This window comes from Gossypium hirsutum, chromosome D09 (assembly GCF_007990345.1).
Source record: "Gossypium hirsutum isolate 1008001.06 chromosome D09, Gossypium_hirsutum_v2.1, whole genome shotgun sequence".
In the NCBI taxonomy this organism is placed as follows: Eukaryota; Viridiplantae; Streptophyta; class Magnoliopsida; order Malvales; family Malvaceae; genus Gossypium; species Gossypium hirsutum.
This window is the reverse complement of record NC_053445.1, coordinates 6,135,734-6,207,822: the sequence shown is the minus strand read 5'-3', so window position 1 is coordinate 6,207,822 and position 72,089 is coordinate 6,135,734. Positions and strand designations below refer to the sequence as shown.

Here is a 72,089-nt window from a genome sequence, read left to right as displayed (position 1 = left end):
AATATTGTAATTAATAGACAAAGAGTCAAAACTTAATTACAAATTATTTGAGTCCTAATTATATATATCCAGTCAGTCCGTCCACTAGCTCAACAACCTTTTACGGATTACAATTAGAATCAATAAGTTGAAAGAATGAAATCGACGAAAGAAGAAATAGATTACATGTAGTACTATCCCAGTAAATGTATTTTCTCATAAAGAACAAGAGGTGACTAAGAAATAAATTTAATTTCTTTAAATTATTATTTAATTTATTGCAATTAAATCATTAAGTTCAAAATGAAAATTAAATTAAGTAGTCATCGCAGTTTTACAGAATGAGACAATTAAATTTATTTACTTAAGATTCTAATACGGTAAAGTATAATGACTTTAATAGAATTAGAATTGGCTTGAGAAACTAGTTTAATTGAAAGAATTAATTGAATTTCTTTTAATTAATTAATTAATATTTTTGGAATAGAAAATTGGTTATTGGGTTGGATAAGTTATATGAACTTGTTTTGAAACAAGATAACATATATAATTGTACCAGATACAATAAAGTCCCAAAAAGCTCACTTGGACATAGGGTGGACTTCTTGTGAAATTTCCCTACATATAGGGACTGTAAGTTAAATGAAGCGTACACTTTGTTAAATTTTAGTGAGATTCATTTTCTAAAATAAATTCTACTTTTTGTGAGAACTCAAGTTTAACTTAAGGTTTCTTTATCCTTTGAGAAAAGTTAAAATTTTTATTGTGTAATCGATTCATAAATTAGAGCCACCTTTTAAGCAATCGATTTTTCCACCATCTTCGACAAAGTAAATTGAAGGGGCTTACGTATCGTATATATGTCTTTCCATGAAGCAAGCTCCGCCAAGGCGAGGTCATAAGGGGCCAAGTTGCTGCGTAACGAAGTAATAGCAATGGAACTTGATTAGGAGAAGTACATATAACAAATACTTATCCAACTATGATTAGCTTTGAGATTAAAGTTGTTATTAAATGTGAATATCAAACGAATTGATTGACAACAATTTTTAACAAAAAAATGTGGGACAGATTGCCCCAACACAGGGCTCTTCTTGCTTAATTCCTAGATTCGAGTAATAGTCCAAAAGCATGTTGCAAAGCCTAACTAAGCTGAAAATTTGGTGAAAAAAAAAGGAAGGAGATTCCCTCATTAATCAGAAAGTGAAGCATCTGCAGGTTTTGGCATCCACCCTTTGCTTAATCCTTCCACTTTTAAGTTTCCATCCTAAAATATTTAGCAATATGACACAAAAAAATAAAGTAAATATCGATATATGACCTTCTTTAAAAAACAAAATCTTTATAATACCAACTATTTATGTCATTTATGCTATTGATGGAGAAATGATTAGTTTACTTTCGCTTTTCCATGTTAAATGTTTAGTGTATCTAATGCTAAGGCTACCCACTCCCAAAGCCATAAACCCTAGTTGCTCATCTTTGTGTGGTGTTGGGGATTATTATAAAACCCTTTTTTTTGTTAACTATAAGAATATATTAATATCTAAAAAATCCCAACACAAATATACAATTTATAATGTCTAAAAATTATCTTAATATTTTTTAAAATAGAAGGGGGTGGATCCTTCAATGTAGTGGTTTAATGTGACCCTACAAGAAGCCCTTTCACATGGTGTTTTTTTATTGGAAGTTTAGGGGAGGTAGCCCTTTGGAATAGGGTGGATCCAAGTTATTCCTTGTTGCCTCACCTCAATATCTCTATTAAACAAACACTAAGCACACTGAATCTTCTCCACATGCCTTCCTCTTCCCATGTGCTTTGCTTCCTCCTTTCTCTTTCTTTGCCCTTTATTTAATTATTTAACCAAATCTTTTCTTTATATTATTAAGTGCTTCTCCAAATCCTTTCTTTATATTAAGTGCTACTTCTTCCCCCTTCTATTCTTCAACCATTTAAGTATATATATTTTAATGTAATTTCCACACAACACTTTATAATATTTAAGCCCAATAGGATACCAACCAACCATCCATCCATCCTAGAGTTCTTATAATTGAAGTTTTCCTTCTCACCTCAAAAATATATTTTTTTTGATGTATTAACAATGTATATAAGTTTATATACTATTGCTAATGAGTTCTTAGTTCAATTGACAAAGGTAGAGATTTTAGATTTTGAGTATCTAAGTTCAAGATCTATCATGCATAACTATTTACATAAGTCTCTAAATCTCATGGTGTGTGTGGCTTGTAGCCCAGGTAATCCAATTTATTAACTTTACTTTGATTATACTTGTTACGCTTCAAAAAATAAAGTTTATACACTGCTAAATGAAGTATACTAAAACAATCATCAAGAAATTAAGAAATAATTTTAAAAATAATTAATTAAACATAAATATCAACCCTGTTACCTTTTTAACAGTTCACATCTTGTGGTTTTAAATCTTTTGCATAGACGCCATCAACTATGGATAGAGGGAGGTGTAGGATTCATGCATGGATTTCAAATGTTATTTCATTCTCATAGACAGATTCCATTTAACTAAAGTCAGATTAAACAACCTTAGTTTAATGATAGAGATAGGTTTATATATACATATATATATATATAAGGTTTTAGAGCTAAAAATGAAGCATCTAGCTAGCTTGGGTTATATATTATTCATCAAATCATTGCCCTGGTCTAAAACTGTTCATCAATCATGGTGTTTCGCAATGTGTCAACAAATTTATAGGCTTATATACCTCTGGGGCTATGGAGGAAGACAAATGGAAATTTATATATTAAAAAAACAATGAGACTGAAAGAAGAAAAAAGGACTTGAGAAAATGTATATGCTATACCTATTTCTAACTTTAACTGCTTTCTGCTTTTTCATCGTTTTCATACTATCTTTAGTTTTTGAAAACAGATTGCACCCAAAGTCTATAGTTTGATAGATTTTTCTTCTTTTATTTTTGAAGTATGAGCTACTACCTGATTTCATCATGCCTCACAACCTCAAATGTTTAAAATGTTGGACTAAATTTTGCATGACTTGATAAAAGGAAAAAATCTATAAATAAACACCGATAACATTATTTAAGTATAATTAAATATTGATTATAATAATTATTATTATTTTTCTTTGGTTTCGAGTTTAAAGTTTATGGTTTAGGATTCATATGATGTTTCAATTTTGGGTTTCTTTTAAATATATGTTATTAATATTTATTTATAAATTCTTCGTTATTTTTCACTTACTATACATGAAATTTATGCCATACTTTGTTTAGATAAAATATGTGGTAATCATTAAATAAAAGAAAGAATTAGCTAAATTTCCCATTCCTTTTTTTCAATGAATATAGAAATTAATAATTTCTTTTTATTTTTTGATAAAAAACATTTTAAAATTATAGAATCAATATACAACTGTTTTTTTATTCTATTTATGAATCATAAAGGGATGTGTCATATGGGCTACTGACTGCCAAAAGTTTTGGGCTAAAAGAAAGATTAATTGCATGTCTTCATTAGTAAATTACTATCTGTGATCCAATAATTGGGCCTATATCAGGAAATGAAACATCCTTGGGCTCTGCTTCACTCCACCAAGTAGAAATTACCCAATTAATGAACTAATTTCCTTTCCTGTCTTTGCATAATTGAGCCCAATAGAGTGAGTTCAAGCAGTATCAAATTTACTTTAAATCAGATTCAAAGTTAAATTAATTAAGTAGATTCGAGTGTGCTGAAGTGCATTATCTTTCTATTTATGAGTTGGGAAGGAGCTGTAAATAATTTTAAATATTCTATAAAAAATAAACAGATATACAATAAAAATATCAGACATTTAATTTATTTTATTCTCAAAATACTCTCAAAAAAAATAAATCTAGTCCAAAAAGGAATTTTTTTTCTTTCGCTTGCACATAATTTCATGATTCTCCCTTTTCAATTCAGCCCGTTGATATAATTATTTTTTTTTAAAAAAGTATATACAATAAATTAAAAAATTAATATATACAGAAGTATCTGAATTTGGCAATTTATACTTATTTGATACCTAATTTTTTTACTTAAATTTAAAAATCATAAATTAACTTATTACCTTGTTTAGGTATCCAACATTGTTAATTTTTTTATGCTACGTGTCAAAATACAAGGTTGCCATATCTCACTATGCTATTGGTCGTCATTGTCACGTCAACGTATTTTAGCAGTGTTAATTATGTAATTTTTTTAAAAAATATCAAGTTAACTTACTGTTTTTAAGTTTATGTACCAACTAGTTCAATAAAAAATACCAAATTTAAATACTTCCGTATATATTAACCCAATCAAATTTAGATATATTAATTTCTTAAAAGAGACAAAAGTAAAATAGAAATAGGAGGAGGAAGTGAAAAGACGTTTCAAGAAGCTGAAAATGGAATATAAAAGAAGTGCAATTTAGGGTAAGTTCAGAGCTAATCTTAGTTCTCATCTCAAGAAAATAATAAATAATTATATTGACTCGATCGAGAAACCTTGATACATCGGCAGTCCAAATGTTCAAATCCAATGCCAACTTTATCATATAATATATGTATGCATGCATGCATGTCTATATGTATGTGTGGTTAGTGGAAACCCATGAACGTAAACTACAAGCAACTACCAGACCGACATTCCATCCAAGAAAGCATAGAAAAAAGGTGATCAAACACATTATTTTACATCATTTATTGAAAAATAATTATGATGATTTTATTTAGTTTCTTTTTTGCAAAGTCGTTTTATATATTATTAATGGGTTAATTTTACATCATTTAATAAGAGCCTCTGGTTTTTCGTTCCAGTTTAATGGACATTATTATGGTAGTGATATGCACGTCTTCTTCTACCCTTAATAATAATAGTAAAACGAGTTCGGTGAATTAAGCTTTAAGAGTTTTAAATATCGAATTTCTATAAATAATTTGATGTTTAAATAAATTTATTTTTATTACTGATTGAGTTTAGTTCGGTTGGTACTGATATTGTTATTAATACACGAGGACATAAATTCGAGGGCATTGAAGCACATTTATCCTCCTATTTAAGGATTAAAGAAGCAGTGGTGAAGCCAAAAATTTTGTTTAGGAGACCGAGATAAGATTATAAATTTTGGGGGCCAAAGTTAAAAATTTTATATTAAAAATGCTTAAATTAAACTATTATGCTAAAATTATAACTTTTCCATTTAATCAAAAACTAAAAAGGATTAATTTTAGGGAAGAATTATAAAATAAATTTTCTCATTGAACCAAGAGGGTCAAAGCCCCTGCCTGTATCTTTGATTACGCCCCTATAAAGAGGAATATTTATTATAATTTCTAGACATTGTTCAAAAAAAAAACACAATTTTATTCTTCTTACATTTTTAGAGAATTAATTTTTGTTTCAAAATTCAATGTTGTTGGCTACATAATTTCTTCCCATGTATTTTTAATTTTAATTTATGTAACTTAATTAATTTAAAAAATGAAATATAATAATGAAATTTGACAAGTCATCATGGAATTTACCATTTCACTCTTTTTCTTCATTTATTTAGTTTTAATTGTGTCAACACCCAACAAGTTCATCCATGCAATTTTATGAAGATTTCAACCTACCAGTATATATATATTAAAAAATAATTTATTTGCACAATTAATTTTAATTTTAATTATTTATATTATTATTTAAACTCTTTACTGAGTTGGAGTCACTCTCAACCAGGTCACCAACTCAAGTTAAGAAAATTATATTAATATCATTCCGTAATTAAAATAAGTTATATTATACAAGGGTACTTTAAGTTATACTATTTGAGGGTATTAGTCTTTTTATTTTTTTAAAAAAAATTATTTTAATTTTTTATACATTTTAATTTTATTATATACACTTTATTATTTCTATTAATTGTATATCTAACTATTACAATGTATTTAATTAAATTAGTGTCACAAATTAACTCAACACCAACACATAGGTTGTAACTCATTCATCCTCTATGCCTAAACTCTTTGCGAGAAACCTTCAAAAGTCTCTCAAACTCATTTGATGTGTGCTTTTTATTGCAAATGTCATTATTGGTGTGAGGATTAGTAACAATCGTTAGTGATTTTTTTTTTGTTTATATTTTACTATTTGAGATTTGACAATGATAATATTTAGTGGACGATAAAATTAGAAAGAAAAAAAACAATTGAATCAATTAATTGGATGTTTTGGGAAAAAATTATTGCTTACCTATGTGTGACCATATTTTCATGATTAAGAACAAACATAATAGTTTTCGACTCTTTTCTTTTTATTTTAGGGTTTGGGATAAAATTGGTAGTGACATATTTGACTGTATGTCTTATCTTCTCTTTATGTACCTACCTATCCATTAATACATTAATCTTTTTGTGGGCCAACACTTTCATAAAATGGTAGTGTATAATGCCTCTAGACTCAAATAGTCTACAATTGTAGTCCAAAAATATTGAACTTCGAATGTTTGCAATCCACCGTAAAGACGAATGTGTCTCCATAATAGTCATTCCTTGTAGAGTTATTTTCTATTTTAAATGTCTCCACACAAGGTTAATTAGGAGTTGGATTTTCTCAATCATCAATAGGAATCCCCAACTCATACCGATAGAATTTCTGTAGTTTGCTATGAATCAACTTGAATATATTATGTATCACATCTCTTTCCAACTGCTCCTATACGAATCCAAATTGACATTTGGCTTTATTGTACTTGGACCTAAACTTTGCTCTCAAGTCTTTCTCATGCTTTTCTCTCAAAGCCAACTTGTACCGCTCTACTAAGATTTTGAGAATGCTCATGTTGTTCTTGAACCCATAAGCATGTAACCCCTCGTTTATTTGAGTTGATTTCATTATCGCCTAGAAGAGGTGATTATTGGGAAACTAAACTCACCTAGTCTCGAATTCAATTATAATTAGGCTTTCTTAGAGAGTCGCATTGAATTCATTCTTCATTGCTTTATAATAGACAACACCCTTAAGCTTTGTAGGAAGCTTAGAGTAGATTTGCCATTTGCAAAATCTATGGGTTGTGTTAGGCATCACCTTATTTATCATTGTCCTATGCTTTCACTCTAGTTTATAAAATACTAGGAGGATAGTTTGACTACTTGTTCACAAGATAAGCTATGTCAAAATTAACATTAGCATGAAAGTCCTCATAAGATGTGAACTCTAAGGATGATCCAACTAATATTTTTCAATCCTCTATAACATTAAGGTCAATTTGGTGGTAGAAGTCCTTATCTTTCCTTTGCATTTCATGAAAAGACTTATGTAAATACTGAACATCCCCCTCTTGCAGAATCAATCTTCTATTCCTATGAATAAATTTATACAATCCTCTAGTAAACAATTTGCTTCTTCTGGATCAGTCAATTGAACTTAGACCAGTTTAATGTTCTTACAAATTCAAAGGCTAGCCATACCATTTTCATTATGGCTTTCTTTTGTAAGTTATTCAACATATTCCCATGTATAGACATGAGCCTAAACATGTGGGGGAGAAGTTCATGAAAATTACATGCAATTACCTTAGTTACACGCCACGTGCCATCATTATCATTATCATCTAATGCAACATTGAGCCTTGCACCACAACAAACTTAATCTCTTGCTACTAGGAGACTTCATCACCATTTTCACACAATGACCTCTTCACCATACTAAATCCTTTAAACTTGGCAAGTTCTTGATAAAATTCAAAGAACACATCAATAATTGTGAAGCACATACCTTTTAGGCCTCATTTTGAATTCAAATTATGGCCATATTGCATATCATTATTAGCCCCTAATGGAATTTTTAGACATAAAAAGTATAAATAAATTAGAACTCTACTTTTAATTAATACTACCCTAAAGTACATTAAACTTATTTTGATCTTGATGGACATCCACTTAATAATAAAATATTTATAACACTCCCTCTTGGATGTCCATTGGTGGATAATGTGCCTCGTTAAAACCTTACTAAGATAAAAACCATGTGGGGAAAAATTCTTAGTGAAGGAAAAAGAGTACACATATCTATAATGCATATAACATGTTGCTTCATTAAAAACCTTACCAGGAAAACTCAATGAAACAAAACCTCAGTTAAGGAAAAACGAGTACAACGTGTATTTACTCCTCGTCATGACAACATCACATAACATCTTATATTCCATGTATTCAATCTTGAATACTTGCTTTTCAAATGATCGCTTCATCAAATTTGTTAACTGTTAATATCATCATTTTTCTAAAAGTCATGAATGAGAGAAAATTTTGGAGAAATATATTTTCATCTCTTAAGGAGTTTCAACAATAATCATAACAAAATTTAATCATGATCCTTCTATAAAAATACAAATAGGTGTTTTAGATCATTTTATAATCTTTCTTCAACTACTATTCACTAAGTCAAATTTATCACATATGTCCAAATCATTTCAATTCATATAAATGCTTACGCAAACATATTATATAATATCCTGGAGATTTCTATATGCTTCTAACATTCTAGATCCTTCAAGGATTTAATATAACTTTTACTATATATTAATTTATATAAATATTGTTACAACAATCATATGATGCATGTCAAATCTTTCATGAACCGCTAAACTAATAAGATATCTAAAGGTTATTGTATCCACTATAAAAGAATATATTTAATAACCAATGCGAAAACTTAGCGAAAAACTTCTTTTTTTTTTATTTCATTTTCGTAAAACTTACTCATTTGTACCCCCACTAGCTTTACACATTTAAACGTTGGGACTAATGGTCCAAAAACTGTATGAATTTAATTCTACTTAAATTGCATCTTTTCACTTTGGTCAATCTATTCCATGTATATAATTCACAACAAATTTCTTCAAAATCTTTTTTTTTCATTACCTTAATAATACTATTGCATGCAAAACTGTTATCGATAACTTTTCATTCTCGGTTCTACATTTTCTCGTATAGGCATAACTGTTAGAGTATTCCCAAAGATCAATCATGAGATGGTTGTAATAACATACTTGATTTATCATGTTTATTAATATAAGGCGTTACCATTATTATTTCAATTTCTTTTCTGTGTGTATAAATAAACTGTTTATAATAATGTCTTGAGAATAATATGATTAATCTTAAAAGGTCCTTAGTCAAGTATTATTGTTGGATAGGACAACAATAATGCATTAAGACTAACATGTAGTTGATTGATGATAAAGAGTTGTCATTGATATGGAATATCAAAATCGATGCATGAATATGTGTGTTAGAGAACAACATATTGGACTGACCCGTTATGAGTATGTTTCTTGGATTATTATGTAATTGTCACAACATTACTCATAGTGATTAATATGTATATGATCCTTAGACTTGAGATCATCATAATCCCAACATCGTGAGTTTTATATTTTGATATAGTCAAACGTACACCGTAACTGGTTGTTCTATAAAGGCTAATGTTGGATATATCATGACATATGTAGAGGGATATGGTTGATCGATATATGATAAGTCCCTCTTACATAATGAGAGTAATATCTTAGGCCACTTGATTGAGTGAGACTAGAAATGCTTGGCCATGCTCAAATAAGTTGATATGAGATGTCATACTTATTTGTATATCATAGTCTACTTAAGATATCAAGGAACATGGAATGGACTATGCAATTGTGACTATTCCATGACTTCTGTCCAATTCAGAGATAAAAAACTTAATGATTATTGCATGAAAGGTTAATCATAAAAAAGTTATGCCGAATCATGATTTCTTGTGACTTAGGTAGAAATGATGCATTGCTAGGTGTCACTCATTGTTTGTAACATTGGAATCATTCTAGTATTACTGCTAACGTTACAAGAACCTACAGGGTCACACCCTATAGTTGAAATGAACGGAATAAAACATAGTTGGTATTGTGTTTGGTTGTCGCTTGAATTAAATTAATTATAGAATATAATTTAATTGGGTAATCAAATATCGAACACATTATGTACAAGGTTGTTGTACGCATAATGAGAACATGAATTTGGTTAGTATATAAATTCAAATAAATATATAGTTTACCAAAATCATTATTGTAATTAATGTAATTATAATTTTCAGTATAAAACATTGTTATATTTATTTAATTTCAAAAAACCCTAAAAATAGATATAAAAATCCAATTTTTTCTTTGCTTGGGGTCTAGCAGCCGTCAAAGCAAAGTTTTTTCCAAAAAAAGTTTTGGGGATTCCTTCCGTTCATTGTCAACTGGGTGGATTACGTAGAGGCCGGAGTCACGAGAGATTGCGGCTTGGTTCGATAGTAGATCAGATTACTCGTTGCTAAGGCGTTGCTGCCTACTCAGAATAAAGATTCATCGTCAAAGCAAAGTCTTTTCCAAAAATAGTTTTGGGGATTCCTTCCATTCATTGTCAACTGGGTGGATTACGTAGAGGCAAGAATCATGATAGATTGCAGCTTGGTTCGATAGTAGATCATATTACTCATTGCTGAGGCGTTGCTGTCTACTCAGAATAAAGATTTGGTGATTTCAAAACCTTTATTTCACCCCGATTCATTCCTCACACATGGATCCATGGTTAGGATCGCCGAATGTTTTATTTTTCAACTACGCCATAGGGGTGCCGACGTTCTAACAATAACTTATTAAGATCTTTTTATTTTCACTATTTTCCATCTTCAGGTACATGAATCTCTTTCTGGAGTTTTAATAATTAGTTATGTATTAGGTCTCTTCAAGAGCACTTGTCTCCACTATATGAGCATCTTGACCATCTTGATTAATTATTTTTTTATGAGAATTTTCATCTTTAGAACTATTCAATCTACCATCCTTCAAACATGCATTACTTTCAATTATTCTAATAGGTTGTCCTACTAGGATTTCAAAACATTAGCTAGTATATAATACTTGGTTGTTCTTATCATGTCAGTAAATGCATTTGTTAGTTAACTTGCAATATAGTGAACTATCCTTTTGAACTTCTGGTTCAAATTACTTTTTACGACAGTCTAGATAATGATAATTCATTCCAAGTAATTCATCTCATCCAATTATTATTTCTCTCCCTCTAATGTTGGGAAAACTATCAAATCTAGAATTTGTAATCATATTATAATTAAATCTTCAATTCATTTAAGACATTTAATAATACAAGGAGATTCATAATTAATATATATTCTCAACTCTCTCTGAAAACCTATTTTCTGCATTTTGGTGGAGTAACTTGAACATATATCACACATTCAAAAATTGTAAAATGGGTTGTATTTGGCTCCTAACCAAAAGTCAGTTCTGATGGGGAGTACTTATCAAAACTTATTGGCGTGATGCGTACAAATATCATATACTTATACATATACAAAAGTTTTATTCTCAAAAGTAATGGTTTAGATACTAATTGGAGGCATTTAATCATTAATTTTGCTAAATCATTTCATACATATAAACAACAAGCTTTTGCTATAGTTACTCATATTGATAATCTAGTATACAATAATAATTGAAAGCCTGAGTAATAAAGTCACCAACATTAGCAAGAATTGTATCGATTGCATAATTTGAAAGTTTTGCTCGTAAACAACTCATTAATCAAGTAATCTCATAAACTACAGGTTGCAAGTTGATAACTCACATGTTATTAACTTGTAGATGCAACTACCAAAATTATATCAAAACAACCACTTGTTGGATAATGAACCCATATTTCTTTCAGAAATGCAAGAGATCTAATCTCAACTTTTGGTAGTGAGGTTTAATAAATCTTCTTTGATAACAAGTAACACTTGATAAATGAAGAATCCTCGGGTTCTTTAATAAATATCCATGTAAATCTTTATCTTTTCGCATCATTATTGATTGGGATGGTCAAACCGATCATGCCAACTAATTAATATATTTGAACTAGTAAACTTATGGTTTACTATGCATATGAATCAACAATACTAATATAAACTTATGGTTTACCATCTCATATGCTTTAACCAATCTACTATATACTTGGTATCAACGGGAGGAAAAGACGATAATTTTCCAATACAAAATTCTTACCCAGTATAATAGATTTAATTAATTGTCTCCTTATCCACAGTCTCAATATGATCTTCATTATGATCGAATCTTTCTATATCAAAATAAGTAGTTATTCATAGAAAGAGTGATTCATACTAAATGTAATATTTTTCTCGTTCACAGTTTAAACATGAAATCCATTTCTCTAGAGGATTATGCAATACCCATGACTAATTTATTCCTTCAGATATTAATATATTAACTCTTTTGGAACTTTCAACTAATTTTTTACTACCAAATATTGCATTAATATCGGTTTGTTTCAGTACAAATTAAGATAAATATTTTCTACCTATAGGGATAGTATTCATTGTAACCCTGTCAATGAGACATATTTTCTTCCTCAAAGAAAATTAACAGATTTTGAACAAAATATTTTGACATACGATAAGTATGTGACAAATTGTATTTCATATCACATTGATAACGCAAGTTATCTCTACCTTTTGAATGGTTATTTTGAAAACTCTCATTGTTCTTTTATTTATTACGTGTTTTCACTTCTAGTGGCTATTATTATACCACTTATATTATATCACTTAATTTTTTTTATGATTGCATTCGCTTCGGAGAATGTAATAGATTTAGTAGGATGGACTTCTCAATGTCCCAAAATATTATTTATTTAAAGAGAACTAATATCACAAAAGCTTATCTTTTAGTCGGCAGTCAATATATATTTAAACAAATAACATTTGGTAAGAAAACAAATATTACTATACAACATTTTTTATAAAAAAAAATATTATAAGAAATTAAAAGATGTTTTGAAAATAATATACTTCAAATGTTGATTAATAAACCTTCCCGTCAATATTTAAAAATCTAACTTAATAATTAGATTCGATTTAAAAAATTAAATAATAATAATCATACCTAAATTTTTTTTTTAAAAAGCCGAAGTTTTTTACCAATCTAAAATTATAAAATTAACGTTGAGATCAAATATTTCAAAAATATAGAAATAAAACAAGTTAATTGAATCAATTATAATTAATTATAAAATAAAATTAAGATTAAAATTAATCTAGATATAAAAAAAATTATATAAAAAAAAATTCCTACATCTTATGTCAAAAACTTGAGAGAATAAATTTGATCTTTCAGTCCTTGTAATAAATTTGAATAGGATAAATAGGGTTTATAAATCTGAAAATTGATTTTCTTTTTCTTTTTCTTTTTAAGATATCTTGAGAAAGAGATTAGCTACAAAAAAACATTTACTTTTATACAGAGGTTATGCAAATGCCATGCTTCCCTTCAAGGGGCAGGCATTATTGAAGGCAATTTCTTTTACTTTTTTTCTTTTTTTAAATCCTTTAATCTTTATTTAATTTTCTTTTAAGTCTATGCCATATTTATCATGTGCCACCATGTGGACATGGCTAAGTTATCCCATGCTCTTGTAAGTTGTAATAATTAGACTAACCAATCCCCATGCATTGATTATTGTGTATTCCTAGCTGTAAAAATTTAATTTTCATCCAATAAACTTTTTCCCTTTTTTGTATATTTATTTGGATAAACTACATCTAAGGTCACTAAACTATCAATAAATTTACGCTTTGATCGTTCAACTTTAAAAAGTTACAAAATGGTTAATGAATTATTCAAAAGTTTTCATTTAAGTCACTGGACTGTTAAAATTGTAGTTTTATGGCCTTCTCTATTTACACCACTTGCATCAATAGAAAACTCCTCTTCCCCTTCTCTTCTACAATTTAATTTTTTTTACGAAACAATTTTAAACGTCACTAATCTGCGAACCAAAATCTAAATAGCTTTCTTTTTTGATCTCCGACACTGACCATCAGATTGACTTGGATCGTCGAATCATCGCTTGGAGTTCACTAGTCAGACTTAAAAAAAAAAACACTGAACAGCTCGATGACTTAAATAAAAACTTTCAAATAGTTCAATGACTTAAATAAAAACTTTTGAATATTTTAGTGATTATTTTGTATTTTTTGAAGTTGATTGGCCAAAATATAAGTTTACTAATAATTTAGTGACCTTAGGTGTGATTTTCCCTATTAATTTTAGCAAAACTAGTATTAAAGCCCCGCTTACTATGGGGCTTTTAGTTTAATTTCGTACATTTTTATTAATTGATAGTAAATTGTAATTTTAAATTAAATGTTATTAAATAAAAATTATTTAATACCTACTTTCAAATGGTAACAATATTAGCATTAATATAATATTTTATCATTATAACTATTAAATTTATGATATTTTTTTATGAATAAATACAAAATTTAAATTAACATACTATTTATTTAAATAATGAAATAGAAAGAATAAAAAGAATTTATATAATTCTAAATTGACTTATGAGTAAAATACAAATAAACTCCTTTAAATCATTAAATGCATCATTTAAAAAAAAGCTAACAACAACATTTTTAGATTGAATCATTATACTAAATATGTTATGAATAAATATGATGATAAAAGTATAACATAAAAAGAAACATTTTTAAGAAAAAAATAAATCATGATATTAAATGGATGAATTAGCAAAAATATGTCGAAAAAAAGTTAATTGGATAAATAGGCCGTTTTTTAAAAAAAATTAGGAAAATAGATAATATCTTTAGAGTGTGTGTGTGAAGGCGTGTCCAGCTGCATATTTGGCAGTTTCTTACTCTTTTAATATAATTCATTTTTTGGTTAAATTGTTAAATGTTAGTAGTTTTGTCATTGAGTCTCATGTTCGATTCATCTTCCACTCACATTTTTATTATTTTTAATTAACATTTTTAACATATTAGCTCCCTTAGTTAAATGGTTAAATAATAGTGATTTCGCCTTCTTCTTTTTTGATGTAACAAAACCTGACAAAACTAAGTACCTAAAGCTTAAAATTTAGCTACCTTATCATTCCAATACTTGCCTAAAAACTTCAAACTCTAAATTATCTCTAGATGATTCTCAACTATGTGCTATGTTGTATTGTTTCGCCCAACGCACTGATATCTTAATAATTTTCATAAAATTCTAAGATAAACCTTGGACCACAAAGAGATTCATGTTCTTCCATATGCGCCATACTAACAAACCAAAAAGAGGAGACCAAGGAACCTTATTCCTCAATGTCCATCTAGAATTCCCAAGTTTGTCCTCACCCAATCTGAGAGATTTTCGGAAAAAAAAAATACAGCTAGCAATTTCTTGGCACAAGGTACTTTCGAACATCTTGAACAACCAGGCAATCCCAAAGGACAAGCAAAATTTCCTTTGTCTCATGATGACAGACTGGGCAGGACATACTTTGGCCAATACCCCTTCATACACATTCCTGATTGGTAAGCAGCCTTTTTCTGCAAACGAGCCATAAGAAAAAGCGAATGCGATACGGTCCTTGATACTTCCAAACGACTCTCCACTTAGTATCTTTCAGAATAAAGTCAGCAGAAAAATCTGATGTTGAGTGTCACAAGTATGGACATTATCAATCAGAATGTCGAGTTAATTTGAATAATGAAAATGGAGACAAAACTAACTTTGCAGAAAATGAAGAAGTGCCTTTGTTGATGGCTTCTCATGTCAAAGAAGAAACACAGAAGAATTTATGGTACTTGGACACAGGCTGCAACAATCATATGAGTGGCAACAAATCTGCGTTTTCGGTGTTAGATGAGTCTATTCATAACAATGTGAAGTTTGGTGATGACTCAAAAGTCTCTGTAATTGGGAAGGGAGAGGTAACAATTCAAACGAAAAGTAATGTTGTTCATACTATATCTAATGTCCTCTTTGTTCCAGACTTAAAACAAATTTGTTGAACATTGGCCAACTACAAGAAAAGGGATATGAGATTTCCATTAAAGATGGAGTTTGCAAAATACAAGATGAAAAATTGGGATTAATTACCCAAGTTGATATGACACCCAACAGAATGTTTCCATTGTACTTCCACACCGTCACCAACTCATGCTTCTCTGCAAGTTGTGAAAGTTGTGGATTTAATTTTTGTATTTTAATTTGATAAATTTTAGTTTTTATACTTTTTTAAATTTAAAAAGTTTAGTCCTAACCCAAATAGTAGCAATTAAATCTATTTGGTTAAATTCGATTTAGTTTATATTCTTCAATTGAACTATTCTAAATAACTATACTTTTCGAATTTTGAAATTTTAATATTGACACAAATGACAATTGTTAATCCATTAATTAAATTTTTAGTGAATAACATGTGGAAATAACAAGCTAATATGACATTACGCATATGATAATAGATTTTTGTTGCATCAGATTTTGGAAATAGAACTTAATGAATATAGCAATAACCATTTAATGAAGACTGAAATATTAAAATTTGAAAAGTAAAGAGATTAAAAATATAAAATTAAAGTACAATGATTAAATTTATAATTTTCATAAAGTACAAGGACTAAGTATAAAATTTAACCAATTTTGGGACATAAATGAAACCCTTTTTAATTTATGATACAATCATACGAGTTATTATCAATGCATGTATAAAATCAAATGGGACAATATTTAATTTAAACTTAAAGTGCAAGTAACGTGGCCTTTTTTTTTTCTAAATAAATAAATAACTCTTTCCTCATTTAATTTCATTTAAAGTTAAATATTTTGTCAAATTTTGTTATTAGTCCTAAGTTACAAATTTAATCTTTATAATCTAATTCGGTCATTTTTAGTTTATTATTTTTTTACTTTTAGAATTTCAAATTTGATTTAAATTATAATTATTAAATTTGTTGTGTAATATAAAAACATTTTATCACATGCGTAATGTAATTTTTGCATATTGTTTTCATACAATACTCACAAAAAAATACATTATTTTAGTTAATAATTTTAATGGCTATCGTTTAAATTAAATTGAATCCAAAAAATATGAGGACTAAAACAAATTAAATTGGAGTTCAACTACTTTTAATTTATGAGTAAAAATAATTAAATATTGTAGGTAATTTTGGAGTTGGCCTTTAAAGCCATCCTTAATTTTAATGTACTTTTAGGAAATTTGATTTGAGTAGTATTTCAATTGTAGTGATGAATTTATTTATTTTTACGAATATAATTACAAATAATGAATATTTAAATATGTTAGGTTAATTGTTATTACTGGCTCAAAGTTTGAATGGATTTGGGCCGGATATTAATGAGCACGCGGGATCGGCTCGCAAGCAGGCTCGCAAGTCGGGCTCGCTTTCCTGTGAGGTTACACGTGCAGGCCAGGCTCGCAGGTCGACCTTGCTCTTTTATGATGTTACACGTGCATAAGACCTTATAAGCACATGTTGAGTCTAGAGTAAGATACGTGTCTATATGCACAAAACCTACTTAACTAGTATATCATGTCAATGAACAGTACCAATATCCTATAAATATACAAATACTACTATTTGAGGGAGATAGAGAAAAACACTCAACAAAATAATTATAATAAACTAAAATAAATACAAAGTAAAGTTAAACTAAAACCCGAAATATTTTTTATACTTAGAAAATATTACATAATTTTATCGTTTACAATGCCAAATTTTTTTTTTTTACATGCGACTTCAATTGATAGTTTCTGAAAGTTTGAAATTTTTCTCACTTCATTTGTCTATTTATAGACAAGTTTCTTATAATTTTTTGGACAAATTCACCATTAGTCACTAAACTATGTATAAGTTTTTATTTTGGTTATTTAATTAAAAAATTTTTTATTTGATCACTAAACTATTTAGAATTTTTTTATTTAAGTAACTAGGTTGTTAAGTTATTCTTTTAAAAAAAATTCGCCAGTGAGCTCCAAGTGATAATTCGACAATCAGTATAGTGGATCAGTACCCAACAATGAGTAGAAGAATATATCTTAGATCCAAGTCAATCTGACGATTAGTATCGAAAATTGGAGAAAAAAACTGTTTGAATTTTAGTTTGCATATTCGAGATGTTCAAAGTTATTTTATGAAAAAAAAAAACTGAACTGTAGAAGAGAAAGAAAAAGAGATCGATTGGTCAAATAATGTGAACAGAGGAAGTCATATAACATCGATTTTAATAGCCTAGTGATTTAATTGAAAACTTTTGAATAGTTTAGTGACCAAATTGTAACTTTTTTTAGTTAGGTGACCAAAACGAAAACTTACCCATAATTTAGTGACTAATATTGTAGTTTACCTTTCTTCTTTTTTTCTTTTTGCATTAAATAAATTTAAGTTATGCAGAGGTTATATTTAATTTTGTAATAGAAGAACAAATGGACTTAATTTAAACTTCTGTCGCCACGCGCGTCAATAGGCACTGTAAACACAAAAAATCATCGTACGTCCAATATTTATTTAAAATATCTGGGTATCCTTGAGATCGAAACACGTGTAACGCCGCAAAAAATGAGAGTGGTATTTGTTTGAAAATCCGGCAGTCATTTTAACTATTAATTCCCGCGTTTTATTGTCAGCTATAATAAATTATTTTTGCTAACCATTAAGATGTTTTTAAAAAATGAAAATACATAAATATTTTTTATAAAAATAATTAATAATTTTGTTAAAAGTAAATTATTATTATTAATAGAAAAAAGTATACTAACTTCAAATTTCAGTCTTTTAAACCAATTTTAGCTAAAGTTGTTTTTCTTTTGAATTTTTCAGTTAATATTTTGAATTTTGAAAGCTAAAATCTAGTAATTTTATTAGATTAGGTTCTTATTTCTTATCTTTCAAAATTAAAAAAAAAATTCAATTAACTGTTTTTAAAAATTTTGAAACAAAAATTAAATTTGTCCCTTTTTTCAAATTTAAATAAAAAATAATCAATTATTTCTTAGACTAAACACCCAAAAATTTTCTATAAAAAAAAGTTAATAAGTAAAAACAGCTATTTTTAATATAAAATAATACTTCTCTAGAAATTAACAATTATTTATAAAAATTAAAGAGTTAGTCTCTCTATTTTATTTTTTTACAATTTAATCTTTATATTTTATAAAAATTGAAAAGTTAATATCAACTTTTCAAAAATTTATATGCAACAAATTAGCCAAATTTAATAATTTAAATTAGTGTGTACCACAACTATATTAACTTCATAATAACTTATTTAACTCTCCAACTTAATAAAAAAATTTATTTTAACCCTCCATTTAATTTTTCGCTTTTTTTAGCTCTTAAATTTGTGTTGTTTGTCAAATCACCCTAAAATAAATGAAAAAGTTAACATCTGTTAACTTTGCTACCGCGGTGGCATCCAGGTGGGAGATCCCATTAACAATTAATTAATTTTTTAAAATTTTAAAAAATTAATTAATTTCGTATGAAAATTTTAATTTTTAACTATTTCATTCATTTTAGAATGATTTAATAAACAACACAAATTTAAATACTAAAAGAGATGAAAAATTAAATAGTGGACTTCTAAAGTATGAGAACCGACAATTAAATCTAAAGGATTAACTCATTAATTTTCGTAAAGCAGAAGGATGAACTTCACAATTAGATTTTTTCTAATAATAAATCTACAAAAAAGACTTTTAAAAAATAATACAAAAAAAAATTATAATAAAAGAAATGATTTATTTGATCCTTTATTTTCAGCTTTTTACTTTTCTCTAACACCAACCTACACACAATACAACTCAGCCATTAATTTTTCTCATTAAAGTTTCCCCTTTCAACAAGAATTCTGTTTTCTCATTCACAAATCTCCCCACCAGTTTTTTTTTTTTTCGTTTCTCTTTCTCTAGAATTCCTCTAGAGGGAGAAAACAAATTGATGTCGAATGATCAATCTTTTGTAAAAAGATTTTCCCTCTCACCCTTCCCTTAATTCAAATCTCTTATCCTTTTTCTCATTTTCTTTTCGTTTCATTCCATTCCCAGTTTTCTTGTTTACATCCCAAAATTTTCTCGAGAAAATATTGTTTTTATGCTTTTTTCTCTGTTTTAAATCCCAAGATCTCTGCAACCCAGTTCTTCTTTTCACCTGATTAATCCAATTTCCCATCTGGGTATCTTTAGTTCTATTTTTTTTCCTTGTGAAGTTTAATTTTTCTTTTGTTTTTTTTTTTTGGGGGGGGGAGGGGGTTAATTTATTAGATTATTTTCATGGATCTTTCTTTCCTATCCCATTTTTTAATGATTTAATCTTACACCAGACAGAATCCCATATTTTCCTTCATTGTTTTTTTCCCCTGTTTTTCTTTTTCCTTGTTATGGGTTGTGCAAGTTCCAGGCAAAAACGATGCTGGCATTGCCGAGCACCGTATTCACCTGTTCCAAGAAGCTACACAATGCATGTTCATCACCCAGCACAACACAGAGGCGATAGCTACCATGTCGTAGCATTAACATCCACCACATTAGGTAACTTAAAGATAGAATCAAGCCACCAAAGCAATGGCAACAACACCTTCAATGTTGCAGCCTTCAATGGCAATCTCGAAAACAATGGGAATGTGAAGGAAAAGAAGGAACAACAAAGTAAAGGATTGTCCATGATTGAAGCTGAAGTTTGGTCCAAAATGATTGAAGATAAGATCCCAAAAGTTATCCCCAAAACACCTATTGCAACTCCCCCTGGTGAGCCTGAAACAATTAACACATGGGAATTAATGGCTGGCCTTGAAGACCTTAGTCCTCGTCCTCCATCTCATATTAGAAGCTTTTCAAATGGCACAGTGTCTCAAAAGCCATTATGGGTTCAATTTGAAGAAGAAGAAGAGGATCAAAAATCAGATTCAGTAATCACAGATTTCGATCCTGAAATCATTTCTAGCTTTAGGAAAACACTTGAACAACTCCCTTCTGCTAACCCTTTTCATCTCAGGCTTAAAAAAGACAAACTTGTTTTATATTTCACAAGTTTAAGAGGTGTTAGAAAGACATACGAGGATTGTTGTCATATTAGGTTAATCCTTAACACCTTAGGTGTTCGTATCGATGAACGTGATGTTTCAATGCATTCAGGGTTCAAAGATGAATTAAAAGAGTTAATGGGGGATCAAGGGTGTGGTGGATTGCCAAAGGTTTTTATTGGGAAAAAGTACATCGGTGGAGCTGATGAAATAAGGCAAATGCATGAAGAAGGTACACTAATGAAAGCCATTGAAGGGTGTGAAATGATGGATGATGATGAGATTGGACCATGTGAAGCTTGCGGTGATATCAGGTTCGTGCCATGTGAGACTTGTTCAGGCAGTTGTAAAGTGTACCATGAAGATGATGATGAAAATGAAGATGGTGTGGAATTAGAACATGAAGATGGTGGAGAAGGTGACTATGGATTCCAAAGGTGTCCCGATTGTAACGAAAACGGACTTATCCGATGTCCGATTTGTTGTTACTAATAAAACGATGAATACCGACTGCTAATTAAGTCAAGTGCAGCATGAAAATTTCCCTACATATATATTTTTTTATTTGTGAGTTTGGTTTTTTCTTTTGTACAGTGAGAGTGAGGAGAGTTTGTATTGTAATAAACAGGGTTTTATTTTCTCATCATAATTATTACCAATCATGTGCTTCTAAGGCTTGTTTTACTTATTATGTTTCTTTCTATAAAAGAAACTTGTAGGACTTTCCAAACAAGTGGAGGATTATACTTTTGAGAAATGCAATTATACCTATTTTTTCTCTTTCATGTATATTTTCCCATGTTTCCCTCACTTTCTATCTCTTTTCTATACAAACTTTTTCCTTATTATAATGAGTATTGTAGAGATTTTTACATTTTAATCTTTCTATTTTTAAATTTTAGTTCAAAGAACAAACTAATCTTTTTATTAAAAACTTATGTATGTTTATATGTTAGCATCAGATACATGCCATGTGTCATTATACCCAATTTCAGATTGACAAAACGTTTTTGACTTCATCCTTACTTATATCCAGTAGTATATTTTCAAAGGTGACCTATAGGCCAGGCGGATAACCATGTGAGATGGTTTAAAAGAGTTAGAAATTAGCTCAATGCCATTAATGAAAGACATTAGTGGTAAATGACACTAAAAAATAATACAATTAAGACCAAGCCAAAACAACTTTTAGTCTTTTAGTTTCTTTTGTTCTACACTTCGTCATCTCCCCCATTTCATAATCATATCATTGTTTCACATTCACGGGCGGCCTTCAGCCATAAAATTACATCAAGCTAAGCACCATTTTGCCCCATCTAATCAATCATGTTCAAGTCTTCTTGCTGTTACATATGGAAGAAAAATTAGATTTTACGCCCTCGTTTTATAAATCGGACTTTAACCAGTGACAATATTATAGAGACTCTTATATTATAAATCAGATTACATTTTAATCTTTATATTAATAAAAAATAGATAAATTAGTCCTTATGTGTTAGATCAAATAGTAAATTGATCATTCTGTTAAAATTTTTATTCATTTTACTATTAAAAATTTATCTTTGTACGTCAGCATGAGATACACGTTATTATTCTGTCAGCCACGTCAATTTTTAAACGTACAAAAGGATGATTTTTTTTAACAGAAATGGCCAATTTACTTTTTAATCAAACGTAAAATGATTAACTTACCCATTTTTTAGTAGAGAGGTAAAATGCAATCTAACTCCTAATACAAGAACTTCCATAATACTTCTACCGAGTTTAGCTTAATTGATTCATAATTCTCGATTTAAGAGTAAGCATTTAATAAGGAAAATCTTTATGAAAGGAACTTATATTGAAAAGGGAAAATGTATGAAGGATTAATGGATTTTATTTGTCTTGTTGTAACATAAAATCTTGTGGAAACAAAAAAGAAAAGGGTTTGGAATTGTGTAGTTGTTTGAGATGTTTGTATAATCATTTAGTTGTTGTGGCAAATTGCACACTTTGAAAATGAAATATTAGGACACATTTTATAACTCTGAAAGCTACTTGACATAATTTGTTTAAATTGTATCATCATTTTTACCATAAAATGATTACTCCTTTTTTTAGGTGTGGGATTTGGGTTTTTCAGCATTGAGAAACTTAAGGCCAAAGTTAATCCATAATTGAGACATGGAATTTGATAATAGCTCATCAGTACCCATCCAAGAGTGTTTCACTGCATACAGGAAAAGAGATGTGATTTTGAGTAGGTTTATTTTGGTTTTGAGTTATCTTGAATTCGAGTCGGAATAGATTAATTAAATCTTCGATAATACATTTTTTTTATGAAGTTAAATTCTATGAAATTGGTTTTTTTGTGTGTGTTTGTTTTAGATAGATTTTCTTGAAATAATTATTTTAAAAGTTGTAAAAACATTTTCTTTTCACAACCGAATTTTTTTATAATAATGTAATATTTTTATATAAATTTAATAATAAATCATATCTAATTAAAACTTAATTTGAAATTACATATAGTAGAGTGGATAGTGACACGTTGGGGATGGAATAGATAAATGAAGTTAAAAATGATCATATTTATATTATTAAAATATTCATATTTTATACTATAAAACATTTATTATGAAATATTTATAAATTATAAATATATTATTGAAATATTAATATAAAAAATTTTAATAAAATATTAAGAATTAAAAATTATTATTGAAATAAAATTATAAAATTTAATAATTTATTAAAAAAATAAATAATTATATTATTAAATATGAAAAATTAAATAGTATGTTTAATAATATTTAAAATTAATAAAATTTGATATCAATATTTTAATATTTAAAATATTAAAATTAAAAAATATTATTAAAACAATAATATAGGTTTGTTTGAAGGTAAGTTTTATATAATACAAAAGGGTAAATCAATCTTTCCATTGATCTACCGAACTATTTTTCAAGAAATAAATATAAGAAAATGCAAAAAAAAAAAAAAACATTTTCGATGAAACAAACATAGCCTTAGATTTGGATTAAAGTTATTCCTAATTCAATTTTCAATAGGGTTATAGTTCAAATTTACCACTTTGATTTTGTTAAATTTTTTTTACCAACTTTGTTACGTGGAATTTGAGTTGGGATGGAATGAGTAAATTCGATAATTAAAGTTTTTATTTTTTACTAAGCTGAATTCTATATAATTGGTTTTTTATCATGTTTGTTTCATTGAAAATAGTTTTCGGAAAATGATTTCTAAAAAATTGATTGATTTTTTTTTTTTGGAAAAGCTGATATATTTTTGTATTTTGGACGATTTTGTGTAAAATATTTGTTATTATTTGACAAAATTTTCCTGAAATAATTTTCTAAAAGTAGTTCTTAGTGAAACAAACACAACATAAATATATTTATTACAAAATATTGTAGTAGCATTTTCTTTAGGCAATTGAAATTTATTTTACAATAAGGTAATATTTTATAATAATTAATATCTTATATAAAATTAATAATAAACGAAGCTTAATTAAATTTTAATTTAAACTATATATATTATATACACAAGAGTGGATAGTAAAACATTAGGGTTGAATTAGATAAATGAAATTAAGCATGATTTTAAAAAAAACCTCATATTTAATAAAAAATTGAAATTTAATATTAAAATAAAACTTTAATTTCAAAATTCAATCTGACAAAAGTGACGTCATAAAATTTAATATAAAATTAAAATAGAATAATAAATTTACCTTTGGTTTTGAAGTATCAATAAAACTAAGATATAGTGACAGATTTTAATTTTTACCCAAATTTCTATATTGATTAACCTATTATCGATATTATTTAATTTAAACTCAAAATTTTCAAAAGGATATTTTGGTTTATATATACCATTATACTTTGAAATTGTGTAAATTTACTACTGATTGAATTTTACTACTAAATTTTGAGTTAATTTTAGCAGGTAATTTTGATTTTTTTTAAAAAAATAAAATTTACAATCAACATTGATTTTCAATGATTTCAATACAAAATTAAAATAAAAAAAAACCTTTCCAAATATTTTATTTGAATAATATACCATAACAGATGTTAAAACTTAAGAAATTAATATAGATTATTTATTTTATGAAAGAAAGATTAGAAAGATTTAAAAATTTTATCCAAAAAAGTTAAGTTCAGTTTTATTTATAAAATAAATATTCTTTTATATATATTTTTCCATAATTTTACCATATTTAATTATTAATGAAAGATAATTAAATTTTTTTTTATATTAAATTTTGTTTCAAATTAAAGTTGGGACTTGGGAGAAAAATATTTAGTAGCAAAATTGAATCATTTTTTTTATACAAAAATAGTAAGTGTAATAGTTCAACTCAATTATCAAATTCATACTTGTAAAAGATAATAATTAATGTAGAATTCAACCACCATCAATGAGCCCTTTCTGCACTTCATATTTCCAAGATGACAGACTATGCTTTGCATTCAAACACTAGCATGAACTTAGAAGGTAACCAAAAGTGTTACTCATATTCAATATAAAAACACTAGCAGAAAAAGAATACTAAGTAATTTCCTCAGTAAATTCATATCTTTCAATTTGTTCTCTGTTCTTATTCAATCTAACAAAAAGGGATCCCAAAACACGCATTCGGCGTAAGATCATCTCATGTTCATATTATCTTTTTAAATTCCGTTACGTTTTATATGGGGCAAGGGTGAATTTCTTCAGCAAACCCCATCTCGTTAAATGAACAAACAATCGATAACAGTGACCAATAAATCTCACATTTACACCCATCTAACTAAACTTTCTAGTTATTGTCAATGTACGGAAGCGTATACTAGACCGGTATGTAACAGACACGAGTATTTTATTATTTCTACGCACAGGAAATGACCGTGCACTTAACTAGGTGTGTGTTTGTTTGTTTCCATGTTTACCCAGATCAGCGGCCGCTTGAGCTGCACGGTTCAACATGCCAGAAACCCAAAGTGCTCCCTTGGCAAAATAGCTGCTATTGACTACGGCGTTGGTAGCTGCTACAGCGGTTCTCCCTGTAAAACTTGCAGCTGTTACCACTGCAGTCCCGGTAACTGATGCAACTGACTTGGTGATATCCGAAACATGATACTTCTCATCCACTGATTTTACAGTTTCCATGCTAGTGTTAATCTTATCGGTGAGGCCGATTCTATTGCTAAGCTCAGCAACTTTGGCTGCTGCAGTAGCCGAGACCCGATAGGACTCGTCTAAGTCTTTGGCCTTGATAAGAGCATCTTTGCCTAAAACATATCCCTTGGCTAGCATTGTTTTGACAACAGTCACCGCTTCTCCAGGACTAGAAACAAATTGGTGCATATGAGTAACCTGCGGAGATATAATCAGCGGTTTAAAATCACACACATATTCAAATCTCTTGCCGAGAGTCTGATTGGTAACATGTGTTTAGAAGGGTATTGAAACCAAGCAAACGACTTGCTCTTCTTATTAAAGAAACCGATACATACCGATGAGCTAGTATCCTCTTCAGTCTTCCATGTAGAACTATCCCAAGGATATGAATCATCACCATACGAACCCCACTTTGATATGCATACGGATTGATCACCAATTGTAGCTCCCTGAAGAATCAAAGTTCAGGCAGTAATGAGAGTTATAATAACTAAAAAATCGAGAAGCCAAGATGCATAAAGTTCCATTGCTAAAGATCAAGATTAAGAGTCTATCTTAACTTACTGTCAATCTCAATTTTCAAATTAAAAGTTTAAATTGACCAACTTTTTATTTTCCGATCGAGGGGCATCCCTATTACCAGTTTTCACCTTATAGGCTTAAGTCGCAAGAAGTGGAAGCGGCAGATCTTATACGACTGAGTGGCAGCCTTACAGGGAAAGCAATTTATTCAATTACGTAAACTGATACTCATAAGTCATGCCATATTAATGCAAAAAGGATGTTATGGTTGCATTTCAAAATCAAAACATACCGAGCAATGCTAATGGTTAGAACCATCCAAGTAGCTAAAAGAACACACGATTTCTTTTTCTTTTATAAATGGAATGAAAGTTAATTTCTCTGTAAGTACAAGTTAGAGCCTTACACTGAGTAAGACAGCAGTTTCGAGCGAATAGGCATCTTTAAATGTCACATAAGCTGTACATGCATATTCGCCACATCTGTTTAAGAAAGCAGCTCTTGTCATAATACAGCATGAATTTCTTGGTAATGGAATCAAAGAAATCAGGCACAAGAGGTTCAAAAGAGTGATCAAGGAAAAGCTAATATTCCTCACTATACTAAGGTGTACCTACGCAATAAGGTTATATAATAAAGTGATGCAAGAGCATCTACTGAGGCGCTAACAGCTATGTCCAGATTTGATCAACATCTCGATTATTGCAAAGGCTCATTAGCTCAAGAAATATGTCACATGCAAGAAAAAAATCGTACTTGCTGTAAATTTGTACAGAATATGGAATAAGATGGCAAAAGTAACATGAAGGCCCCTATACTAAGAGTCCAATTGCTTTTTGCCCCCTCTACTAAAAAAAAAATAAGGTAATTAGTCTCTGTACGTTAGATCAAAGAGTAAATTGGCCATTTTTGTTAAAAATTTCATCCATTTGTACTATTAAAAACTAGCTTGGCTAATGGAATAATCAGTGACATGTGGCATGCCACATGTACCTCATGGTGACGTGCTAGAACCAGTTTTTAACAATAGAAATAGATGGAACTTTTAACAGAATGATCAATTTGTTTTTTTGATCTAACATACCCGGACTAATTTGCCCTTTTTTTTGAGTAGAGGGGGCAAAATGCAATCCAACTCCTAATACAAAAGCCTCTATGATACTTTTACCGGAATCAGATGCATGTATCTAAGCAGATGCTGTTAAAGAGACTTGTGTCCACATTTAATCAGGTCGTAGATACCAAGTATCTCATAATAAAGCATTTCAGACAAAAGAACTCTTGCTTCTGACTTTTCCTAAAATAAGTACAATAAGTAAAATTAAACAGCTTGATCATAAAAAAACATTGATTTTCCATAAACAAACAAGATTAAGATTATCAATGATCCAACAAGAAATCAGTTCAGACAAAAGACTTCTTAGCTTTTGTCTTTTTCTTTTAGCCCTCAAAGAAAAAGTAAATTTGTAAGCACTCATTAGCTCAAGAAATATGTCACAAGCATGGAAAAATGGAACTTGCAGTAAATTCGTACAGAATTAAGAATCATATTCATTAATAGCATCAGAAATATCAAGTACCAAACAAGAAAGCATTTCAGACAAAAAGAGCCCTCGCTTTTGACATTTTTCCTAAAGGAGTTGACAAACAATAAGTAAAATTAAACAACTTGAACGTAAAATCTTCCTTGATTCAAGAAACTTGTCACCATAAAGGAACTTGCTGCTAAGTACATTTGTACGGATGAGAGAAATTCTACTCAAAAACATTGATTTTCCACAAAAACCGAGATTGAGATTACCAATTATCCAACAAGAAATCATTTCAAGCAAAAGATTTTGTAGCTTTTGACTCTTTTCCCCCCTCAACAACAAATTTGCAAATGCACAACAAATATGAAAAAAATCATGAACATACAACATCATAGAGAGTGATTTTTGGGGTTTAGTCCAAAACCAGAAACAGAGAAGCAACAGATACCTGATAATTTCAATATGCACAATTGCACCACAGTATGCGAAAAAGTCACAAAGATCCTTCTCGGTAGCTTTTGGAGATAAGCTCGTAATTTCAGCCGTGTAACCTCCAGGGTACATTGTCTTAAACTGAGATAAAATCAGCCAAAAAAGAACCTATTTAAAGGTATTTAAATAAAATTTTAGAAGCACACATAGAAGTAGCTTGATAATGCAGATATCATCATTGTTCATTCAATACTTTATAATTCCGAAACCACAGCAATCCCAAGGTACAAGGATACTTATGGATGATTTTGAGGTAAACAGTTCTCAGTGGTCATAACAGCCAAGCTCTCTCATCGATAGATCGTTTCATAGGTATAAAATGAAAGCCAAAAATTCATGGGTTCTTCTAAAGTCAAATGAAAAATACTAATATGGTTGCTGATTTTCTAGCATTGATTAGCCTTATTTCAACATTAACATAATTAAAGATGCCAAAGCTATTTTACCAAACTCAGTAATCCCAAGTAAGGTGCCTTAATCTACTCCAAGATCTGCTTGAATACACCCCAATTAATCTTAGTTCAAGTCAAAAGTAAAAAGGGGATGAGTTTTAGGGACAGCCATAGCCCATATAATCCTCCAAAGTGAAAACTTTAAATTGGCTTTCATTGTAAACAATGTAAACTTTAAGCAAGATTATCGAACTTTTGGCTAAAGTTCAAAAAAGGGTTCAACCTACAATAAAGAATACTGATAAATACCTAACTATATAAGAAAAAAATCCATTTTCAAGCTTCCTTTACGCTTGATGAAAGAAAAAAATATCATGGGGTATCAACAATGGGGGCAATTAATGAGTGATAGAACCAACTTTGTCCACCAAATATCAATTAAAGGTCAGCTTGACACTAATTATTTGGCAAGCATGTATTCATTGAGATTCTTGAAATAAGTGAAACTTATTGAAAACCCAGAAAGTAAAAAAAAGGAAAACTGAATTCATTAAAACCCTTAATGCATTCAAGAAAGTAAAGGAAAAACTGATCAAATAAGGTGAAAAAAAAAACTGGGTATCACTGAATTTGCTAGAAAAGAAGGAAAATTGAGAAAAGATTGAAGCTTTATAAAAATTATGATACATTTACATACCTGTTTTTTAGTTGTTGATGATGATGAATCAGATGATTAAGAGCTTAAGCATGGGAAAGAAGGGGAAAGAGAGATAGAGACAACTAACCAACATAAACACTGGCATGCTGATCTTTCCAGATAGCTATAAAACCCCCACTCTCACTAATGGAGCGTGCATTTCAACAAAGAAATTTTGTTTGCATTTTAACTTTTACTAAAAAAAAGGGTAAATTTATCTTTATACCTTATTTGTTAAAAACTTCTGTGATTGATGGAATAATTAGATAATTACACGTGGTATAATTATATCTCATTTTGATATATAAGGATAAAAAATGACCAATTTGCTCTTTGATCTAATGTATAAAGACTAATTTGTTTTATTTTTGAAATAGTGAAGACAAAATGTAATATAATTCCTAGTGTCATAGACCCTGTGACACTGGTACAAGGATCTTTATAATACTTTTATCATTTATATTTGATGCACAATAATGTATAAGTCAATAACTCAAATTTTAAATAAAAATAAAAATAAATTACATACATGTTCTATTTTTATACAAAATTTACATTCATTTTTAATGATTTGTTTATTTGATTTATTAATCGTGCATAATTTATTGGAAAATAAATATTGAGTATAATATTTTGTAAATGACTTTTTTTTCTTTGTTTAGAGCAAAAGAAATTTATAGGAATACGTTGCTTGAATGAAATTTATAATCTATATTTATTATTATTATTATTATTATATATGACTTTAAACTAATAACTTTGTTATTTCTTTAAATGGCGCGTGAAATCATTTCCTTTATAAAGGAGCGTTAACGATCTCTCCCCTAATTGGTTGAGTAAAATGACCATTTAAGCCACGTTGCCGGATTTCCGCTACTCCATTGGCCGGGAATCTAGTTTTGGCCCCGTAACTGATGCCAGTTAAACGCTACCGTTTAAATACATCTAAAATGTCAAATTTAACCTAAAGCCCCTACATTTTTCTCTATTTCCCTTTCTTACCACTAACTTTTTTAGAATTTCCTTTTACATAAAAAATTCAGATAATCATATCTTTACAAATGGTAATATTTTAAGAATAGTATATGTTAACTCTATTTTAAAATTAGGCATAACAAAAAATTTAGCTCTAAAATTTTTAATTTTTATCTATTTGGCCCATACATTTTTTTTCCTTTATAGTCAACGGAAAAAATCGTTGGTGAAAGAGATTAATTAATGGATTTTTAACATCTAAGAGCTTAATTAGGTACATTTTTCTTGGAGGAGCTGAACCAATTGTAAAGCTCAAATGCATTAAGAGGAGAGTCGAATTGGTGATTAAAATTTTGAGGAAAGATGGCAAATAAAAATTGACACAATGATTTAAAGTAGTTTGATCTCAATTGTCTACATCCACTAGCTTAACTTTTTACAATTAAAGATTTTCCAAGTCCACTAATTTCAAACCTTTTAAGGATAATGCTTAACCTTTATAACACCATCTTTTAAGTAATACGATAAAGCCATTCCCCTTTTAAAGTTTTCTACCCAGAACTTCAAGTAACCTCTCACTAATTTGAGAAGTGAAATTGAAACAAGGAGTACCTCTTAAAGGTTGATATAAAATTATTCAAGCTTACTCGAATAAATTAAAACATTTAAAATAATGAAAGAGAATGAAACCTCAAGTGTGTACAAGGGTAATATGAGAATTACAAATAAAAGATTGAATTTTTGCACAATAAGCTTTGTAAACTTGTTTCTTCTCTACTTCTTGATGTTCTTGAACTATATTTATATCTTCTAAATGAAATCTAGTTGTTTGGAGTAGTTAGAGGGAAAATTGAGCTGTTGAAGACATCTACTCGAGTATTAAATGCAGTTGTAAAGGCTTATATCCCGATACCATGACATTAGGTATTGATACTTTGCTTTAAACAATAAGATCGTTGGAGCTTTAGGTACCAGACCCTTAGGCCATGATCTAGTACCTTAATGTTGAGGTCTAATACTTCCTCATTTGGGGTTCAATACCCCTAAATACCCCAAAAATTACTTGGTTTGCTAGATATTAAACCCAAGAAGGAGGGATCTGATACATAGTCATGTGTATCGACACTTAGGCTAAGGGGTCCAATCCCCTAAAGTCAATGGCTTATTGACTTACAAAGTGCTTTTAAGTTCTTTTCATACTTACAAAAATTTCGAACTGTTTAGCCAAGTTTGAAAATCACTTGAAAACAACTTCTCAAAGGTTTAACATAAAGTTTTACAAAATTTGATGAAGGAAACATTTAAAAATCACAATTAACTCTAATTTTTTAAAAACAAAAAAGAAATTTAAGGGCTTATGAACCCTTTAGCCAAAATTATACTATGATTATTCTCTCTTTCTCATATTTAAGGGTTAGGGAGGGATTATTAATAGTTTTAGGCATTGTGTAAAAAAATTGACATGTATCAATGAAAGAAAATAGAATTTGTAGAGGGAAAATTTCAACATAAACCCTTTCACCTTTTTATATATTTATTTTTAATGGTGTTCTACAAGTTATATTTCCCTTTATAATTAGCTTATATTCAACAATTCAACTTACATTTTTACATAATAAGTCATTGTAAAATTTTTTAAGTTTATCTCTATTTTTACAAATTAAACACACTATTAAAATTGAAATAAATATTTAAACTATAAGTAATATTACAATAAATTATTTAGTGGTCACAATATTTAAACCAAATTAACAACTTGGATCCACTAATTAATAATTAAAATAAAAATAGAAAATAAATATAAAAATAGAATTTCACACCATTTATTATTATAATATTTATATTTTAAAAATAAGGTTAATAGTGTACTTTTTTTTAATTCCACAAGCAGACATAAAAAAAGCCATGTGTCTCATTTCTTTACCATATCTCATAGGACACTTGTCAATCACCCAAACATTATATGCGGAGTCTAAAAACTCCCTTGGAAATATACCAAAAACTATTTCTTAAAAACAATGTTTATTTAAATAAGTCTAATATCAATTATCATGTTTTTAAAATTAAAACTATATATCGTTATATTTTAATTTTGTAAAAAAAATTTTAATAAAAAATTACAAAATTTATTAAAAATTTAAAAAATAATTGAATATAATTTAAATAATACATACAATCAAATACTAGCTAATACATAAAATTACAGCATATTGTTTTGTTAGAAAAATGTTTTTTAAGATAAAAAAATCATACATCAAATTCTTAGTGTCATATATTATTAAAAAAATTATAGATTCTTAAAAAAAATTATCATATAATCCAATCAGCAAAAAAAGAAAGAAAAGTCAAAAAAAAAAAATAAAGGAAAAGGAAAATCTGATACCACAAATCAGATTGTTGAAAAAGCCCAAGGAAAGTACAAAAAGGCAAAATGATGAAAGGCCCAATGAACTAAACTTTAAGGGCTGACTTTTATTGCAATCATTTTCATTCTCATTTTAAACAGACTTCATTTTCATACCACTGTATTGACTTCAAATATAAGATACTATGGTTATGAGAATTCAAAATTAAGCCAAACACTTTTCATGTTATGTACCTAACTTTTCGCCTCATCAATATGAACATGGATCTGTTCTTATGCACTACTAAGTATAAAATTGAGTACAAATAGTGAATCATAAGATATCATGTGATAATTTGATTAAGTTTTATCACATGTCCGTCATGTTCAAATTTATTCTAAGCTAGTTTGGGATATTTTCGATTATCGGTATACCTGTTTTTACATTATATGGATTTATTCTAGGGTACTAATTGTAATTGTAACTAAAAAAAAAGTACGAGTCCTTATCAAATAAATACAAATAAGTTTAGGTATAAGATATAGATATTTGACAATGCATAATATAAATTTAAATGTTAAATGGGCCTGGCTAGTGGTAGTTAACTAATCACCTATGTTCAACCATGTTATAGTTATAACTTTTAAAGTAATATCTTTGGAGTAGAAACCATATAGATAGTTAATGCTTGGCCTACTCTATCACCAACTTTTCCAATAAAAAGAATGTTGAAAAGGAAGACTCTTTACATCTAAAACAAAATGTTTCTAACTACCATTTGATTATACAAATGAATTATGTTGAATAGGGTTTAGGCAATCTTCTTTTTCACTTTCAAATTACCTCACCCAAATTATATAAAGAATGCCTTAATTAACAAATATTATATTTTTAAGTAGAAAATATATGTTCGAATTTTAGAGACTACAAACCCTGAATATGAACCATAAAACAAAAATTAAAGACACCCAAACAAAAAGCTATGTCCTACTCACCTACCAAGTTTTCTAATAAAAAAACTAAAAAGGAAGAGACATAAAAAATAAAAGGCTTCCATTGATATGCTGAGAATGAAACCTTAAGTGTGTGTAAAAGTAAGATAAAGAATTACAAATGAAAAATTGAATTTTTGTCTACTTCTTGATGTTTTTGGACTCTATTTATATCTTTTTAATGAGTTCTAGTCATTTGGAGTCATTTGAAGGAAAATGAAGTCATTGAAGACGTTTACTTGGAGTTTCAGAGACTTATGTTCCAATACCATCACTTTAAGTATCGATATCCTATTTTAAAAAATTACGACTGTTGAAACTTTAGGTACTCGACCCTGAGGCCATGTTCTAATACCTTAATGTTGGGGTTCGATACTTCCTCATTTGGGGTTCGATACCGCTAAATACAAAAATAAAAAAAATAAAAAAATAAAAAAATACTGCACTTGATCTAGACCTGACTCTATTAAAAAATAATTATTTCATGGCTTCTCGACTTGTTGCTTTTGCTGTTTTTGGTCCTAAATTACATGCGGATTTATATGAACTCACCATTTTGTTTTCTTTTTCATGTAGTTTAACTTTACTGCAGAATTTGCTTAAGTTAAAACATCAAATTAAACAATGTTTAAGTTGACATATGGTATCGTCGATACATCGATCCATCTTTGTCCTTTTCAATTCAAATCATGTTTAATTGTTTACCAAAAGATGAACAGGTTTCTGAAAACTATAGTACCCCATGTTCCCAGTGACTAGACTTTGGATGGGGTTATTGTGAGAGGGGTCTCATTTACGATTCAATATTGCCTGTAACACTTGTGATTCAAGAGTGTACAACAATGAAATTTAATTTGTTTTTCTGATCCAACTTTTCTATCGTGAAATTTGATTGTTAAATTTAAAAGTTAATCGATTCATACGATTGTATTTATACAAATTCTTTATCTTAAATTACGATTTTCTTTACACGAAATAAAAAATGAAAAATCTTGGTAACATGTAGGCCATATATAGAAATAAAAAAAATAGTTAAGTCTTCCATCAAATCACTCACTAATGATGATTTTGGAGCTTCCTTATTGCAAATTATAACACAATTGATCCCAACTTACCGACATAAACCTTTAGAATCGACACAATAACATATTCTTTTTTTAATTTCAAATCACATTCATTTCATGTGAATTAGTATTTCTTAGAATTTTAAATATCTCAATTGTTCAAAAGAAGAGAGTACATATGCATAAAAAAAAAAGTTAATCGAGCTTGTCTTATGCCAAGAAAAAGTAATAGTATATTGCCATTAAAATTAAAGGCTTTGCTAGTGCAAAGTCCTTTTATTATACAAATTAGGTAATTAGATTGCAAACCCTTCCACATGGAGGAAGCATCTTAAACTATATATAAATACAAATATATAATATCATATATATATATATAAACCTAGTAATAATAAAAAACATTGGTTTATAATAAATATTATTACATAATTAAACTCCTAATAATAGCAGCCTCGGCACTATCAGCATCAATGGTGGCCAACAACTGTGAGAGCCGTTCACTTAGGTCGTCCACCTCCCTATGCAAGCTTCTAATGTAATTGCAAGTCTCTTGTAAGACCTTGGATGCTGATACCTGCACCAGCAGGGGGATTTACAAGGCCCCAACATTAAGTCACTTTCTTTTCTGACATTTCTGCTTTCCACATTATTATTATTATTTACATATAACATCATAATCGAAAAATAAATAATTCGTAAAGTCCGACCCTTGGTCAACAAAATAGACTATTATGTGCTTCGTAATGTGATGTTGTGATCGTTATTTTATGATACACATGATATCCGGGGTCAAAGCATGCACTGTTTTAAGTCAATGAGGAGCTGAAACCCAAGAAAATATGTTTCCTTGATGTCCGGGGTCAAGTTTTCAAACTGTATTTTCGAGGACTATTACTTTTTTTTAACTGAAATACACTATTCCCATGTGCCACATGCAACCAGGGAAAATTAAATATATAGATACGTTATAGTTTTCCATATAAAAATAAATCATCTAATTCATTGAAAATGTATAAAATTATAAAATAATAACTCAACTCTCTTGTAAAAATAGAGATGAATCAAAAGAAGAAACATGAATTCCATGAAATGTTTACCTTATCAGATCGCCTATCACGAATCTCAGGCAGAAGCTGTCGTAACTTTGATACAAGTTCAATGATTTGATCATCTGAAATCCTCGAAACACCTGCTGTTGACTGTCTCGACCTTCTGCTAGACATCTTGTGGGGGATTTAAAGTAATAATAACACCCTAATGACCAAAAACCAAGAATTGTTCTAAAATATTCAGTAAGTTCCAAAATAATACCCCCAAGATATGGAAATGCAGAAGGAAAAATAAGTATATATGGTGTAGAAAAATGGTTATGGTTTGGAAAAGGCAAGAAGAAGAAGAAGAAGAAGAAGAAAGAAAGAAAGAGTAGAGAGTAGTGTTAGATATAAGATATGAAGAATTGGAGAAAGTGATAAGAGAGATATAAAGAGGTAAGGAGGACCACAACCATGGGGGATGCGAGTGTGTGTATGTGAGAGAAGAGAGAGAAAAGAGAGAGAGTACAATAACAAAGATAGTGATGTTGGACGTGAAGAAGACAAGTGCATTGGAGAAAGCATAGTTGGACTTAAAAAGGGTTTGGTCTTTTGAAAAGAAAAAAAAAAACCTCAAGGCGTAATCGTTTGGGGTTCTTGTTTATATGTATAGATGTATTTTTGATGCTATAATTTTACGTATTGTATCCTAATTTGTCTTATTTTAATGGGTTTCTTTGTGTTGTATGATTGTAGTATTGGGGGTTAAAAAATTATGGAATGGAGAGAAAACGTGAGGGAGAAAGAGAAGGGGCAATAAGAGTTCATGTTTATGTTCCCAACTTGGGGATTGATGGCAAGTGGGCTTTAAGAAATATGTTTGTTTTTGAGCTAACATTGTGGGCCTTCATGTGCATGTCTTAATACGCAATACCATGTGATCATCACCTTCTCCAACTACATCCTTCTTTTAAAGTATTCCACAACCCCCAAATCTCCCTTCTCACACTCTTTCCTTTCTATTTTTTCCTATTTCCTTTAGCACATTTCATTAATTAAATAAACCAAACTTGTTTTGTTGTCTTCTTTTTCCTCCTTCTACTTCTTCAATAACTATTATGTTTCGTGAATAGATTTAAATTGCAGATACAGATATTTTCTATCATATCGTGATTAAAATGTTTTTTTATACCCTTATACCTTTTGTACATGTGGCACTAGGGGTGTGCATAATTCGGGTAAAACCGAAAAAATTCGGTTAACCGACCGAATTCGGTTAATCGGTCGGTTAACCGAATTTTTTCGGTCGGGGGTCGGTTAATTTTTTTATGATTTTTCGGTTAACGGTTAATTCGGTTCGAAACCGGTCGGTTAACCGAAAATTTTCGGTTAACCGAAAAAATTAATAAATAAAATTATCCAACCCAACCCAAACTCAATTACCCAACCCAATAAAACTAAAACTAAAGTTTACCCAATTACCCAATCCAATAAAACTAAAACTAAAAGACAACCCAATTTACTAAAGTCTAAAACCCAATTTACTTTAATAATTTATAAATTTTTTAAATTTTAAAAATAAAAAATAAAAAAAATTTGGGTATTTTTCGGTAATTCGGTTAATTCGGTTAATTCGGTTAATTCGGTTAATTCGGTTAATTCGGGTAATTCGGGTAATTCGGGTAATTTTTAACCAAAAATAAAAAATACATAATTTTTGGTTAATTCGGTTAATCGACCTTATTAACCGAAAAAATTTCGGTTCGGTTAAATTTTTTTAAAAAAAAATCGGTTCGGTTAACGGTTAAAATTTTTGGAAGGTCGGTTAATTCGGTTATAGTAATTTCGGGTCGGTTAACCGGTCGGTTAACCGAATGAACACCCCTATGTGGTACCACGAGAAGCTTCATGAAAAATGCCTACGGATAACTCTCTCTTTCGCATCTCTTGATTAGCTCCTCATTTGAAGATCACTCGAGCAATTGCTTGTCTTTAATTAGCTAATTGGTTACTAGGTGACTAGCCATTGACTTTTAGCGAAAACACACTTACCACCAGTAGGAGACCATTATGGACCATTGAGGTGTAACAGTCTCGTACTACCTCAGCCAAAGGAATGTCAGAGTAGTACCACACTTGAGGACAATCGACTTGCCACCTAGCTGACCACATGAACGGGCCGCTACCCATACTATCAATGAGCTGGCACCATCAGGCATAAGACCAGGCACGTGACCTTCCCCTATAAATACCTAAAAGAACGATGAAGAAGGGATTCTTTAACCATATTAGCAACCCTAAGTACTTATCCTTTGGAATTAGTCTCCTTTTCCTTCGCAACTTCCTTATTCCTCTTCTACTTCTCTCCTTTTTCGGCTCTCCACCTGCTTAGGTGAACCGGTATCCATGTCACCCCCACCCTCTCCTTATTATCTCTTTCCTTGTTGTACAATTGTATCGATAATTTGTGTTGAGAATGTGGACCGGACCATGACTTCCTCTTAGAATGATGCTTTCCTCAACCTGGCTAATCCAGCGAATCCCACCAACCCTACTAACTTAGCAAATCCATCCAACCTTGTCAACCCAAAAAACCCTACCAATCCTGGGCTCACTTCAAACCAAACAGGAACCCAACCACCTGTACCAAACTCTCTGAAAGGCTGTCGAGACCTACAAAAATAAAACTTGAAAATATAAGATTAGTATAAAGCAAAAAGTAGGATTGTGTCCATAGAGATTGATGATAATTATATTTCTTAAGTAAAAATAAGTAAAGTAAATAAAAGAGGGTTTATAAAATAAAAAACTAATTTCGAATTAAAAACTAAAACGGAGAAGACAATAATTGAATTTTTTTAGGAAAATAATGGTAAAAAGCTCTAGCCAAAGGTAAAGTCTTTGTTTGATTCATGGATTCAATCATCGATGCAAGAATATCTTTATTGCCTTTAATAAATTAGTTCTAGTTGTTGACTCGACAATGGACAACCAATCTCTTCTTACCTATTTGGTAACCATAAGGCAGCTCATTTGAAATTACTTCCCTAACTGATAAATAACCTCGTAACAATGCCTAAGATTTAACTTATCGAAAACATTAAGAACGAGAGACCTAATTCTAACAAACAAACTCACCTCACTCCACACCACATACTCATAAACTATGACATAAACAATGCAGTTTGTCACTGGTATTAGAATGAATTAAACAATTACGAATTTAATTATTCTAATTGCCAAGACAATCATTCTAAGCTATCAAATACTAACCAAAAATTTGACAAACCTAGATAATTGTTATTCAAATAAAAGATGCATGAATACTAAAGAACAAAGAAGAATTAAAGCACAAATTAAGTCACGAATTATTGAATCAAACTTCGATTGACCTTTGACTAGAAAAGAGGGTATAAGAACCCATAAAATAAAGAAAGCACAAACAAAATAAAACTAAGAGCGGCTATGTCTAAGTTTAAGTCCACATTTTAACCTAATAATGTCTATTTATAGGGCAAAAATAATTTAATGGAGAAAATACAAAAGTGCCATTGATTAAATAAAGTAGAATTTTTAGGTCTCTTGTTAATTTTCGCATCAAACTCAAGGCCATTTTTGGACGTATTTTTTATGCCTTTTGGGATTGGGTCGTGAAATAACTTCAGTTAGATCTTCCAATTACCTTTGAATCTGCATATTATGTGCCCAAAGAGGAGTTTTGTAGCTCAAGTTATGACCAAAATGCTGAAACTATGCTAAGTTGAAAGTTCAATTTGCAAAAACTTGCCAAAAATAAACTTTAAGGTCATTTTTCTCAAATTATTTCCAAAATAAATAATAAATAAAATATAAGTATAAATAATATAATTAAGAACATAAGTAGCATCTTTCAGAGAAATGTCACAAATAAATTGAGAAATTACGCACACATCACTCTGTAATACCTTGAAAATTTTAGTATTGGATTTTGCACCGAATCAATATAAATTCAGTATAATAAATTTATAATAAATTATCCAAGAATTTTGTATTAAATTATAAAATTTATATTTTCAGTATTTTTATTGACTTATTTGAATTTTAGATTTAAATTCGTGATTAAATTGAATTTATTTTAAGGATTAAATTGGATTTTCAATAATTGTTGGGAGATTAACCTTGTAATTAACTTTTTTAATTTAATTTTGGTTGACTGGTGGCGTATGTGAGTTGTGTATTATTATTATTATTATTATTATTATTATTATTAGGATTTTAGTAATTATTGGGAGTCAAGTTGGGGCAAGGATTGACTTGAAAGAAAGAGAAATTAGAAGTTGTAAACAGTTTAGGGACTAAAGTGAGTAAGGGAAGAAAGGAGGAGGGTTTATGTAGCAAATAAACCAAAGGTTGGCTTGTTATTTTTTTCCCTAGCATATTCTCGTAGAAAGCAATTCTTTTTCATTCCTCTTTAACATCGTTCTCTAAAAAAACATTTTTCCATCCTTGCTATTGCCTCTTTCAATTGTGTAGTCCAAAGTTGCTATCCCTGATCTTAATGTAGTGTTAACTTTGCTTAGATTTGCTGTTAAACGCTTACCAAAATAGCTACACATACCTGTTGCAATTTTGTCCATATTTCCTGCTTCAAGCCTTGCCAATTGCACCAGCTGCGGTTCGCTGCCTTGTCCTTCAGAGTTGCTGCAATTTCTTCAAGTTTGCTGCTGCTGTTCATTTCAAAATAAATGTTCATCACTATTAGGGCTAGCGTTCGATCGAATCGAATCGAATTGAATAAAAAAATTTCGAGTTAATCGAGTTGACAAATCCTATTTTATCATTCTAACTCGATTAGAAATTTTCTCGAATCGAGTCGAGTGAGATGGAATTCAAATCGAATTGAATATATATTTTTTCGAGTTAAATTAAAAAAAATGATTTTGGGTCATTGTAATCATTATCATCCACCATAATCAAATTTTCCCACTGTAATCAAATTTGTTATTAACTTTCGTCCCCTCGTAATTTATTTATTAATCTTTTATATATGAGTTAGCTTCTTTACTTAGTTGCTTCAATCATCTTCTGATTCTTGTTACTATGTATTTCGAAATTAAAAATATATTAAATGTAAAAAATGTGGTTTTTAAAAAATAAAAATTATCATAAAAGATAAAATGTGAAATTGATACCAACATACAGTATTAACACGAATATTTTATGGCATCATCAATAATTCAATTTTAACAAAAAATTATAAAGATTCAATATGATTAAACAATTCAATAATATAAATAGTACAAAATGTGAAATTTAATTTAATAATATAAATAGTAGATATAAATAAAATTAATTTTATTTAGGTTCAGGGATTTTTTTGGATGATTTTAATTTTTGATTTGGGGGAGTAAAAGTTTTAGGGGAAAAGTGGGAGAGAGTAAAATTTTTGGGGGAAAGTACAGAGGTTTGAGAGTTTGGGGTAAAAATGTAAAATATTATAGTTTTCTATTCGGTTTATTTGAATTTGAAAACCAAACTCGATTTGAACTCGAAATTCGAAAAAAAATTGGAGTTGACTCGAATAATTCGAATAACTCGATTCATTTAACTCAAAATTAGAATTTTTTTTCTATTTATTCGAGTTGAATCGAGTTTTGCTCACCCCTAATCACTATTGAGCTATAAAATGCTCAGTGTTTAGGTTTTAATTCCGTGTAGGTTATAGATGGCTCATAAGTTCATGATCAAACAACGTCGTCGTGAAGATTCTTTGCACAATTTTTTTCGTATTAGTCTCGTTTTAAAAGAATAGTGTAGTTTGGTATGTACTTAGGATATATAGCCTTATCGTATCTTGTTGTCTATATTTAATGTGTCTTCTGACTTTTGCTTTATTATTGATTTGATATGTTTTTAAAAAAGCCTTGGATAACTTGATTTTTTTTTAAAAAAGTTTTAATTTTTTATGGTTTAATGTGTATAATTACATGGTTGAGTGAGTGGGTTGCTTTAGTGACCACTATGACGCTTCGAATCCATCTGGACTTCCTTATTGGGTTTGGAGTGTTACACACTCTTAATAGTAAACCCTTAACCCTGACTAGATTGCTGTACGCCAGACCCAACCTATACCTATAGCTTCCTCCTCTTTCTTCAAAGACCTTCCTCCTCAATACTACCAGTTTGTCCTCCCACCTTGGTGTTTACTCCACCTCCTTAAGTCATTACTACCACCACTCCTTAGGTCATTGCTCCCTTAACTCCCGTGGACCAGGTCTCTCAACATCAACATTTTGGTTCCAATAGCATGTTACAACAATGCAAGAGAAAATATGTCATATGGAATAACATTTTTCTAAGCAGCAACGATGATTTCAGGAACAACAAGAGCACCAATGTCTATTATACCTGAAGAATACTTAGAATGAGAAGTTGTTAGTAAAGCTTAAGGCAGCTAAAGAGGTTGTCATGAGGGATGACCAATCTCAAGTGAAAGACATTGCCAGTCTACTTTTTGCAAAAAAATGATTACCGACACTTTATAATTTAATTCAACCCAATACTTATTTTTTATTTCCTAAAATAAATATTATTTATTCAATTAATTTAATTAATTAAATTAACTAAATTAATTTCTCAATTAAGTAATTTCTCAATTTGATTTTAATTCCAATAAAGTCATAACAACTTTACCATAAAAGAATCTATGAGGAAGTATATTTAATTTCCTTATTCAACATATTCTAATGAATAATTAATTCAATTACATCTTTGAACTTCAATATCATTAAATAATAATTTAAAAAATCTTAAATTAATTCTCAAGTAATTTTTGTACTTAGTGAGAAAACACATTTATATGTGAATATGACCCATTTGTCTTACTTCATTATTTCCATTCATTTTTATCCATTTGATTTTACAAGCAAATCATTTACGGTTTCAACAAGCTAGCGGAGGGACATATTAGACATATATAATTAGGGATCAAATAATTTATAATTAAGTTCCAGCTTTTCACCTATTAATTATAAACTTATTTAGTCACAAAGTCATTCCACTAAAGTATTGTCATTGAGCTCTCTTTAATTATATACCCTCACAAAAGCTACTTAGCAAGTGCTCATCCAATGACCTAGTCATAAGTGTGTTACCCTCATAAGATATCCTTAATTTCATTGGAATAAATCCGTTCTCCCAATGTGATCCTATTTTATCTCATTGGTAATTATTACATATTCCTTCATGAAAAGTCAATTACTATCAAATAGAAGTGCCAATAAGATGATATCAATGATCATAAAGAAAAATGATCCATGGCCACGTTTACTTTTCATCTATCATGTAATGCCAATGAGAGGATATCTTTTACCGTTTAGTTGGGCTATGAATTACATTATTGTGGAATGATACAAAAGTCGTATACCCAACACACTAGCTTCTGGTTCTGTATCTATTTGAACAAATGCTTTGATTTACATCAAAGTATATGAGTCACACATACATAATCTATCATCCACTCGGGATCAAGATATGCTACACTATGAACGTCACAAGTGAATAAATCAATAAATGGATTTATTCTACTTGGGTCCTGTCTGATGTACTGCCAATACAGTCAGCCACATTTATGTCTCTATCTTTTGGGAGTCACCCGCTCCAATACCCAAGACAAGGTATCTCTCTTATGAGACTGATAGCTGACATATTATACTTTCAATCAATTTGCTTGTTTTTTATTAGACTAAGGACATGTTAAGATTATCTACTAATCTAAGTTATCTTTCCGCATTACGATCCGACCACGTAATACTGCTAAACATTAGTTAAATTTTAGATAATCTGTAAGCCAATATTTTCTTTCATTTTTCTTTGCATGTAAAAGTTGTTCGATAGTGTACAAAGATGAATATACTACAATTAGGACACTATGAAATGGGTCAACTTTCAGTGGTATTAGAAAATGCAGTTTCAAAACCCTATTTTTGTAAACCGAGTCCGTAAATATAGAGTATAAATGTTTACGGAGTTAATATAAAAATATATTGAAGATTGGTCAAGCAATTTTGTAAATTAAATAGTTAATTAAGGCTTAGGGACTAAATTACAAAAATCTAACCACTATAGAGTTTTAATTTACAAAAGGCTTGAGGACCTAAATAGCAATTAACCAAAGGTTAAAAAGGGTAAATCAACCATTTTGGAATATGAGATAGTGCTTAATGATGGCGTAATCCATTATATGTGATTAGATGATAAATTATGTTATTGAAAGCATGATTCAATTAATTAACCTAGATTAATTAAGGATTAATTTAATATAAAAAATTAAGATAGTGGAAAAAATGCACCATCTTTCTCGCCTTCACCGTCCACCATTGTAGAAACCTAAGAAAAATTCTTCAAGCTTTTTAAGCTTTTGGCCAACTATTATTCAAGATAATTTAGGTCATTTTCTTGTAATTTTTATAGATTTAAGGTTATGAGAGCTTGATTTAGCTAGCCCATGTACCAATTTGTGAAACTATTAAAGTTTTAGAAAGTTTCCAATGTTGATTTATTGAAAATTAGGCTTGAAAATGATAGATTTTAAGCTTAGATTATAAAAAGAACTAGATTGTAAAGTTATTTTAACTTATTTGTTAACTTTGTTACATTAGGGACCAAATTGAGTAAATGTAAAATCTATCAAGAAATTATGTTAGAAATAGGAAGTATAAGGTTCCTAATAAGAAGATAGGAAATTAGATGTTAATCCGAGCCTAGAATTTGAAAGTTATGTCTATCTTGAGTTCAAGGACTAAACTGAATAAAATATAAAATTTGAGGGAAATAAAAAATAAGTTTATATAGTATCTTGCATATCAGGGTATAATATGAAAATGTTTAAAATTGATTAGTGTTATAAAGTAATTATATAGATCAAGATTTATATCAAAGTGGAGTTAATTAGGGAAAAGCTAAAATTACTTATTAGTCCTTGAAGAATCAACTTGTTTTGGTGTTTTGAGTAGGTAAGTTCACTTGGAACTTACTAACTCATTTTGTGTGATTTATATACTTGCATTTAATTTGATGTATATATGGATGTGTATGTTTGAGTATATGGTGATATACTAGTAGTTGGCATATATGGCTAGAAAGGATTTAGTTCAAACATGAGAATAATTACAAGTTACAAGTGTATGAAAGCCATTGAGTACAGTTATGATATTGAAATATATGTAACCAATGCCCATGCAAACTTAGTAAAAGCTTAGGATACGATTGGCATGCTAATAGGGTTATATGCGTGCTTGATCAGAATTTTACATGCTATAATGAAATCTAGAATTTGTTGTAGATCCTCAGGTTATTTAATGAGATCTAGCCTCATTGTAGATTCTCGGGTTATATGTAACATATTTTTAGCTCGGACGGGTAACCTAATGTAATTTAAGCTTGTGTGAACAACTTAGTTCACCAGTGTATTTGAGTCAGTTTTATTATAATTCCATCGAGTGATATTGGTCTGAATTGAAATGGAAAAGCTTGATAATGTATTGAGTATGAAATGATATTTGTTTATAACTTGTTATGTAACATGAGATTGCTTTGGAGTTTAAGTGATGTTACTCATGATATGCAAGTATATATAACTTATTTGAATGTTAATGTTGTAAAGCAACTAGTTAAGGTATTATGTGCAAAGGATTGCCAAGTTGTATGCCAAAATGATTGATAGTTATCATGCTTTAAGTGATTAAGGTAAGCCTAGTTATTCCATTTGAACTTACTAAGCATTGGTATGCTTACTCTAGTTGTTAACCTTCCCTTGTAGATTGTCATATTGCATAACTTTCCGAGTCAGACCAACACATAGCACAGATTATCAAAAGATGGTAGAATTATGTTCATTTTGAGTCCCATTATTGTGGCAAGTATATAAGGGTACCTTAGTGTGCAAGTAGTCATGTTGAGTTGAGAGTTATGTGATAAATATGGTAAATGTTAATCTTGAATGTTAAGCATAGTATATGATCTAGTTAATGCTTTAATCAATAAGGTTTGATGCTATTAAAAAGAATGATCATGAACTTATTTGATCCTAGTATGTTTATGTTTATATAATGAAATGAGTAAGTTTGAAAAATTGGTGGATGATTTGAAAATGGTAAGCTTGATTATTAATCATGATATATATACAGCTTGACATATGTTCTTCTTTTGGTTTAGACTAATGTCATGTAAGCCTTTAATGTACAAAATGTACAAGTATGTATGTGTTAAGGTTGAATGACATAATTTGACTTGGTTAGGTGAATAAATGGATGAATTGAACTTAAATGATGGTCATGTATTGAATGTTATGTTAAATGGTTGATTTTAAATGTTATAAACTTGTTTTAGCATGTTTTGACATGTATTCGTATAGGTGGAGTTGGTATATGGATGAATGTGATGAATTGCTTTAGTTGGAAACAATTTAATAGGTACCAAATGTGCATTTTGCCAAAAATAGGGGCAACATCGTGACCATAGTGAGTGGCGTCGCAATGTAGATATACATGTTGTCATGATGTAACTCATTGAGTTGACAATGTTGTGACATGGAAACTATGAATTCGTAACATTGGCTCGAGATTTTAAAAACATCATAATTTGATCCTAATTCAAATTTAGGTTAGCATTAAAGCTTTTGTAAGCTCGTATAAGATTTGAGAATAATTATATACCATATGATGAATGTAAAGTACACTTAATTGCAAACATAAATAATTGTATGATGTATAACTGACTGTAGTTGCTCCAACAACAAATGTAACATCTTGTAACTTGGACCTGACAATCGGTTCGAGAAAGGAGTGTTACATTTAGTGGTATCAGAGCTACAGTTAAGTCAATTATATAACTAAATTTTAGTGTGAGTCAAGTTTAGAAATACATGCCACAATAGTATGTGATAGTGTGATGCATATTGATCCAAATTTGCTTTGATTTTCAATATAGACAAACCATGTCAATTGATTTAGATTGAGCCGTAAGTGATGAAGTTGAAAGTAATACTCCCACCTCTAATCAGGGAGCTGCCCAAAGTTTGCCCACCTCATAAGGGCTAGGAAATGAGGCTAGAGATGCCTTTATGAATATGATGAACTAGGGGTTCACTCAATTTATGGGAGCAACCTCTTCGGCTCCTTAGCAACAAATGCCCCCTAATCCACCTATAATGCATAGTGGCACAACTTCGATCCCAAGATAATCAAGTACCTGTAATCCGCCCTTTGATTGAAAAACTCTTAAACGATCCAACAGGGGTCGATGATTTCTCTAGCATATTTACTGAGACGACGATCTAACAAGGGTCGAGTACTGGTTGGAAAATACTCAGAGATCCTTCAAAGAGATGATATGTACCGTAGAGGATAGCGTGAAATATGCCGTTTCTTTGCTTAAAGAAGAAGCTTACTAGTGGTGGATGACTTTGGTATTCGTAATCTCGATAGATATGGTAAATTGAGAATTCTTTCAGACTGAGTTTAAAAAGAAATACATCAGTCAATTGTATTTAGAATAGAATAAAAGAGAATTCATGGATTTGATGTAACATCTTTAACTCGTATCCATCGTCAGAATAGGGTTGTAGAGCATTACCACAAAATTGCAACTTTAAAATGTACATTTAGTATCTAAACATAAGCATGACATAATAGTTCATCTACATGTATATCGTCCATTAATCGAGCTTTCGAGGCCTTAAAAACACTTTAGAAATAATTCGGGACTAAATCGAAAACATTTGGAACATTTAATAAAAAGTTAGAAAAATTAAATTGTAGGGGTCACACGACCGTGTGACTCACACGACTGAGACACACGCCAGTGTCTCTGGCCGTGTAACAATCGAAATAGGGACACACGGTTGTGTCCCAGCCCGTGTAACTTTCGAAGTTGGGTCACACGGCCAAGCCACATGCTCATGTTCCAGGCCGTATAATAGCCTGACTTGCAAACCTAAAACCTATAGGGGACACATAGTCGTGTCGCATGGTCGTGTGTTGTACACGGGTGAGACACACACCTGTGTCTCAGGTTGTGTAACAATCAAAATAGGGACACACGTTCGTGTCCCAGCTCATGTAACTTTCGAAGTTGGGTCACACGGCCAAGCCACACACCCGTTTGCTAGGCCGTGTAACTCTCGAAATGGCCTCACACACCCGTGTTCTAGGCAGTGTGCTAGGCCGTGTAATAGCTTGACTTGCAAAATTTAAACCTACAGGGGACACACGATCGTGTCGTATGGCTGTGTGTTGCACCTGGCTGAGTCACACGTCGTGTCTCAGGCCGTGTAGACATGAAATTGGCCAAAATGAAGCCATTTCTATCACCATTTGAAACTTGTACCTAAAGACCATTTGTGCCCAAATTCAAATCACCAAAACCTTACCAAAACATGCATAAAATGACCAATTCAATAGACCATTAATATACAACCAATATGCCATACAAGTCACCTCAATTACAATCAACAAAACATACCTAAACATGAACACTTACCATATCTCAACCATATTTACATAAATCAATACAAATTCCAAACATACCATAGTCGTGATCATTAGAAATTCTTTATAAACATACCACTTGGTCACTCAAGCATGCATCATATCTTAGCCATATTAACACATACCAACAAGGCATCAAAAGTACCAAAACTACATCAACCAAAATAATATATACATGCCAAACTTATCAACTAACATTCAAGCACAAGTCCACCTATACATGCCATTATAACCTTGGCCAAAACATCAATAACTACCGATATAATCACTGGATAGTGTGATAGATCTTCGACGAACTTCTAACCCGATCGAACTTCTGATTATCTAAAAAACATAGGAAAGAAAACTACGTTAGCATATAAAGCTTAGTAAGTTCGTAAAGCATGAACATAACTTACCATTTCAATTGCATAACATTAAGATTAAACATGATATAATCCAACCAAAAACTTGGTACAAGCCTAAGCACCATCAACAGCACAGGTTAGTACATTAACACATAGTTCACTTGAAATATCATATGGTAAGCTAGATATACATGAACATAATGCTTTTGAACTCATCCTTTCCATTAACATAGATATACTTTCATTGATAATTTCCATTTCAAACCTTTTCATAAATTTATGACATAGTTCATTTGAACACTTAACGTTCCTTTCCTTTCCATGCCTGTTGAACCATTTAGAATAACATCGGATATGCGGGAAAGCTCACACGAAGTGTGCTAAACATGTAATCATAACCTTTCCTTTTGCTCATACGAGCTATGAAATGGGTCTACTCACACAAGCTGTAGGTTAGAATGTAAGCTACATGATGCTGCTCGGCAATTGGTAGGACATTCAAGACCAGCACTTGAAACATGGTAACCCTAATGACATGTCATTTTTATCCTGCGTATTCCTAAGGTTCAAACGGGACTTGATAATCATCGTAACATTGTTGGATTTCTACCATTTAATTTCATGGAAAATAATACATGAATATATAGATCAATATAACATTAAAATGTTATTTAATCATACGAACTTACCTCGATAACAAATATGTAGAAACGAGATCAACTAATCCGAGGCTTTATCTTTTCCTCGATCTAGATCCGTACGAGGTCTATCTTGATGTAATGCCCTGCTTAATTTGTTTATGTTTTTGTAAATGTCTGACATAAGTGTGTATCTACTTCAGTGGTTAAGTGTTCGGGGTGTGTGTATGAGGGCTTGGGTTTATGTAATAGCCCAATTCTGGGCCTAGTCAGAATAGTGGTTTCGGGACCACAAATTCGACGAGAGAAAATATGATTATCATTATATTTTTATGGTCTACAATTTCACGAAAAAAATTTGTAAAAAATTCGTTCGAAAATTTCGACGTTTGGGCACTCAATTTAGTCAAAAGGACTAAATTGTAAAAGTGAAAAAGTTGAGTTCTACATGTTAGAAGTGTCTAATTGTTATGAAATTATAAATTGGGGGTCCTTATATGGTAATTAGACCATTAGTTAATTGATGGACAAAAATAGACATAAGAAATGGGTGAAATAGATTTTTTAAAATGGGGGCATTTTAGTCATTTAGTAATAAAAAGAATTAAAAAGGGAAAAAGATGGAAAAATGTGCTCATCTTCTTCATGGTGAACGAAATCAGCAAGGGGGAAGCCATAGTTAGGGTTTTTAAGCTTCCAAACTCAATAGTAAGTGATTCCAAACCCCGTTTTTAATGTTCTTTACGTTTTTAGAGTTCTGATAACTTAATTTAGCTTATTCTAACAATAATTTAACATAGGGTTTATATTTGGAAATATACCCATAGGTGAAAAGTGTTTAATTTTTTGTTTTATGGTGGAATATGAAGCTAGAAATTATGTTAAACAACTTTTGCTAAGAGATTTTAAACGAAAACGGGTAAATTGACATAATCGGTAAAAATACCTAATGTTCAAAAGTGTGTGTTAGAGTGAGAATTTGATGTTGTCATAGAAGGGAAAAATGTTCAGCATGTCATAAAACATAAGAATAAGAGATGAATTTTAATTTTCGAGCTTAGAGATAAAAGTGTAAATATGCAAAAGTTTGGGGGCAAAATTGTAATTTTTCAAAAAGTTGGGTGGAGGACTATTTTATTAAATGTGAACATTAAATGAGTTAAATTTGCTATTATAGATCAAAAAAGATGAGAAGACTACCTCAAATGGGGAAAAGAGAAGATAGTGGAGTAAATTACAAAATTACGATATTTTGCACCGAGGTAAGTAAACATGTGATTTAATGCATTATTTTGATATTATTAAATATATGTTGGGATTTAATAGAACATAGAATAAATATTCGGCAAGATCCTAAAAATCTGGTTAAGTTGGGAAAGGTGATAAAATGTTGAAAATATGAGTTCCGGTTGAACACTCGGAATAAGGCGGAGTATATTGAATTTAAAGGGGGTTGCTAAGTGCTGATTCCCCCAAGGGGTTGCTAAGTGCTGATTCCCCTACTCATTGGTGGTTGTTAAGTGCTGATTCTACCGTATTTTAAATTTGAAGGGGGTTGCTAAGTGCTGATTCCCCCAAGGGGTTGCTAAGTGTTGATTCCCCTACTCATTGGTGGTTGCTAAGTGCTGATTCCACCGTATTTTAAATTTGAAGGGGGTTGCTAAGTGCTGATTCTCCCAAGGGGTTGGTAAGTGCTGATTCCCCGAATCATTGGTGGTTGCTAAGTGCTAATTCCACCATATCTTTGAATCTGAAAGGGGTTGCTAAGTGTTGATTCCCCGAATCACTGGTGGTTGCTAAGTGTTGAATCTACCGATAACGGTTAACATTCCGAGTGTTCAACGAGTAAAATTGGGAAGGTGAATATTTATATGTGGTGGAAAAGTTTATGGGAGGAATATTGGGTTTGATACTTAATCGACCCATGTATAAGATGGGAGGAAATATCGAAATACAAAAGAAACAATTTAAATACAAAACTGTTTTGAACAATAGCAGTTGGACAACTTTGAAAAATCACCATAAATGGTGGAAAATGAATTAGAGGTTGAATAATATATGAAATTGAATCTAAATGAGTCCATTTTCATATGAAAGAAACATATAAAGCAAACGAGTTGTATATTTGGGGATATTTTAATTTATTTGAGGTAGGGTTGGATTGATTTCGAAATCCCCTATTCTAAATTTGTAAAATCACCAAAAATTGTAAAAAAATAATTATGGCTTGAAATTTATATGTATGGATTCCTTAATGAGTATATTTTTAATAGGAACAAACAAAAACATTTTTTGAATTTTGTATAGCGAGTTAATTAAATTTTAGTAAATGGAGGTTAGAACCATCGGGCAGAAAAATAGGGGAATGTTTAAAGAATAAACTGTACTAATTGGACAAATAAAAAATTATGAAAATTTTATGGTGGAAAGGTATATGAGTCTATCTTCGGGAAAAATTTACAGAACTTAATTTGGAGTCCTGTAGCTCCAGATAAAAATAAATTAGCTTCTGTGATGCAGAAAGATAGTTTGCTGGAAATTAAACGAACCTTGAAATTATATGTGATTAAAATTATGTTGCTATGAAATCATGTGGGAAATTTATTTATTTGTCATATGTTTACTTACTAAGCTATATGCTTACTCGTTTTTATTTTCCTTTAATTATAGTGACATCAGCCAGCTCGGAATTTGGACGAAGTCAGGAAATCATCCACACTATCATCAACTTTTTGGGTATTTTGTAATTAATATTTTTGAAATATGGTATGTATAGATGAATTTATGTGATGTGGTATAAATATATATAGTATTGTTCGGTTTAATATGTTGGTGAGTATTAATGAAAAAAAATAATGTCTGAAATATATATCTGTAAATCTGTAATTGGTTGGAAATATTAAAGTTGTTTGAAATTGTTTTTGGAAAGTTGCAGGAGGTTTTATGTAAAAACAAGCAGAAATGCTGCTAAAATTTTTATAAAAAAAATTATAAGTGTTTGAGTTCTAGTAATACCTCATACTCTGTTTAGGCAAGGAACATGGGTAAGGGGTGTTACAGTTTAAGTCTCATATTTGCAAATTTTGTTATTTTTCTGATCCTAGCCTTATCCTTGGTGGGTTGAGTTATATTTTATCTTTAGTAAACTCATATTAGAATGAGCCTATTGGTTCTAGTGGTAAGGGGTTTTTGTGCTGGAGGTCCTGTGTTCGAATCCTTGCGGGAGTAAAGGTATTAATTTTTGTTTTGGTGGTGTGATAGAGGTTCGGTGGAAGTGAAAGTCTGTAGGAGTTGTGAGTTAGTGGGATTTGATGGTTAGTGGGAGGTTAGGATAGATATAGTGGGATTTTACTTTATTTTTATTTTGTTTTAAAAAATTTCGTTTCTCTTTTCTCCAGAAATTTCGACGTGAGCTTCTTCCTCCATTCTTTTCCTTTTCTAATCTGTGCATATTTTCTTTTTGTTCCTCGTGTTATACTCAGATTTTGGTACTCTTCGTGGGATATAGGTAAGAGGGGTTAACTTTTTGTAATGGTTTTGGTAAACTGTTTAATATATCCTCTTTATAGTAGTGTTTTTGGTGTAAATAGGGGTTTGATTTCTGTGAAATTTTTATAGGAGTAGGCTGTGGTGAAGGAGTTTCACTCTGATAGTCTAAAACTATGTTGATAGCTGTTCTTGTTGACGGTAAGTTATGTGCGTTATTTTTGGATTATGTGTCGATTTGTAAATTGATTGCTAATGGGCTAATGGGATGCTGTTTCTTAGGTTTTAGAGGGCTCGGGATTGCTGTAGCATCTAAAATGAACCATGTATATTCCCAAAACTCATAAAATCGAGCTTCGGTGAAAGGCGAAAAACTGTATTGTCAATGCCACATGGGCGTGTGCCTGGCCGTGTGCAAGACACAGCCATGTGGTGGTGTAAGTGTGGTCGTGTGGGCTACACGAGCTAGGCCAAGTTGGGTGTGTGTGCCACACGGGCGTGTGGGTTTGGGCCAGGCTGTGTGGGCCACACGGGTGAGTCCAATCTGGGTGTATGGGTTACTCGGGCGTGTGGGCCCACACGGGCAAGCCACAGAGGCTTGTTGGCCTATAATTTTGAAATTTTCCCTAGTGTCGCACGGGTCGTTCCGATCAACTGTGGGCCTACCATAGGCTTGATAAGGGCTAACCAAACCCTAGATTATGTGATCTGATATTCTGACAGTTTGCTCTGAGTAGGACACTGTTACGCATGTCTGAGTATTCTACTATATATATCTGATATCTGTTTATGAGCATGTTAAGCATGATATTTCTGTATCTCTAATATGTAATTATGTTTGGGGTGGGAATTGTATATGTGGAGGAAGTATTCTGTATGGCGACCTTCGCCTATATTCTGGTAGCTTGGCTGTATACTATCTGATATGTGTCGTAATGACACAATATGATGTGTAGGGATGAGTGGGTGTTTTTAACCCCATATGGTGTGATGGAGTGGTCGGAGTTGGTATGTAGAGGATGGGGGTAGGATTTTGTATATTTGTTCTGCATATCTGATTCTGTTATTTGTATCTGTAAAGGACATAGATCCAAATCTAAATTTGACTGTATATGTGATTTCTCTATGAATAGCATGTCTGTTTCTGTCGGGTTACACATTGTGTTTACGAAATTTCACTTCTGCCTGTCTATTCTGTTCAGGTAATCCATGGACTTAGACGGATCGGTGTGACGGAGCCTCACGGTGACCACAAGTTAGTAAACTATTTAAGATTGTGGTTTTTGTTTTAATTTAAGGTTTTTTTCTGAGAGTTTTATAATAATTGGACTCTTCGAACAATTTGGTTAAATTTTAGGATTTTCGTTTTATCATTTTATTTACGACGGATATTTAAAAATATGGTTTTTACTAAAAAAAAGATTTTCTAAAAATACAAATGAGATTTCCAAAAATAACGTTTTCTATGATTTTCGCTATAAATTACGTTTTAGAAAATAAAGTAATTAAATAATGCTTTCGATAATAGATATAAACGAATATGAGTTATAAAACTGGAATGATTTATCATAACGACTCAGTTTTCAAAACCTTTCTTTGTGACATCTCCAGATTCGACCATAACATCTAGGTCGAGTTTGAGGTGTTACACTTGATCTAATTAGGCAAATTCAATCCATTTAATACTTATACTAGCCAATTCAGTCCAAAATTTATATTTTTGCAAAATTACCAATTTTCCCATAATATTTTTATTTTTTTACAATTTAATCCTTAAGCTCGTAAATTAAAATTAAAGCAATTTAATCCACATTTCATACTAGTGAAATTCACTAGGGACATCTACCAACTCATACAAACCCTCATTTTACAATTTTACCCTATACTTTTATCATTTTTTTAAATAAGTCATTAAATGATAATTTCATCAAAAATCACTTTACAAAACTTGTTTATTTATCAGCAAGGACTCATAATCTTTCATAAAAAGTCAAGAATCATGTAATAACATCCATGGGAAAACCCTAATTCTTTAACAATTTTGCAAATTAATCCCCAGGCTAGCTAAGTTAAGCCATAATGATCCCGAAAATATAAAAATCATTAAAAACGAGACAAAATAACTCTTACATGCTAGCAATAGAAGTTGCAAAAACTCCAACCCTAGATATGGCTTTTTCTATCCTTCAAATTTTGGTGGAAGAAAATTTGGAGAAGATGAATTGAATTTGGTTTTACTTAATTTAACCTTATTTACTCTTTTACCATTCTATCCTTTAAAATTATTCATAACTTCAACAAAACCAAACCCATAAATATCCACTACCACATCAATTGGTTTAATTACCACTCAAGTCCCTTAGGTTAAAATTCCATAGCTATTTGACACCTTTAACTAATAATGCTATACTTTTGCATCTTTTACGATTTAGTCCTTTTCACTAATTAAGCATGCAAACGTCAAAATTAATTAACAAAATTTTTATATGACCCTCATAACATTCCATAGATGTTAAAATAATAGTTATATAATAATTTACTCATCAAATTTGTGGTCCCAAAACTATTGTTCCAATTTCACTAAAAACGGGCTGTTACAACTAAGATAGAGAGAGATGAGAGTAGCTGATGATGTACGTGAATTTGTTTGCCTTAGTAAATATGATAGGAAATCATGTCTACCAAAATAGATATGTGCACCCATTTTGAGTAGGGATCGGACGAAAATATATGTATGTTGGTGGGAGCCCTGGAGTTGAAAGACCTTTTTGTTTTATTTAAACGAGCTTAGAGAACAGAAGACATGTGAAATGAGAAAAAGTAAGCTAAGCCCAAAATCTGAGACACTAGCAAATGTAGTATGGCCCGATCATTCCTGGAACCTCCAGCCAAAAAGTTGAGAGATTTCCAAAGTAATTACTCTACTCCTTCAAGGATCTCAAGGAGTGACATACCGAGGTTGAGTAGTCTGCGACCTCAGACTACGTCGATAGCTAGTGCAGGGAGTGTTCAAAATGTGGGTAGATTTGTAACATGCCTTTTTTAGTGAAATTAGAATAGTGGTTTTGGGACCACAAATCTGACATGAAAATATTTATTTTATTATTATTTTAATGTCCACAGTATATTAGTAATGTCGTGTAAAAATTTAGTTAAGAAATTTTGATGTTTGCACGCTTAATTTCATGAAAAGAACTAAATTATAAAAGGTGCAAAAATGTATTCTAGTAGCTAAAAGTGTTGAATGGCTATGGAACTTTAATGTAAGAGGAATTAGATGGTAATTAGACCATTTATGATGATAGTGGAATGTGATGAATTGGTTTTATAGTAATAATGAGTAAATAATGTTAAATTAAATAAAACAAAACCTAATAGCTATCATCTTCCTCCCATTTTCTTTGTGTTAGCGGAATTTCACCATTAGAGAAGAAGAGAATTTCGGTTAAGCTATTCCATTGCATGTAAGTGAATTTTGAGTTCGTTTTTAATGAGTTTTATTTTTTGAAGCCGTTGTAGCTTAATCTACCTAGCCTGGGGACTAATTTGCAAAACTGTTAAAGGTTTAGGGTTTTTCCATGAATGTTCTTGCATGATTTATGAATTTTGATGAAAGTTTATGAATCCTTGTTATTAAAGAAACAACTTTTGTAAAGTGATTTTTGATGAAATTATCATTTAGGGACTTATTAGTAATAGTAAAATGTCATGGTAAAATTGTGAATTGTTGATTTTTATGAGGTTGTATAAGTCCCTAGGTATTTCATCTAGCATAAAATGTGGACAAATTTGCATACATGTTAATTTACGAGCTTAAGGACTAAATTGTAAAGAAGTTAAAATATCAGGGGTAAAAATGTAAATTTTCAAAAGTATGAATTTTGGACATTGAATAGTATGTGTGTTAAAAATGTTTTTGAACCACACGGTCGGGCACAAAAGTGTGTCCCAAGCCATGTGCACGATAGGTATTCAATAATGAGTCAAATGGCTTAGTGACACAGCCATATAGCACACACAACATGGACACACGGGCGTGTCCCAGGCTGTGTGCATGCTGGAGTAATCGATAGTGAGTTACACAATTTTAAGATATGACCATGTAGGTCACACGGCCTGGACACATGGGCGTGTCCTAAGCTGTGTGAGTCTTAGGACTTAATTTTCCAAATTCGATTGTTACATGGCTTGAGGTGGTCAAATCTGTCGAAAATAACCAAAATTCATCAAAATTAATTATAAAATTAACTAAAATTTAACATGTTCATATTTTAAGTGCACTTTAATTATTTTTGTAAAAATTAATTATTTTTTCGACAAGAATTTTATCGAAACTGTATGATTTTAAGTTAAAAAGGGTATGTAAAAATATGTAAATTTTGGTGTTTCCAGGGTGCAAGCATTGAGGCTGAACAATATGGAAAAGAAATAGTAGTACTTAAGAATTTAGTGAAAGAATTACACCCAGATCCCAAAACTCAACCAAAGGTTCTACGTCCTAGTGGCTATTATGATGAGAAATGGTTTAATTCCTTCCTTGAAGTTTCAGGATAGGAAATTGTTGATGGAGTTATCCACCATATCTATAATATCAGACCTGGTATCCAAATATCTCACAATTCAGTGTTTATCGAAGAGCTTTTAGATGCTTACTTATTACTAGTAGGGCCAGTTTCTTAATCCGAAGGATGTATATGCAGGTGATAATCCAAACATGATTACCAAGATTCAAGATCCATCTTACTTAAATCAAGTTGCCCAAACCCATAAAGGTGTTTTGAATAATGTCAACAAATTTAAATAGCAGTCGAGAGCTTGGGTTCAAGATCCATCTTCCATATACGATAGATTTGATTTAAAATATATGTTATTTTCAATTATCTAGTAAATTAAAATAACTCCAAAAATTCTTTTATGTACACAAATATTTTAACACAAGATAGAGTTTATGAAATTCATGAAAGAGATTTACAATTTTGGAGTGAAAGTAGATAGGTCCTCTAGAGAAAATTTTCGGAGAAACTAATGTGGGAGACTTTTTCTGAAAAGCTACTAGCATTGACACATAATTTCTAATATTTCAATATTAATGATAGGATTAATTATTGCAATAATATAATTTCTGCAAACTTCTTTAACTTGCAATATTTACTTGTTAAAATATTATTGAAATTACAAATTTCCTTGTAACAAGACCCACATTAAGAACTTGGACAACAAGACATAAAAGTTAAAACAACAATACGAGCCTTTAATTTGGAATTTAAATTGTAGATGGCCCAAAAGTGGTTTTGAAATGAAATTTTCATGCCAACTAACGAGTCGGAACCGTTATATCAACCGCAGTTGAAAAGTAATAAGTTGCAGCTGCAAAACTGTAACTTTTAAACAAAATGCTAATGATGCTTTTACCACGACTAAATTTCCTAACCAGTTTTAAATTCATATCTAATTGTAACAAACTTCTAATACATGCATATATATTTAAACACATGCATGATTACAATTGCATTACTTTCAATTCTTCCAGCTCTTTCCTAATATTTAGATACCGTGAGTATGGATTTGAAATGCGTATTTAGCCTAGCAATCCTTGTTTCCTAGATATCCCTTTCGTTGACCCAAAATGTGAACATTGTGATTCAAGGAGCAACATCCATTGCTGAAACAGATGATAACTTTGTATGCGCTACATTGGATTGGAGGCCTATTGAAAAATGCAACTACAATCAATGTCCTAGGGGAAAGGCTGGACTTTTAAATCTGGTAAGAATTTTTTATTTTGTGTGTGTATGAACAATTTATTTTACATAAATTTTGACTTTTCTTTTATTTTATGTTTTCCGTAGGATTTGAAAAAGAAGGGGCTAATAAATGCAATAAAAGGTGAGTTCTGCGCAGATAATATTACATGTCTCTATTTTTAAGTCATCGACGGTAGTTCATACCTTAAGAATCAAAAAAGAAATTGCAAATACTACTATTCGAATATTGTTAAAAGCCACCTCATAAGAGTGGTTGTGTGAACGGGTTGGACTAAACTTGGTTCAAAGCTGGTAAGAACAATTTCAGACTAATTTCTAAAATTACTTTTATGATTCAATCCTTTAAGGATCAAAGTTGGTGGGTCGTTGCAAGATCAAGTGGTGTTCGAAGTAGGAGGAGTTAAGAATTGCCCTAATTTCACAAAAAAGAAGATAGTTTATTTGGATTCTCTCAAGGGTGCCTTCCTATGGAAAGATGGGACGAGCTGAATAAATTTTTCAATCAAACCGGGTGGGTATTTCTATTTATTCTGTAAAAGTATTAAATATCCATTTTTTTCCTTAGAAAAGACATTGACTTTATTAATTTGACATTTTGAAGAGTAATGGTTACATTCAGGTTGAATGCTCTTCTCAGAAGAAACCGATCACAAATCAAAAAGGGTCTTTGGGTTAGCGATTAGCAATCACAAAATGCAATGGATTTCATGAAGTATACTATTTCCAAGGGATACAAAGTTGATTCTTATGAATTTGGTAACTAAATTTGTTTTATCGAAGCTCTGCATGAGATTATTTTTCATTGTATTTTTCAAATTGTATTTTAACCAATTTATTATTTCAGGACATCAACTCTCTAGAGCCGGGATGGGTGCAAGCATTGAGGCTGAACAATATGGAAAAGACATAGTAGTACTTAAGAATCTAGTGAAAGAATTACACCTAGATCCCAAAACTCAACCAAAGGCTCTAAGTCCTAGTGGATATTATGATGAAAAATGGTTTAATTCCTTCCTAGAAGTTTCAAGACAGGAAGTTGTTGATGGAGTTACACACCATATCTATAATCTCGGACTTGGTATCCAAATATCTCACAATTCAGTGTTTATCGAAGAGCTTTTAGATGCTTACTTATTACTAGTAGGGCCAGTTTCTTAATCCGATGGATGCATATGCAGGTGATGATCCAAACATGATTACCAAGATTCAAGATCCATCCTACTTAAATCAAGTTGCCCAAACCTATAAAGGGGTTTCGAATATTGTCAACAAGTTTAAACCGCAGTCTCGAGCTTGGGTTTTTAAATCTGGCAGAGCTCTTCACGGCGGTGCCAAAGATGTGTCTCAAACCTTTGCTAATGGATTTTGGTAATATTTTTATCTCCCTTTCTTCTACCTCTACCTTTTTCTTTTTGCATGTTTAATAAAACACGCGGTTAAACTTTTCTCCCTTAACAGGTATTTTGATCAATTGGGAATGGCTTCAACCTACAATCACAAGGTCTTCTGCAGGCAAACTCTCATCGGTGGAAATTATGCTTTACTTAATACTACAACATCTATTCCCAATCCAGATTACTACGGGCCCATATCTTCACACATATAGTGTGAGCCTTATCCTTGCTTTTTTCCCTATAGCAACCAGTATAATTCATCTTATTAATTTGCCTCATTTTTAGTGTACTTCTATGGCACCGACTTATGGGAAGTACTGTACTTGCCGTAACTCAAGAGTCTAACCAAAATTTGCGTGTATATGCTCACTGTGCGAAGAAAAAGGTAAGCCAACTTTGATAGAGCGAACATTTTGTTTTTTGAATTGTTTAGTTTTATTAAATATTATCTGCATGATTTTCGCTCTTGTAGCCTGGGATTTCTATCATTTTTATCAACTTGTCGAAAGATAGCTCGTTCAATGTCACCCTTTCAAATTATGAACATCAGAGTCGTAATTTGAGAACCACGAATGTTGCAAAGCCTAATTATGAATTTAGAGGTTACCAGAATAGAGAAGAGTATCATTTGGCTGCGCTAGCTGGAAATATACAAGGTCAAATTGTGTTGCTAAATGACATTCAAATGGTTCCAACAAAAACATTCGACATTCCGGCAATAGAGCCAAAGCTTGTCAATGCTTCCACACCCATCTCTGTTGCAGCTCATTCCATAGTCTATGTAACCATTAGAGACTTTCAAGCCCCTCTCTGTGCATAAATTACATCATTTCTTTATCTAAAATGTAATACCTTTAAACTTTTCTTGAACTTTTAGAATGTGATCAGAGTGCCTATAAAATGTGATGAACATTGCTTTCCTTAACCTTAAATTGATGGTACCCGAAATGAAGTTCTATCTTGGAAAATGTGGAAGCCCCATGAAATTGATCGAACAAATTGTCGATCCTTGGAAGTTGGTAGTTATTCTTTATCATTAACTTATTCAATTGACGATAATCAATACACATCCTAAAAGTACCATCTTTTTTTCTTCACGAACAAAATTGGTGCCCCCGACGGAGACACACTGCAGTGGATAAACCCTCGATCGAGGAATTCTTGAAGCTGAGCCTTTAACTCTACAAGCTCCTTCGGTGCCATCTAGTAGGGAGTGATGGACACCGAAGCTGTACCCGATAGAAGCCCATTACTAAACTCGACCTCTCGATTTGGAGGCAAACCGAGTAACTCCTTAAGAAAGATATTCGAAAACTCTTTAACTGTTCGAATGTCCCCAAAGATGAACCCACAAAATTTGAATCACTCACAAAAGCCAAATACGCTTCATACCCTTTAAGAACCAGTTTTTTAGCCATAAGAGTGGAGATCACATTGGATAAGTAATCCTGACGCTTGCTGATCATAACCACTTCCACATCATTCTCTGATCTCAAAACTATCCTCTTAGCAGAACAATCCAAACTAACTTGATGCTCCAACAGCCTCTCAATTCCAAGAATCAGATCGAATGCCCTAAATGGTAGCTCCATCAAATTAGCAGGAAACACCACCCCTTGTATCTCCAATGGTACATTCTTATACAGTCTATTAACATGAACTGTTTGACCCTATATGATACGCCCCGGCCTCGGTGATGAGAGTCGAGTCGTTGATGTACCCGATCGTGAATTGGAGTAATATCAAGGTTTGTCGAAGATAGGTTAAGAAAGAAGGGATAAAGGCTCAAATTTAGTTCAAAAGGGGTTATGAAGTGTATTGAGGATGATAGGTGAATGAAAACCAAGTATTCAAGTTGAACCAACACAATATAAGTGTGTTAACCCGGGACTTATACGAATACTTAGGAAAGGTTAAATGTTGTATGGATGGAAAACGAATAAAATGGAACCTTGACCCACTATCAAAGATGATAGGAACCTCGGTATAACTTGAACGCCACACTTTGGATGCAAAGTGATAAGTTCGGATAAGAAGAATGGGTTGACGCCACAAGGGTTACTTGATAAGTCAAACGAGTCTTTGGAGAACAATGAGAGTTGTAAACAATCTCACAAAATGTAAAAACATTAATTCAAGGTTCTTCCCCTTACAATGAAATTTAACACATATTTATAGGCAAAACAAAAGGGTAGCCGAATGGGTAAAATTGGAAGCCAAATTCGGCCATGGTGCTTCCTCAATTTGTTCCTTAAATTATGCATGATGTTGGCCAAATGCTTCCTTAAATTCTTCCATGAATTATGCATGATGTTGGTCAAATGCTTCCTCAAATTCTTCCATGAATTATGCATGATGTTGGTCAAATGCTTTCTCAAATTCTTCCATGAATTATGCATGATGTTGGCCAAATGCTTCCTCAAATTCTTCCATGAATTATGCATGATGTTGGTCAAATACTTCCTCAAATTCTTCCATGAATTATGCATGATGTTGTCCACCTCTTCTTTGTCGTCCATGTACATTGTCCTAGCAAATTCAACAAATTTACTTAGCTTAAATCTCACACATTAATTCGGCTGAACCAAGAAATATTTAACTAAGACTCAAATTAAACTTAACAGCAACTAAGACAATTTAATTAATTATTTCAAAAAAAAATAAAAAATGAATAAGCTAAAAACGAGCTTGTTAAAAATTAAGCTGGAAGAGCTTGAAGTAAAGTGCACGGTTTGCTCATCTTGCTGGTCCATGAGTTTTCAAGTAGACTGGCCACGGATTCACCCCAAACCCGATCAACCAAAGCTGAAATTGTGTCTTTAAACTTCTTAGCCCTAGCTCTGGTAATAGGTCCTTTAGGTAGCTCGAGGGAAACATCATTCGCATTTGATAACTCATGGGGCCCGATTGCATCACTATATCTATTAATGCAAAATAAGGGGCAGTATGAATAAAGAATGTACCAACAATAACATCAGCGGCATCTCTGTACTTACGATGTCTAGCAGCATAGACCAACGCAAGTTGTCTCGCATCAGTCTGATTAGCATCTCTACCTGGTGCTGTCTGACCTCTGCCCACCCCATTACCACCCCTGGCCGGACCACAGCCCCTAGACGGCTGCTGAACTGCCCGCTGAGGGTGAACAAATCCCGGAGCTGGAGCTTGCATCTAATTAGAACACTTTGAGCAATCCTTGATATGGTGCTCCATCAACCCACATCGCAGACATGCTCTCAACCTCTTCCAGCATTCGCTTGGATGTAACAGCCCAATTTTGACCCTAATCGGAACAGTGGTTTCGGGACCACAAATTCGAATTAGAAAAAAAATATTTTAATATTATTTTGTGTGTTTATGATGTGTGAATTTAATTGTGTGAAATTTTCGTGTTTAAATTTTGTCGTTTGAGAGATTGATTAAAGAAAATGGCTTAATCGCGTAAAATGAAAATTTAGGGGTTAAATCTAAAGGTACCAAATTGTTGTTGTCTTTATTAAATGGAGGATTTATGATGTAATAAGGCCAAAATATAGTTAGTGGGTGGCAAAGTACAAGTATAGCCTTATATAAATATAAGTATATATATTTATATAAAGGTTAATAAAGTAAACTAATTATTAATGTTAGTGCATGTTTAATATATTAAAATTAAAGCATTATTTCTCCATCTTTTGGACGAAACTAAGAACAAAGAAGATTGTTTAAAAGCTTTAGTATATTTGGCACTTGCAAGCTTGATTGAGGTATGAATTTTGTTTGTTTTTTTGATAATTTTTACGTTTTTGAGATCGTTGCTTTGAATACTTCAAAACCCATGCCTTAATTTTGTGAATTGTTGATGATTTTGAAATGTGCCATTGATGAATGTTTGAGTTTCATGATTTTAGTTGATGAAATATGAAATATAATTTTTAGATTAACATGTTTTGTCTTTGAATTTTTGGTGAATTTGAGTAATTAGGGCTAAATTGAGAAAATAAATTTTTGAAGGACTATAATGTGAAATAAATGAAATGCATGAGCTTGTATAGACACTAGGAATATTCGGTCCTTAAGGAGTGTAGTCAAAATTGGTGTATTTTGTGTTTTGAGCAAAAAGGATTAAATTGTAAAAAGTGTGAAATTTTAGGGGCAAAATTGTAATTTGCCCATTCATGTGTTTTTAGGGTAAATTGAATAGAATGGTGTTTAAATAAGCTTAATTTGAATATTTTTAGATCAAGAATTAAAGAAATCGAATTTGGATCGGGGAAAGACAAAAGTGGTCGAGTAGCTGATTTAGCAGTCGACGACATCCGAGGTAAGTTGATAAGCATTTAAATGTTGTTAAATTCAAGAATATATAAATGATAAGTGATAAATTAAATTATTTATTTGTTATATGTGTTGGCCGAAAATTATTATTAAGATAGGAATTTTCTTTTGAGTTCGATTCGATTGATAATCAACGCCTAAAAGCCCCGTACGAACCCTAGGAATAGATAGGATACTTATGTCATGACATAGGACTCCGATATGTGTTTTTGTGTAAGACCACGTCTGGGACGTCGGCATCGACTTCTGTTTTTGTGTAAGACCCTGTCTGGGACAGTGGCATCGGTATGTGATTACATGTAAGACCACGTCTGGGACGTTGGCATTGTACAAGCTTTTTAATTATCCGTGCATCCTTTTTAATTCCGAACGGTTCAACAGGCAATGTTAAGTGAAGACCGAATGTGAAATCGAAATAATAATAGTGTTCAGGTATGTATTTATATCATGCTATGAAATTAAGGTAAGTTTTATATTGAATTGATGATACAAAGTTATTTGATATATGAACAATATGTGAGCATGTTTGTGCTTATAAGTCATTGGTAGTTTGGATTATTATTGTAGTTTTTTTTTAAAAATCATATTTTGATAAGTATACAATAATTGGAGTATTTTTGCATTAAGCTATTAAAGTTAAATGTTTATTTATATTTGATTTGGTTGGTTTAATATTAATGTTAAAATGAATAATGTTTGCTTATGACTTACTAAGCTTAAATAGCTTACTGTCTGTATGTCGTTCTTCGTTTTATAGATTTTGGAAGTTGGTTACGAGCTCAGGGATCGTCAGAGAAGATTATCACACTATCGACTCCTCTCGGTATTTTGTAAATTTTGAATTCGGTTTTATGGCATGTATAGCGTAGCTGAGATGCTTGAATTTAGATTATGTAATATTAAGCCATGCGAAAATGGCTTAATTTTCTTGTTTGTGTTCTGTTTTGGGCTGAATTACGGTTTAAGCATACTTTAATCATGGATTAGTATTTTATGGTTAGTATTTATATGGTAATGTATATATATATGTGCATGGTGATTTCATTCAAGTGTTTCGGTAATTATGTGGTTGAAGTAATTAAGTTGTTATATTCATTAAGATAAGTAATGTTAAGTTAAGTGTCTAGGTTATGTATTATATATGAAATATATATATGATTTGGTTGGATTTAGTAGTTAAGTGAATATAGGGGATGATTTATAAATTGAAGTATGCTTGTAAATGTTGGTGATAAATTACGTTTGGCTTATTGATAGAGTAAATGAATGTATATGCTGTCAAATTTTGATGTACAAATGCAGTCCAATTATATATGTATATGCTGTCAATTTTTGATGTATAAGGCAGTCCAATTATATATGTATATGCTGTTAATTTTTGATGTATAAGGCAGTCCAATTATATATGTATATGCTGTCAATTTTTGACGTATAAATGTAGTCCAATTACATATGTATATGCTGTCAAATTTTGATGTACAAATGCAGTCCAAATATATATGTATATGCTGTCAATTTTTGATGTATAAATGCAGTCCAATTATATATGTATATGCTGTTAATTTTTGATGTATAAGGCAGTCCAATTATATATGTATATGCTGTCAATTTTTGACGTATAAATGCAGTCCAATTATATATGTATATACTGTCAATTTTTGATGTATAAATGCAGTCCAATTATATATGTATATGCTGTCAATTTTTTATGTATAAATCCAGTCCAATTTTGTAAATATGCTGTCCAAATTTTGGTGTGAAAATGCTATTTAGTTTGGTATATAAATGCTGTTCAAATTGATGTATAATAGTTGTCCAAATAGGGTGTACCACCTATCTTGTAATATGTAGTATAGTTAGTAACTTGAAATGAAATATGTATACAAATATATGTTTGGATATATGCTTGGATTTTGATATATAATCATATATGTTTGGAAATGTTTTAAGAATTTGAATGATATTAAATTTTGATTAGGTAAATGATAATGATATGGTTGAAATTTTGAGACATGGTTAGTATATGTAATTTGATTTATGATGCATGTTTGATTTTAATTGGTTATCTGTTTATATATATATGTATATATATATGTGGAATGAAATTTCGTGGTTGAGTTAGTATAATTAAAAAAAAATTTGAGTTGGGTTTTGATCTGTAATGCCTCGTAACTCTAATCCGGCGACGGAATCGAGTTGGGGTGTTACATTTTATTGGTATCAGAATTAAGGCATGGGTTTTGAAGTATTCAAAGCAACGATCTCAAAAATGTAAAAATTATCAAAAAAACAAACAAAATTCATACCTCAATCAAGCTTGCAAGTGCCGAATATACTAAAGCTTTTAAACAATCTTCTTTGTTCTTAGTTTCAGCCAAAAGATGGGGAAATAATGCTTTAATTTTAATATATTAAACATGCACTAACATTAATAATTAGTTTACTTTATTAACCTTTATATAAATATATATACTTATATTTATATAAGGCTATACTTGTACTTTGCCACCCACTAACTATATTTTGGCCTTATTACATCATAAATCCTCCATTTAATAAAGACAACAACAATTTGGTACCTTTAGATTTAACCCCTAAATTTTCATTTTACGCGATTAAGCCATTTTCTTTAATCAATCTCTCAAACGACAAAATTTAAACACGAAAATTTCGCACAATTAAATTCACACATCATAAACACACAAAATAATATTAAAATATTTTTTTTCTAATTCGGATTTGTGGTCCCGAAACCACTGTTCCGATTAGGGTCAAAATTGGGCTGTTACATTGGATGCATTTACTACAGTCTCCGCACGATTGAGCCATAGTAGGAGCAACTGGATCCCCAATCCTCGAAGGCTCATCAGATCTAGCCTGTTTCTTAGGCCTCTGAGTAGAACTAGAGGGCTTCGAATCCCTCTTATTCTTAGTCCTCTTATGCTCCCTATTTTCTCGCTCAATGCGCTTAACCTCCTTAGCGATATTTGCCTTATCTACCAAGATGAAAAATTCTCGCTCCCTCTATGGAGCTATCAAAACCCTCAGATTATCCGTTAATCCTTCCTTGAAGTGAATACACTTCTCATACTCAGTTGTCACCATCCCACGGGGCATAACAACTCAGTCTCAGAAATTTAGCCTCACACTCGGCCACGATCCTGTAACACCCCAAACCCGACCTAGAAGTTAGGCCTGAATCTGGCGTGTCACATTGAAGTGTTTTTCGAAAACCATGTTTTCATTAAAACCCTTCTTGAAATTTCAGATAATTCTTGCCATTTAAAACTTGTATAAAACCTCAGTTGCGTTTGTTTATTTTCAATCGAGGTTTATTAAAAAGTTATTACCTTGAAAACCTTATTATTGCAAAAGCTTAATTTAAAGCAAATGATTTACGAAAACGTGATATTTAAAAATTGAGGTGCGGAAAACGTAGTGTTAAAAAATAGTTATTGCTTGGAAAATTGAGTTCTACTTCTAGCAGATAAGAATCACAATCTATAAAATCCTAAAGTTAAAATCTAGAAATTTTAGAGGCCTTATTACAACCTGAATCAAAATCAAAGTGCTTTAGTAAATGAGCAGAACAGAATAAAACTTGAGAAGTTGTGTGGCCCCCAACGAGTCACTCGCAGCTCCGAACCGTCTAATACTAAGGATTACTTGAAAGGTCAAAAACGGGGTGAGTTTATGAAAACTCAATGTGTAATGCCCTTATTAATAAAACAACTAGTGTACAGAAACAAAATTAGTTTAGGCCTGAGCCCTTTAATAATAACAGTACAGTGTTTGGGCCATAGCCCAATACAGTAACGGTGGCAATTGGGCCTTAGCCCCCATCAGCCTCAGTTGGGCCTAAGCCAATATCAATGGCACATATCACATATATTTGGGCCTAAGCCCATCTCGATATTAGAATCAGTATATGCAATACATAAAAACTCATACCAACCCTACACTCTATCTCATGTCTAACCTTACACTCTTGTGGGGATTAAATGGACCCACCTATCCTATACTCCTTATGTACCACCGGTTGCGGCACTAACCAATATTGCAGCAGAGCTGCCATGTAACAGAACGACTAAAAGCCATAAGCAGAAAGGCAGTAAGCCTTGAACAGAACGACTACATGCCATACACTTCCTCCGTCAATATTACCCCAATCCCATGCAGGATGACATGCCATAATAACATAAGTGAATGCAGAATGTCATACATATCATAGAGCAAATCAGTTGAACATAACATAAGGCCATAACGGTCATTTCACCTCCTAGGGGTATAACAGTCATTTTATCCTACGAGGGTATTTCGGTCATTTTACCCTTCGAGGGTAATTCGATAATTTTTACCCTTCGAGGGTATTACAATCATTTTACCCTATAAGGGTTTTCGGTCATTTTACCCTACAGGGGTATTACGGTCATTTTACCTTATGAGGGTATTACGATCATTTTTTCCTATAGGGTATTTCGATCATTTTACCCTACAAGGGTATTACAGTCATTTATAACCTTTCTGAAGGTTTACAGTCGCCTCGAGTGACCCAGATAACCTAAATGGTTATAACGGTGTAAATGGGCCTAAGGCTCATATTCGGCCCAAGTGGGCCCACATGCTTCCGTGTGGCCCTTTTAGCCCAAATTCACTCACGACCATGCGAACTACATAGCCAGTCCAGTATTTGCCACTTAACGTGAATTTTGCCTGTGTGGGGCACATGAGCCTATTGGGCCCACACGACCCATTTTAGCCTAACGAGGCCCGTAACGGCCCAAGTGCACGAGAACGATCGTGGTGGCCTCAATAGTCTAACACCCATATTCGTGGGCTCGATTCACCATACGAGCGTTCACATGCCCATGTGGCCTCTATCGCCATTTTTTAGCTTTTTGGCTTTTCAGCTTTTGCCGATTCACAGAAAAGACAGTGTGATTACACACACTTTCGGCTATACGACAATAATATTTTACGGTGTACAGTTACACACCTAATTACGAAATGTAAGAATCATCCACGTGCTCCAAAGCCTATTTTCCATTAAATCATATTGTTAGTCTTCCAAAGATTAGGATTCCTAAACATACAATCCCAAACCAACCCCTTATCAAAAATAGCCTCTACCGAAAATACTTGTCCAACAGATTACCTTTCCTTTGACTAAATCAGTCGGCTATGGTTGTCACTAGTTCCAGAGATTGGTGCAGCCACCCTTCCACATCCTAGCGGAAAATCCCAAAAAGCTGACACCTTACGTCGCTTAAACTTGGGAGTAGAGGCTACATGCTCAAACTTAGCTGGTACATTTGCTATCACTTTACTACTAGCACCCTCTTCACCCATCAAAAGTTTTAGAACCCAAAAGAACATACACATAGGAGAAAAGAGAAGAATCGGTAGTAAGGGATCGCACCTTTTGGCTTAAACAGTAAAATAGAGAACTGAAAGGAACCGAGAGACTTATCGATTAACAGAGATTACTTGCCGAATCAAAAATAAGAATGGAGAGAGTAGGGAATGTAGGAGCAGAGAATCCCTTAAACCAGGACTAACCAAATGTCGGAGAGGGAAGCGAGAACAAAAGGAGATGAACTACTAAGATTCCCTATACGACACAACTCTCCCTTTCCCCTCACATAGCCTTGATTTCATGCTATAATTCCTCCACAACAAAACCAACTAAACCCTTATCCACATCCCCCTTTTCTCTCATAAATTCTCTCCACCAACCTCTCCAAAGACCAATTCAAACTCTCTTATACTCAGCAGTATTTCAATCAACTTCTTCTTCTCACATGGTAAAAGAAGAAGCAAAATAAATACTCCTTTGTGCATAATGTGACTCGAATTCAAGCCCCTTAGAAAGGGTAACACGCCACTTACCCCTTGGCCATTAGGCTCCTTGTGCCAGATTTTATCTTCAATTAATAAAAAGGTTTAAAGGCCAAAGTCGAGGTTCCTTTAAAAGAAAACCAAAATAAATTGCAAGAGCCAAGACTTGAACCCAAGCTCCCTTGCAACCTTAATGACGCCACAACCACTAGAACGCAAACTCTTTTGTGTCATGATTTCACCAAAAATATTTATAAAGCCTTCAAGCTAAGGCCAAGATTCACTTAAGAGCAAAAATCAAAAATTTTGCTAAAGCCCAAGTTTGAACCCAGGACTTCTCCAACACTCCCAACTCTTCCTAAATCACTTAGCCACTAAAGCAAACAAATAATTTGTACACAGTTTCCTAATCGTTCCCTTGCTCAAGCCCAATACTTCTAGACCCAAATTTCGGGGCATTACAGTCCTGTCCCCCTGGGTAAGGTTCAAAAACTTCCATCTACGAGCATCCACATAACTCGCCCCCACATATTTATTCTAAAAGGCACTCTTAAACTGATCCCAAGTAACCCGATCTGGATAAGTAGCCTCCTCAATTGTTAACCACTACTGATATGCCTCATCACAAAGTAGAGATACTACACCCTTCATTTTTTGCTCAAGGGTGCAGTCGATGTCATTCATAATTCTCTCTGTGGCCTCCAACCAATACTCAGCCATAGTTGAAAGAACTCCAATGATACCCCTAAACAACTCCACGCCATTGGACCAGTGTTGTTCAGTTACTAACCAATGGCTCCTAGAACTAAAATGGGGCCCAACGGCCCTGTCCAATACTCTAAGCATGGCTTGGGACAATGTGTCATCCCCAGTTGAGCGACTTTGAGACCCGGTCACGGCAATAGGTGTAGCCGATGCCTTACTGGTATCCAGATTGGGCATACTAACCATCGAGAATAACTCAATTAGAACCCCTCTACGGCGCCTATTGCATCCACGAGTACCGCATCCACGTGATCTACGAGTGCTTATCGTTTTTATAGATTATCTACACTATGAAGTTTTATGTATCAGTTCTAGTATTTATTAACAAATATTTTATGCTTCAATTAATTATCAGAAGAAATTTCAAAAATCTCAAAAATGTTTCAGTCTCTAGCTATCTTAATATGATTCTAATCGTTTCAGAGTTTTCTAAACTAAAGTATTTCTAAGTTAGAAATACTTACAAGATCAGCGCCGAAGACTCAGTATTTAAAAAACTCTTTTTTAGATTCATGCAGAAATAAACTATACTCGAACAAACGGTTTTTCTCGAAAACAATTTTGAACCCAAAATTTCACAGCCCAAGTTTTGCAACTTGACTCTGATTGTTTAAAACTCTATAATTTCACAGCCTAGACATTATGGCCAAATCTAGAGGTGTCACAGTAGATTGTCTAAAACTCTATAATTTGTATGTTTAGAACAAAAATGTCGTAAATTCTTATTACTCAAAAGCCCAGTTTATTTGGAAACATATCTTAGTTAACTATTTTAGTGAAAACGTTGTTTGTTTACTTTTTCCAAAAACATATAACCTTTCAGCGAACATTCTTAAAATGTTAAATTTTGGAAAACACATTTTGTTGATTCAAAACCCATTGTTTTGCAGAAAAGTGAACC

At 31.3% G+C, this 72,089-nt stretch overlaps 4 protein-coding genes across 8 annotated transcripts; 2 read left to right on the top strand and 2 right to left on the bottom strand.

The window, feature by feature from the left end:
* Positions 1–19,683: 19,683 nt before the first annotated feature.
* Positions 19,684–21,685, top strand: LOC107888620 (uncharacterized protein At3g28850). Its single transcript, XM_041101621.1, has one exon. The coding sequence runs from the start codon at positions 20,259–20,261 to the stop codon at positions 21,390–21,392; it is 1,134 nt and encodes a 377-aa protein (XP_040957555.1). The 5' UTR covers positions 19,684–20,258; the 3' UTR covers positions 21,393–21,685.
* A 3,799-nt stretch (positions 21,686–25,484) lies between these two features.
* Positions 25,485–29,855, bottom strand: LOC121221115 (binding partner of ACD11 1). 5 transcript variants are annotated; one of them, XM_041101616.1, is made up of 5 exons: positions 29,705–29,855; positions 28,572–28,696; positions 26,998–27,073; positions 26,405–26,518; positions 25,485–26,264 (listed from the first exon to the last, which is right to left on the bottom strand). In XM_041101616.1, the coding sequence occupies exons 2-5, from the start codon at positions 28,685–28,687 to the stop codon at positions 25,806–25,808; spliced, it is 765 nt and encodes a 254-aa protein (XP_040957550.1). In that variant the 5' UTR covers positions 28,688–28,696; positions 29,705–29,855; the 3' UTR covers positions 25,485–25,805. The 5 variants fall into 5 exon arrangements, with proteins under 5 accessions (XP_040957550.1, XP_040957552.1, XP_040957551.1 ...); XM_041101618.1 differs by having other exon boundaries at positions 28,572–28,723; positions 29,705–29,795; XM_041101617.1 differs by lacking the exon at positions 29,705–29,855 and adding an exon at positions 29,317–29,665.
* Positions 29,856–35,293: 5,438 nt separating this feature from the next.
* On the bottom strand, positions 35,294–36,752 carry LOC121221114 (transcription factor PRE5). Its single transcript, XM_041101615.1, has 2 exons — positions 36,178–36,752; positions 35,294–35,654 (listed from the first exon to the last, which is right to left on the bottom strand). Exons 1-2 carry the CDS (start codon positions 36,301–36,303, stop codon positions 35,502–35,504), a joined length of 279 nt encoding a protein of 92 aa, XP_040957549.1. The 5' UTR covers positions 36,304–36,752; the 3' UTR covers positions 35,294–35,501.
* Positions 36,753–55,969: 19,217 nt separating this feature from the next.
* Positions 55,970–61,088, top strand: LOC107892792 (heparanase-like protein 2). The gene is made up of 8 exons (XM_016817843.2): positions 55,970–56,125; positions 58,714–58,875; positions 58,959–58,995; positions 59,719–59,952; positions 60,053–60,242; positions 60,333–60,386; positions 60,554–60,653; positions 60,741–61,088. The coding sequence occupies exons 1-8, from the start codon at positions 55,970–55,972 to the stop codon at positions 61,086–61,088; spliced, it is 1,281 nt and encodes a 426-aa protein (XP_016673332.2).
* The last annotated feature ends 11,001 nt before the right edge of the window (positions 61,089–72,089 follow it).

Excerpts from the sequence above, each read along its gene's own strand:
- LOC107888620 (XM_041101621.1), top strand. The coding sequence starts at position 20,259 with ATGGGTTGTGCAAGTTCCAGGCAAAAACGATGCTGGCATTGCCGAGCA.
- LOC121221115 (XM_041101616.1), bottom strand. The coding sequence starts at position 28,687 with ATGTACCCTGGAGGTTACACGGCTGAAATTACGAGCTTATCTCCAAAA. Across the intron at positions 27,074-28,571 it reads GTGCATATTGAAATTATCAG|ATGTGGCGAATATGCATGTA; the intron begins GTATCTGTTGCT and ends TTTCTTAAACAG. Across the intron at positions 26,519-26,997 it reads AAACTGCTGTCTTACTCAGT|GGAGCTACAATTGGTGATCA; the intron begins GTAAGGCTCTAA and ends TTGATTCTTCAG.
- LOC121221114 (XM_041101615.1), bottom strand. The coding sequence starts at position 36,303 with ATGTCTAGCAGAAGGTCGAGACAGTCAACAGCAGGTGTTTCGAGGATT. Across the intron at positions 35,655-36,177 it reads GTGATAGGCGATCTGATAAG|GTATCAGCATCCAAGGTCTT; the intron begins GTAAACATTTCA and ends CTGCTGGTGCAG.
- LOC107892792 (XM_016817843.2), top strand. The coding sequence starts at position 55,970 with ATGGCCCGATCATTCCTGGAACCTCCAGCCAAAAAGTTGAGAGATTTC. Across the intron at positions 56,126-58,713 it reads GTGCAGGGAGTGTTCAAAAT|ATATCCCTTTCGTTGACCCA; the intron begins GTGGGTAGATTT and ends CTTGTTTCCTAG. Across the intron at positions 60,387-60,553 it reads AATCACAAGGTCTTCTGCAG|TGTACTTCTATGGCACCGAC; the intron begins GCAAACTCTCAT and ends CCTCATTTTTAG.